Genomic DNA, 60,948 nt, shown 5'->3' on the forward strand with positions numbered 1-60,948 from the left:
GAGAAACAGGATGACAGGAACCTCATGAAGGTCACCATGGAGAAATGCAGATCCTGCACCCGGGAAGGGACAACTCCATGCACCAATATATGCTGGGTGCCACCCAGATGAAAAGCAGCTCTGTAGAAATGAACCTGGGGATCCTGGTGGATGTCATGCTGGACATGAGCCAAAAGTGTGTCCCTGCCATTTAGTGCGCCACAAGGGGCATGAGGAAAGGCTGCAGGAGCTGGAAGAGCCTCAGCACAGAGAAGAGGAGGCTCAGGGAAGTTCTAACAATTTACATAAACACCAGAAGGGAGGATGCAAAGAGGACTGAGCCAGACTTTTTTCAGTCATTTCCAGTATGAGGACAAGAAGCAATGGGCACAAACCGAAACACAGGAGGTTTCCTCTTAGTACAGGAGGTATGTCTATACTGTGTGGACAATAGAGCACTGGCTCAGATTGCCCAGGAAGGCTTACTTGTCTTTCTTCTTGATGACACGCAAAAGCTGCCTAGGCATGGTCCTGGACAACCTGTTCCAGGTCAGAAATTCTTCACTCACAGGGTGGTGAGATACTGGAACAGGCTGTGTAGAGAAGTTGTGGATGCCCTAGTCCCCAGAGGCATTCAAGGTCAGGTTTGATGGGCTCCTGAGCAGACTGATCTAGTGGTTGGCCAACTCTTCCCAGTGCAGGGGAGTTGAAACTAGATGATCTCTGAGGTCCCTTCCAATCCAAGCTATTCTCTATGATTCTCTGAGAATCTATGATTCTACACTGCTTGGGTAGTCCCCCTCAACCGTTCTTAAATACAAATAAAATTTACATAATCTGTTCAATAGCCTTTTGAAGCACTAGGATACCTAGAGCTAGTTCCACTGGCACTTGTGCCTGGAGCTGCCTAAGGTGTGGCAGCATTGTGCATATAAGCATCCCAGACTAAATGAGCTAGAGGCCTGGATTTTCACTCCTGTCAACTGCAGAGCCAAACATAAGATGATGATCTCACAGCACAACTATGGCATTATTACACAGATGCAACAGAAAATATCAAAGGACAGAAACTCTGATCTTTTTCCTGTGCAAGGAGGTGTCCTAATACCAAACCATCTCACTTCATTGGGAGAAATACAGACTTACAGCCTCTCAGTAGGAGGAGGAACATAATCCTAACTTTTGTTACTGTGATGAGAATTTTAAACACTGAGCTACTAGGTTAAAAAAAAAATCACCATATTTCTCTCTCTTTACATATTCTTAATTAACAGTCTCTTCTTCATCAGGGTCTTGGAGATAGCTTAAAGAAGAATAAAACTTGTGAAACCCAGAATAAATTGTTTTAAGTCCAAGGCAAGAGCTACTCACTTGTTTTCAGTGTAGTTTTTCCTACAGTCATTTCCTGTTAATTCATTAATAAGATCTTGAGTGTCTACTTCTCACATACCATAGAGGAAGTCCATGCTCCCAACTCAGGACTGACTTATCTGGGAGAAGCCAGGTTCCCTCAAGGCCATATATTGCACTACCAAGTGTTGTACAGCCAGATGCTCTTTTTATTTCTAGCTTTTAACTTGTTTGCAATATAATAATAATGATTATAGCAGTGATAATGGTGATGAGGAAGAAGATAATAATAATAATACAAAGAAGAAGTCAGATTTCATTAGAGCAATCAATACTGCAGGGGAAAAAAATGGTCAAAATCCTGGGCATATAAGCATTAGCATTCTAATATATTCCTTGTCCTTACAAACTTTGCCAACTATGTTCTTTCCAATGGTGCAGTCTCATCAGAAGATTTGAAATAGCTTGAAAAAGAGAGAGAGAGAGAGAGAGAGAAATCTCTTTTAAGTACATTAGGGAGCCTACAAACAGGAGAGGAATCAACTGTTTGGAAGGGTAGATAACTGCAGGACAAGGGGAAATGGTTTTAAGTTGAGGGACGGAAGATTTATGTTGGATGTCAGGGGGAAGTTCTTTAGAGAGAGAGTGGTGAGATGCTGGAACAGGCTGCCCAGAGAGGTTGCGGATGCCCCGTCCCTAGAGGTGTTCAAGGCCAGACTGGATGGGGCCCTGGGCAGCCTGGTCTAGTATTAAATGTGGAGGTTGGTGGCCCTGCCTGTGGCAGGGGGTTGGAGATTCGTGATCCTTGAGGTCCTTTCCAACCCTGGCCATTCTGTGATTCTGAGATTCTGTGAAACATGTGGCACAGACCAGCTCTCTCTTAGTACCTAGGATTACTACAGCTCTTGGTCATTCCTGGATGCCATGACTTATCTCTTCTTACAAGATCTGATATTCAAAAGAAAACACTTTGCTGTTGCTCTTAGGTATACAGTAGTTAACACTTTTTTACAGAGATCTTACATTTATCTCTAGACTAATTGCCATTAGCAGTTGTATATACTACTGTATATTAACTCACAGTGCAGAAATAATGTACTTGGAAGGCTGAAATGTAATTTAGTTATGTCAACAGCAACTGAACAATGTTCAACTCTAACAGCAGTAATGTTCTGCACATACCACACAGTATAAAATAACTCTACAGATAGCTGGATCAAACTCCAATTGTATCTGCGTCATTTTGGAGGGGGATGAAGATATACCTTCACGAGAAAAGTGAAAGCAGATGATCCAAAGTCCTATGTTAGATGACTAGTAACAAACAAATTAATAACATCTACATATTTATCATTGCATTTTCACACTTTGAATGATTCTGAGGGAACATTTGCATTCAAGACAAGATCCTTGCTTGAATGACAAATTATCCCCACTGGAATCAAATGAGGCTATTTTATATAAGTATAGAAATTAATTAAATACCTCTCTCTGCCAAGGGACTTTGGGCTTAGGCCTGCTGCTATTGAGCTCGTTGGGCAGATAGGGGCCATTGTCCTGTCCTTGTAGCAGATTATGGTCTATGGTCCCACAGAAGGCTTATCATTAGCACAAAAACCTAAATGCTCTAATAAATTATTTTTGTTTCTGCACAGGCCTAACATTACAAACACTTCTAATGCTGTTTGCAGTGTTGGAGCAAAATCCTTCATTTAGATTTGTGGGCTGTGTGATCATGCTGCAATTGTGTGAAGAAAGTTTACCCTTGATACATTTTTTTTCTCTTCTCACTGTTTCAGTGGGAGGAAATAGCAACTTATCTGCTTCAAATTCAAAAGAGAAAAAAGCAATTACAGAAATTATAGTAATTGAGACATTCAGTAGCACTTTGAAGGATACTCTTTAACATCCTTGTCAAAATGTAGTTTTAGATTTCCTAACAGTGTGCCCTCCCACCTACATCATCAGTCTTAAAGAATGAATCTTTTAGAAATTATTACGGGCTGACTATGAAGTCACTGAAATCAAATGATACAAGTCAATGACTGCTGAATTCATACTACTTGACTTGAAAAAAATGGCAGGGGGTTACAGAAAATTAAGTCCATATCACTGATGTTAATGAAAGCATCTTTCTGAACTTTCTGAGTACCCAGGGCCTGAACAGAAATTTCACTAAAATCATGGGGGATTCTTCCTAAATTTTTATGACTTAACAAAATAATTTAATGCCCACAGGTTTTATTGGAATAGTACTTCTATTAAGCCACATTTTCTCCAGAAATATGTCTTTTTCCTTTAAATAATCTCAATGTTATCATAACCCTAGTGCCTGTCCGTTGCTCCCAGCTTCTTGCACCAGTCCACAGGGCAGAGGATCACTTGGAGGCAGAACAGGTACCGATTGCTGCCAAGCAGGATAGGTAACAATTCTGTTCTCTTATGCTGTCCTCAGTGGGAGAATTAAAATCTCTCTTCTGTTTGAGAACTGATTTTCACCAGGGTTTATCTGAGACTTTTTTTCAATGTGGAGTAGGTTAATATTTTCAGAAGTCCCTTGATGATGATGATGATGATGATAGAATAGAATTTTAAATGTTACATGCATGTTTTCATTACCTGCCCCTTTCTCTAGTGTTGTACTACCCTGTCACTGCCCCTCTGAACCCCAACATCAGTGGTTTCAGCATGGGTGGAAGACAAGTCATCAGCAACATGACTCCTTCGCTAGCAGGAATTTGGTGTTGACATTGCCTTCTTTACCTCTTAAGAAAAACTTAAGGTCATTTTTCATGTTTACTAACACACACACTGTGTCCTGTGCTTCACTTCTCAAGGCCTGTTCTGTCATACCAGGTCTGTGTCCTCGTGTTAGCCATAAATATTTTGCACTGTGCAGAACAGCTGCTTGTTACCACTATCTACATAAAATTACAGTCATACCATGCAAAGATAACCAAAGTAAAAGAACATAATTGTAGCCAGCTGGCCATTTGGAAGATTGCAGTTACATCTAAATCCTGATGTAAAAACAAGAATCTAGGCAGGCCAGGACAAGCTGACTCAAATTATGTCTGATAAGCCTCATCTCAGCGGCCTTGCAAAATCAGTACAAATCCTGTGGCCAGTTACCAGCTGTAGCATTCCTACCAAAGTACAAGGATGCAGTATAATCACTGAGACCACTTTTCTTTAGAAAAACAGTGTAATGCCAAGAAAGACACACAGTGAATTGCCTGTTTTCTTTATAATAGTTCTGTATGTATTTCATGTGTACACTATTTCAATGGAAAATCAAAACAAAATAAAACACAAAAACAATGAAAGCATCTAAAAGGCTCCTTTGGGTAGGAAGCTAGTCTGAGTACAAATCAGAAAGGAATCACTAAGGGAGGTCTCAGAGATACGGCAATAAGACTGTAGAACAGCATAAAAAAATTACTGCAGCCCTTCTCACTTTTCCCTGTGGAAAAGTCCATTGTGATGCCATGTCAGCTGTGCTCCTTGGGTTTCACCTGAAGGTGCCAGTCCTTTGTTGCATCACAGTCTTCACACAGCTCCACAGACTTCTCTTGGAAACCACAGATCATAGAACCACAGAATAGCTTGCATTGGAAGGGACATTAAAGCATACCTAGTTCTAAACCCCTGTCCAGGACAGAGCTTCCACCCACCAGCTCAGGCTACCCAGGGCCCCATTCAACTTGGCCATGAATGCTTCCAGTGATGGATTACTCACAGCTTCTCTGTGCAGCCTGCATCAATGCCTCACCAATCTCTGAGAAAAGCAATTTTCCCTAACATCTAACCTAAATCACTCCTCTTGTAGTTCAGAAATATTTCCCAAGGGCCAACCCACTTGGCTTACCCCATTCATGATAATATCCTAGATCCAGTTTTCTCACCTTGGAAGTTGGGGCACTTGCCTCATCACATCAGCACTAACTACAGCACATCCAATTGAAGCAGCCAGCAGTCTACTCACTGGTCTCTCACTCACATGGCACACCCCAGGCTCTGTTTCCACCCTCAGACAGGTAGGATACTGGGGATGCACACTGCCTGGGCTGCTTCAGGCCTTCCTGCTGGTCACCCACTGCACTGTCTGGCTGGTTGGGATTCCCTGCACTGTACAGCACATGCAATAGTGCCAGGAGGAGTGTATGAAAAGAGACTGCCCCTGTCAAAGAGCCACTGTGACAAAGTGCCCCTGTTAGGTTCAGCCCTTGGGGAGACTTTGGGTCAGGAGGGTGCATGAAGTTGCATGCTATTAATTTCCTACTGATCCCATTTCCATAATTGGAAGCCAGATCTTCTGGCCCTTAATACGGATTTTTGTGCTAATCCTTCCCAGAGACTGAAGCAGCTGTAGAGACACTGCAGACAGGTGAGGGTGCAGGAGCTGTGATGAAAGATCCCTGGCATAAAGTCGTTGTGTGTCCTTGGGATTCATTTTATTTTCTACCCGGAACATCCTTCAAGGCTAAGAAATAGGAAAGAAACATAGTTACGGAAAGGAGCTGTTGACTATGAAACTACTGAAAATCAACAGAGATTGCTTTTCATTGTGTTTTGTGAGATATGAATAAGAATATGAATAAGGCTTTCAGTACATCCAGAAGGCCCATTTTCAATGACAGCAAACTCCCCATCACTTTATGCACTCTGAAAAATGGATCTGTAAAACTGGTGAACTACCAATCAAAAGCAATAATGGTGACTGCAGTAAAGAAGACAGGTAGTAATAAGATCTTCCTTGTTTAAAGCAGAAAATGAAAAGTGTACTTGCTTTCAAGAAATGGTGATCCTCATATGGCATTAAGAATAGCTTACCTCAAGCTCCATGGGGAGCAGATGGAAGGGATAATAACACTTAAGCTTTTGGAACAAGTCCCCTGTGGGTCTGGTCTGCTGGAAAAATCTAGCTCATTATCTGCTGAAATGTAAATGTTATGTCATCACTACAGGAGAAAAGGAGTGAGCCTTTGTTTTAAAGGACAGGACCCCATGTTTTCTCTAATCCAGCTGCATTAAAATGAGCTGCAGTCTTTATTCCCTGTTATAAATCTATGCTCTGAAATCTAAGCTTCTATCTAAAATAATAGATAAGGTTTCTAAACCCCTGATGTGAAGAAAGTCTTCAGAACATCACCTTAACCTACAGTGACATAATATTACTCTTCTTCAGCAACAAACATGATTTGAAAAAATAAACTTGATTTTCAGTTTTACTAAGGTTTTTCCACTCTACTGAGGTGCCACAGAGCTTTATTGGAGCAAAGAAGTGGGCTGTGAACAGAAAGAAAATTTCCTGTTTTGACCTTAGCTTGCACATCCTTGGATGTGTTTGAAAACTGTTTGGATGTGGTGCTTAGGGACACGATTTAGTGAAGGATTGTTAATTAGGATAGTATGGTTAGGTTGCGGTTAGACTTGATGATCTTGAAGGTCTTTTCCAAACTGAGTGATTCTGTGATTCTATGATTCTACGATCTCTCCCCTGTAACTTATACCAGCAATGGTTGATATCTAATTGTAAGTTAATGATCAATTTTGCAATGCAATTATCACTTTTTCACTGCTCTTACTTTTATTCACAATATTAAGTAGAAAATCTGTCTTGATGAATTTGTATATTTCACAGGCAATTTCACATGAATTTATCACTTTAAACTAAAAATTAATAAATAAAACATATTGTTATATTAAAATTCAGCTCAGAATTTCCTGGTGTTATAAAGATTAAGTTTAAAGATAGTTATAATAAGCTTCTATGGGCTTTGGTTCATTGGCTTTGTTTTTGTTTTCTTGTTTTTTTTTTCTTTTGTTTTCTTATTTAATTACATGGGACATTATTTAAACAATTACTTTTTAATTCTCTGAGAATGCCACGTTCATAGAAGAATGCTCACTATGTCTGCAGCCATCTACCATGTAGAATTTGAAGAATCACAGAATTGTAGGGGGTGAAAGGGACCTCTAGAGATCGAGTCCAACCCCACTGCTCTTTCCCCATCTACCCAGCGGATGATGTCATCATAGAAGGCCATGAGGTTGGTCGAGCACGATTTCCGCTTGGTGAATCTATGCTGACTACTCCTGATAACTTTCTTTACCAATTGCTTGGAGATAGTATCTAGAACAAGCTGTTCCATCACATTTCACAGGGACAGAAGTGAGACTGACTGACCTGTGGTTTCCCAGATCCTCCTTCTTGCCCTATCCTCCAGTCTTCAGGCACCTCTCCTGTTCCCCAAGATTGTCAAAGATGATAAAGAGTGGTTCAGCAATCACCTCTGCAAGCTCCCTTAGAACACGTGGATGCATCCCATCAAGGCTCATGGATTTGTGCACACTGATCCCACCCAGATGCTCCTGGACCACCCCCCCTTCAACTACATGGAAGTTCTCTATTTTCCAAACTCTCTCTCTTCCCTCCAGGGTCCAGGAGTTCTGAGGGAGAGTTTTTGAAGTGAAGACCAAAGCAAAGAAGGCATTCAGCAGCTCTACCTTCTCAGCATCCTCCATTACCAGGACACTCCCCTATTTCAGCAGAGGACCCACCCACATTATCCCTAGTATTCTGCAATGGGATAGGGAAGGGCTTCTGGTCCTCAGCTACAAGTGCAGATGGGTGACAATGGAGATGGTTGTACCAATACCAGGAGTGGGGTGAGGAATGAATTGGACACTGGACACTGGTCTTGCATGAGTCCTCCCCTATGGCCACACACCTGAAGGACAGTCCTACAGAGAACGATCTTGCACAGCTGGAACCCTACAGAAGGCTGAAGGCTCAGCCCAGGAGTGTGTGTCACTGAGGATATAGCCTCTCCAGTTGCCCTGCTCACTCTTCCCCTGTCAAGGGGCTAACAAGGTCCTAGTCTCACAGTGAAGTTTTCTTCTATTTCTCCCATGGTCCCTCAGAGCATCCCCTGGTCCATCTTGCCCTATCCCATGCTCATGGGAGAATGGCCAACGCTGACCCTGGCAGTGGTGTTCTCTCCACGTGCACTTTCACTTCACTTTTGTCACTGAACCAGCACTTGAACTCAAACTTTAGGATTTCTCTGTGTGATCCCACTGGTGCTGAAATAGGATCTCGGAGTTGCTCCAAAATGTGCCACATAAAGCACAGACCAATCTCCCTCTGCTTTCTGCAGCCCTGGACTTTTTGTCACCAGCCCTTGTTCAAAGCACTGCAATGGGGATTTCTGGCACACCTTGAAACAGGAGCGTCTCTACTGACTTGATGGAGACTTTCTCTTATTGTTCTGGGCGGAAAAAAGAAATAAATGCCATTGGAAAATCCTGGTGGAAGGCATGATGGTGTACACAGGGTACACAGGGTTGCCCTGCCCAGGATAGAATGGTAACTGCTCCTGGGTCACAGCTGAGCCCTGTGCTGTGTGTGCTGCAGGACTGGGGGCAAACAGAAAGGCACAGGGGCACTGCAGCTGCTCCATAATACACAGCACTGCGAGCTGGAGCAGTACTGCCCTCTAAGCCTGTTTTGGATTCACTGGAATTTCCCTGCTCATCACTTGCTTTTTCTTTGGGATGCACGTCTCTGCATTTGTGTGACTGTAACCAGGTGTACCATAGGCATTGGTGTCTAAGTACCTGCATGGGCTGATATTTCCCATGTAGGAGAAAACCACTGTGAGCCTATCCAGGGATCCACAGTTCTACTGGTACAAAACACACGTTATAGGGCTGTCCCCAGCCTGGCCAGCTGCAAGCACAAGGTTACGCTGTTCTTCTCCAGCACTTCCAAGCACAGCTGCTTTTGGGCTCCCTGCCTCCCACTTCAGCAGGCTGCTCCCAGAGCGTCCTCCGTCCCACTCTGGATGGAGTCCAGGTATGATCCTGCAGAGCACTTGTCACTTGTCCCCTTGCCTTGCAGCATGCTTATTACTGTTTTGCTTCATACTGCAGGCAGCATCACCCTCCTGGTCCCCCAGGGGTCCCACCAGCTACAAATCTGTTTCTCCAATAGTTACTGTAGTCTTTTTTGTATTAATGGAGAATGTCACAAGAAACAGTAAATTCACTCAGGAACTAAAGAGTGTCTAGGAGTTTTACAGCATTGATTGGAAGAATGTTTTGTGGTAGTCAATAGTATTCACATATATATCAAGCCTGACAGCTATTGTGCCTTTCACTGCTTGACAGGGCCTCACAAAAACTACCTTGAAGCTTGTGGAGTTCTAATTTCTCAAGGCAGAAAAAATTGCATTCGGAAGAAACACACAAGGGACTTCCAAACTCGAGGAAATAACACCGGTCAGGCAGCTAAGAAATAAAACAGAAAAAGATGGACATAAATAAAAAGCTGTTGGCAGTGCTTTTGCTGCAGTGCTTCATTATCAGTTTCCAAGAAAGAAGTATTTTTGTGCAGCAGGTCAGAGTTGAAGGAGACAGAGAATGTAGGTTCCTCTGACGTTCCTCCCAGGAGTATGCATGTGTCATCTCGATCTAAAATTGACATCATTTGGGGAGATTAACTTGTAACTTACACAGTGCTCCATACTAATCAAAATATGAGAAGAAAATTAACACAAAGTCTTTTGCTCTTCTCAAGGGAGACACTTTTTAGTGTTGTTTCCAGTTGATTTAGCTTTTAAATGAGGAAGGTTATAATTGGTAATTAAGCTAGCTACATTTTGGGCATACAAATGAAGATGAAAAGTAGAGTTGCAGCTTCTGAGGGGAAAAGAGAATAAGCATATGGGAAGCAAATGAGGCTAAGATGACAAAATTCACAGCTTCATTAACATCAAGTAAGCAAGTCTGGCAGGCTTCTCTTGATGTTAACACTACACTTGCTGAACTTGATAATCAGAGGACAAGCTCTGTAGCAAGCCCAAAGTAAAATAGAAAGGCAGCTATTAGATGAGATATAGCCTAAAAATAAAGTGGTGACAACCTTCACTCACAATGCAAAATACGAAGCTGAGCCAGAGTCACACTACTGACACACAGAATATCTGGAGTCTCCGAATGGCATCTTAATCATGGCTGTGTCTGCTGCAGTTGCAAAACAGTTTTGGATATCATTATTCCTTTTGTTTTGTACAGCTTTGGTCAAATTTATTGTATTAACGCAGTGGCTGAGAAGCCAGGTGATCTGCAGCAAGAAATGGGAAGTTGCAATATATCCATATGACAGAGCATATAGAAAACAGAAAGATAATAGTTTGAAAACTGCTGGAAACTGATAGGAGAAGTTGCTTCCTGATGGTGGAGTGTGATCTTCACTTTCTTCCAGTTGTACTTCCTTAGTCCCGCTAGCTACGTTCTTCCTATTTTTGGCTCTTCCTATCTTTATTTAACTAGGCATTCTTCTCTAGTCTTAACATTAATGTCTCTTGCATGTTTTTCCCAATGTGAACAGCTGCTTTCTGGATCTATATTCAAAAACTTATAGCAGTTCGAAGAAAAACACAAAGTCTTGTTCTCTATACTATTGGTAATATTGTGCTGCTAGCTACGGAACAGATTTCTAAACACTAAAGATCTAAAAAAATCTCCAAGTCAACAATCTTTATCTGCTATTTCTTTTAATAGCTTGTTCAAAAATGTGCCCTAGATAATTATTTCAGGAATGATAGTGAATGAACAGATTAGATTTCTTTCAAAGTTCTAACCAGAAATATTAAAGTCTGTAGAAGCATCTTGCAGACTTGTGAAATGTTGTGTCTGGCTCCTGCATGTCGTGTAAATGTAAACAATATTTACATAAACCTGCTCTGAAAACCAATAGAAGTTTCATTCAGATTTTGTTTACAATCCTCAAGATTTCATGAAGCCAGTTGTTGCCTTTCCCTTCAAAAAAGAGTAGAAGTGCTATTTGACACACCTGTTTTCTACTTTACTTTGCCAGGAAACATCCTAAGGAATGAACTTCAAATTATTTCTCACACTAAGACTTTCCAGATTGTCAGCACGTTCTCCCATGTTTTTCTTTCCTCTCAATAAAGCTGTGTGTTTAGAGTTGGTGTTTATTTGTTGCATGGGCAGGTGGGAGAAAGAGAAACAAAGCAGGTAGTAGCTATAGTAAGGACATCAGAAGAAGAAATAACAAAAACATCTCAACCCTGGACACGTTTCTGTCTAGGCTTTTTTCTGCAGCCTGTGGCCTTGGCTGGCACAAAAGTGACTTGTATTTAGAAGAAGTTGCATCACTCTGATGCAGTAGGTGTCCTTGTGAGATGTAGATAAATATAACAATTCAATAACTGAGTTGCAAAAAAAAAAAGTCTGGTCACTTCATGTTTCAAATTGCATGCTGATTTGGGAGGCCCCGTATTGTTTTACCAAAAAAAAGCCTAAGTAACTCAGTGCATGCTATCTAGTATACAGCTTGCTCAAGTAGGTCAGCACCACAGTGCTATTATTGCAGTATATCTATCCTTTCAGTTGCTCTAGGCCATAGTATAAGGCTTCGTTCACAGAAATATAAGTTTACAGATAATATATATCTACAGGTAGCAATTTCCTGAAGCTGCATTTATATTTAAGGCTTCTGATAAGCACGACAACACATTTGCAGACTTTAACTCTTTTCCAAATATTATAACATTTATCATATTAACATGAAGAATTGTTATGCTTTTGATTCTTCCACCTGAAATGGTCTGCCTCTGAAGCTGTTGCATAGAAGGAGGAAGAATCACTCAAACAATATCTTCATTGGATTGGGTATGCATGTGAGTCACTGATAACAACGTGCAATGACTAAAAAGCATGAGATATATCAAAATTGGACTGTGTGGTTTTTTTTGTTTTTTTTTTTAATCCCATTAATTATGTGGTGAAGTGTCTGAATGCAGTAAGTAGCCTTATGTAACAGATTTCTAATGGAGAAGTCAAAAGTTTTATATTCTTGATATTGACCATTGTTAGGACATCATGCATTCTGCAAATATGTTACAACAAATATCCTGCTATTAAGTAGACTTTTTTGGCTGTGTATGCGTATATGCAGACAGGCCGCCTTTGCTTGTAGGTTAAACAAATGGAACAATAGGGGATGCTAATTACATCTAGACTGAAGAGAATGTTGAACTAATTGTCACTACAGGCATTTCCTTACAGATAGCTGTTTATGCAGATTTTTTTTTTTTTTTTTTAATTAATTCTCTGTCCATTTTAACACACTGTATTATTTCAGCATGTTTCTGGACTTTACCTAAGATAAATGCATTTTGGGAATAAGGATCGTTTTTACAGGAATTCTAAAATAGAAAGTTAATGACAGTATGGTTGAGAGAATAAGAATTAGGATGACAACTGGTCTAAACCAAAATAGTAGTAATTAACTCTGACTATTATGTTATATGGAAAAACAGGAAGGTGTGTGTTCTGATAGGTTCAGGAAGGACCTGGGTGCTCACACTCCTCCTTCCCTAACAAATTCCACCCTAGCATCCAAGTAGTCACACTAGCTTTATTTGAGAAGCTTTGTTCGCAGTGAGTTGGAAAACACAAAATAGCCAGCCTGTGCCACAGCAGTAGTTTGATCAGTGTAAGAAGAGGACTTGGAGCAAAAATTTTCTCAACATGGAAATGTTTTAACTTTGTTTAACAACACATGCTCCTAATTCTCTGAAATATCTTTCTTCAGCTGATACATACATAATGATATAGCACTGCTATATAAGACTGATCTTTGACAACTGCCAATATATACATATAACACTGTAGATATATGTTTACGTTACATATCACATAATATACAACACTGAACAAACATATAAACATAAATGTTGCCAAATTAAAATGGTACATTGGACACTCACTTATTATGCTAACATGGTTTTTGGAGCAATGAAAAATGGGTACTGCTGATAGTCATTTTTGTAGGTTGCTTGCTGTTTATTTTTCTCTACAATCTGTTAATGTTATAAGACAGGAACAATATACGCTATTTACAAAATAGGATATGGTAATCATCAGTGATAGCATATGTGTACTGCTATAGCATATAATAGTAAATAAGAAAATTTAGCATCAGCTAAGATAAGCAAAATTTACAGTATCCAGAAATATCAGGGTTGCAATATACATGTACATTCAGGCTTCCCATAGGCACAAGATTAGAAACAATAGACAAAAAACCAAGTAGTAAATAAACTTGTAGCTAATCCAGTGTGAGGCAATTTGCCTTATCTAGATTAAATTAGTTTAAGTATTTCTGATTACCTTATGCGCTTTTTTTTTTTTTTTTTTTTTTTTTTTTAATAATTAAGATGATATAAGGACAAGTGCACAAAGTTTTCCTCTGTCCTTAAACCTACAGTGCATGCAGAGGTTCTCACGTGCTGACATCTGTCTTTTCTGATGTGTTATCTATCATTTTAGATAAAGCAGATAAGATTTCTGTCCCAATGGGTAAATTTCTTACTAGTGCTTTGCTAAAACTAAAACTTTTACCTTACCGAATATTACAGCTTATACTTTACTTCTAATCTACTTTTTGTCTTCCACATTTTATTTTTGCTAATTTCACAGTTATCATTTGCTTACATTTCACAGTACTAAAAGACTTGAATTTGTCATGTCACATGGGCATCTTGCAACTGCTGAATTTTATTGTATTACATGGCTATTAAGTAAAAGCCTCTTCATCTATCACCATGAGAGCCAGATCTCTTCAGGGAATGTTTCCAGAGCACATATGATTTCCTGGTTAATTTCTAGAGACCAACAGCTCAGAATGCTTCACTGCATATTTGTGAATAGCTATGGTTGTTCAAAGAATGCACCTGTATATACGTATTCCATAACTACCATTAATTATTTTCAGATTTTTCTCCAATTTCAGTTATATTTGGCACACAAATAGAAATCTCAATTTTTTTTACTTGTAAATGTAATTAAGATAGGAACCTATGATAGAAAGATGTTTACACCTTTATGCAGGAAGACTGGAATGTGAGATTATTAAATATTTATAAAGTACTAGAGATGAATGAAGACAGAGGTGTTTTGAATTTCTCAGCCCTAAGACAATCTGCAACATTAGTTGTTCCTTCCTACACACCAGAAAATGTATTCAGGAGGTAAAAGTTTATAGGGGATTTCATTAATAGAAATGCTCACAGAACTCTGTAATAACCCTGTTTTCTAGATATTTCACTTGGAATGAAGTCTGGCATGCAGTGTGACAGTTAAGATGGTAGTTAGCAATCCATCTTTGGGCCAGTTATAGAAGAAAGCACTTGAATAATGTGTACAATGTAGGAAATCGTAGAATGGCTTTGGCTGGAAGGGATCTTACAGATCATGCAGTTCCAACCTCCTGCTGTGGGAAGGGTTCCTACCCCCTAGATCAAGTAAATTCATTTATTTTCACAAAACTGTCAGTGATATGAGAATACAAGAAGGTATTTTTATCTGTATTGAGGCTTTTCTTATCTCCTGGAGTGGTGCCAGAGCTGTTCAAGAAGTACAAATATCACTACAGTATTAACTGTTAAACTGGACTTCCTAACAGAAGGATCTTGTTATCTTCTGTTATTTGGCTTGCACTTCTTCAGATGTACCTATTTTAAGTAAATCAAATACTCAACAAATACTTTCAACAAATAAAACCTTACTCAACAAAAGCTTAGGATGTATGTTGAAAGATAAATTTAGCAGCCTTCACCTCAAAAAGGCTGCAACCCTATTTTACCCCCAAAATGATAAGGAGAATAGCGTGTCTTGCTGCTTCTGAATCAAATATTAATTTGTTTAGCAGGGCAAAACTGTGTAACACGGCATCCTACTTGTGGATGACATAGCTGTTTGAGGAAATACACTTAGCAACCACAGCCCCTTCCATTTTGAGGAGTTCTACAGAGCAAAACCACAGAGAGCTGGGAAGTCAACACTGCTGGCGTCAGCAGTCTCTTCTCCGAGGCTATGGTGGTCACAGTGATGAGCAGGGCAGCAAGCCGCTTCCCACACGACTGTCAGACATTGCTCTTGGAGCTTCAAGGGGAAGAGTGACCACTAAGCTTCCAGTCCATACCACACATTCCCTTCTTATAGTAGAGCCCTTCATTCCATTTAATGGAGATGATGATCAAGCTCTGCCTTGTATATACCATTATGTTAGGAACCTAACATTAACATCTCAGTAGCAAGAGAAACACAGACATCCCCAGAAAATTATTCAGAATAATCCAGGTTTCTATAGTTGTAGTTAAAAAATATTTTAAAAAATCAGATTGGCTTTTCTAAGTACTAAGAAATTTTAGGGTTAAAAAAGAAACAGACATAATGCTCATTAAATGGAACCAGCAGGCATCTGATTTGAAATGGGATTAGTTCCCCCATCCTGCTGTGCTGTTTTCATGTACATGGATGGATTAACAAAACAGGTTGGGTTTGGGCTTTTTTTTTTTTCCCCATCATTTCAGTTCAGGACTATCAGTCACTACTTTTTCCTGACTTTGCTGACTAAAACTTTTAATGAATCTATCAGTAGAAACTAGGCCACTGTCAGCAATGAGCTTAATACTATCTGACGCTTTTTAGAGATTAAGGCTCAGCCTGTACATACAGTGATACATCATTTTAATTTTAATTAACTAAAAAGACACGAGTAAACACAATTTTTACTTCTCATTGAGCTCAGTAGAGGCAACGTGTGCATTTGGCAGTAGCACAGAGCAATGCCTGCATTAAACATAGACTGGTAAACTGGATCTATAAGATAGTCAGAAATCCGGAATGTTCAGGGGTGGGGGTAGGAAAGCCAATGACATCCCAGAGGTGAATCTGGTGATGAATGCGAAAGGCAACAAGAAGGGTTTCTAAGGTACATCAGCAGCAAAAGAAAGACCAGGGAAATTATGGGACCTCCACTTAACAGGGTAGAGTGACAGGGACCTGCTGACAAAGAACATGAAGAAGACCACAATACATAGTGCCATTGAATACCACTAAATGCTGCAGGTCCATGAGTCTAGGCAGAAAGACTACAAAAAGGAACTTAATCCTCAGTGAACAAGAAGCACATTAAGGAGCATGTAAACAGTCTGGACACACCCAAGTCTTGACAATCCGATGTAATGCTCCCATGATGGCAGAGAAATCTGTCCAATATTACTGCATGGCTGCTGCCAATCATCTTTGAAAGGTTGTGGCAAACAGGAGAAATCTTTGACTGAAAGAAAGCAAATATCATCTGCATCTTCAAGAAGGGCTAGAAGGAACATCCAGAGAACTACAGGCTGGTCAGCCTCACCTCAGCTTCTGAGAAGGTGATGGGACAAATAATCCTGGCAACCATTTCCAAACATATGAAGGACAGGACTTTCTCTTAGGTCCTGTCATTATTATCAGGAAGCAGAACATAGCACTAACCCTCTGCTCCCTTCACAAGGAGCTGTATAGGCTGCCACGAGTCCTCCTTTCAACTTCTTCTGCTTTGGGCTGAACAAACCAAGGGACCTCAGCTGCTCCTCAAACATCTCATACACCTTCACACTTTTTTTCTTCTAGACCCTTCACCATATTTGTAGCCCCCAAACAGCATCTTTGTTTCACTTAAATACGCAGTAAAACTTTTTACTGTATGAGTGGTTAAGCAGTGGGGCAGGTTGCTCATACTGTGGAGTCTCCATCCTTGGAGATGTTTAAAACTTGACTGGATACAGCCTTGGGTAATTGCTCTGTCTTAGTCTGCTCTGAGCAGGGTCTTGGATCAGATAATCTCCAGTGATGCTTTTCTGTATCAGCTAGTCCTTGGTTGCATGTGTGATTAGAAATGTTGCTGAATGTATTACACACAGTATATCTCGAACCAACAGGCTACATCTTTTGATGAGGCTTTTCTGTCTACTTTCCATCTTCTCCTATGTTTAGGCATCTGAAGTGAATTAATGGTGGTCATTCCTAACATGGTGTTATGGAACTAACTCTTCTTCCTGCGGATATAAGTAGAGCCTGATTGTATAATTAGTACAAATGCATAGGCATAGCAGGAAGAAGGCAGGACTAAGCAAATAACCTGGCCACAGTGTTTGCTGTATTTCATACACTGTGCAGGCAGCTGATCTTTCCTATTGCAATTGCTGCGTGTTGTTGTTTGTTTGTTGCCTATAGAACTTTAATTCTCATTAATAATAGGGGGAAAAAGCCACTTAACAGATCAGCCCCTACCAATATTCTGTCAAAGAGCAGTTTCAACATTAAAAAGATATGGGAGGACAGTAGCATGAAGATGTTGCTTTTCTTGTGTTTGCTGCTACAAAAGATGGCAGTATGAAGACAGCAGACTAATTTTTGTATTCTGATAGTAAAGCTAATGAAATCAGTTCTTTAAGTAAGTAAGGATTTGCTAAGATGCTAAAATACTTAAAGTAAAGTAAAGTAAAGTAGTACCTTAATCTTGTCCAGTAGGTAGGTAAAATATGTAGCTATCTTACTGTACTCTTTTCAAGCTGTTATTTCAAAATGTGTAAAGCTATTAAATGCTACTAATATTCTATAACATTGTGAGTAGGAGGTTATCTCTGCTGTGAAATCAGAGATCTGTTACTACTCAGTTTTAGTACGCACCTTTGGGGAACCAGTGGATCTCTGGCACTTCCCCAAATTTCTCATGTAATACATACGCCTGTCTGCCAAAACTGTAATGAAACTTTCACTTGAGCAACATGGGAATGCAAACTACTTAAGATGATTTTCAGCAGAACACAGTTTGGCAACCTGATGGCTTTGGTAACAACTGTAAATATATGTAATAAAAAGGAGAGTTTATCAGTTTTCAAATATACAAAGAATGGAACAACCGGATAACTACTATTAGGTACAAAGCACAATGACTGTATTTTACATATTCAACTCTGGGAAACAACTCTGTTCAACAATGCAGAATTAAGTCTTGGCTGATTAACAGCATGAACAACATTTGTGAGGAACTTCCAACAAAGGAGGAGGCATTCTGTAAAAAGGCCAAAGGTGATTGTGTGAGAAATACTCTAATGAGACAGTGAAGACAAGTATTACTGACAGACAGTACATGAGGGCTGATGCTCAATGAAACAATAAAGCTGATTCAGCATAGAGTCAATTGATCAGAAACTTTGAAGAGGACAAAGAATTTGCCTTTGATGCTGATGAACTGAAAAGCCAGAGAGAGACAGAGACATTATGTCAGCAAAGAAGATAATCCTCACAATGCAATTTTGAATGAACTTCAGAAGAACACACTGAAAGGCACAGGAATTAGACAATGAAGTTGTTAATAGCTGAGGTGTGAAGTGACAGGCAGCTGAGACACTCATCAAGGCTGAATCTTCTAGTCGATATGTAGAAAGAAGTTAGATAATGCAGAGGCAATCCTCTTGTATTCAAATTAAAGGCCTGAATTATTGGAAAAAAAATATTATCTCAATGTATTGTGCCTCTGTTAGCCATGGTAATTGTCCCCAAGGAAGTGCCAAAAAGGTATGGATTTAGATCAGATGAGGAAAGACAAGTCAGCAATGGAAATGGAGAACTATGAGTCACTAAAATAAGATGCCAGTTAGTGCCAAGTTCATGGATTAGAGAACGAGAGATAGTGCTCACAGCTGTGATCACTTCGGGGGATGTATGACAAATCATGATTAAAAGCTGACTGACAAGAATCAGCTGCTTTAAGAGAAATAGCCAAGAATTAGAAGGAAAATCACACAAAATGAAAAAATAGAGCCTACCTGAAGACTTTATCTTAGAAATTGACAGATGATATTGAGAGGTCAGTGAAGATCAGTAAGTGCTGAGATTTGGGTAGGAAAAAGGTGTACTTAGATTGTGAGAGTGCTTCCAGTAACTGGGAGAAATTCAGAAATTTGTGAACTGCTGGATGATCAAAGAAGAAACTGAGGCCATGGGAGACAGAGGGGTGAGGCAGTAAACAACACATTCAGTTAAGCTGAAAAGAAGTATTGAAAGCTTTGGTTCATCAATATATGGGCTTTCTTATTGTAAAGAATAATCTATGGATGAAAAATAAACGCATAAACAACACTTAAAAATGAAGTGCTAAGTCGACATGATAATTAATCACTGAGATCTTATTAGGATTAGTGTTCTTCCAAACAGAGAATGAGGATACAGGAGTTACTAGGAAGTCTTCCCAGAACGTGAATGTAAAAAAGTCATTTCTCTCCTCTGCCATTCATGACTTGTTTGAACAGCCACGTACTGGTTTATCAAGCCTCTGATCCATTCCAATCAGCAATCTGAGAGAAGCCTTTGCTTACAATACACAGACTGTTGCTGCTCCACCCTTGTGTGTTATGACTGAGGAACAATTTCAGGTTGGCTCAGCTTCCTCCATGGCGTGGACTATTTAATGTACACAATTGTAGATTTCTTTTTCTAACCTCAGACAATTCAGAACATGTTTGTCCATGACTAATTTTTCACATTAGTTGGATATTCAATTTCAGGAGCAATTGTCATGAAAAAAAAAAAAAAAAAAAAAAAAACCCACAACAAAACAATGGTTCTCTGGCTGTTTCACTGAGATGACAGCTGTGAATTGGATCACTGTTGTTGTAGTTACCTTCTACAACTTTCCTCAGTGGTGTCTTTTCAAGTTACTGTTGAGTTTACCTACTGTCCAGAACAACTCTACATCTTCTGCTGTCAATGTTTAGTGAACAAAATCAAATTTTGAAGGGGGAAGATCTCAATTTAATGAAGGCACATAAGTCAGTGAGTAGAAGAATGCATAAGAGATAAAGACTGGTGGTGTGACACTACCCTGAAACAGCTTCATGTTGTAGAATGACACAGACACTCCATAGACTGGTCAGTGGAGAAATTTCCTAGATTTGTATGGCCGAACGGGAAAGACATTTAGGAAAGAAACTGAAGGAAAACGGTAATAAGGAAAAAAATAGAAAAACAGAAAGAGGCTAAAGAAGATTTAGGCTATCAGTACCCATGTATTCATGTAGCTGTTTTAATTAATCTCTACTGCTGCATTCTACTCTTCCTGTTATCATGATAGAACTTCTGCTGTGCCAAAATGAATGTCTGGGTAATCATGAAGTGAACTGGACAGGAATCTGGTTGATGATGGTTACTTTTCAGCACATAACTCAAATTAAAATAGCAGGAATAAAATGGACAGAAGTTGGGAACAATTAAGCTGGCACTGCTGCTAAGAAGATCATGGAATCATAGCCCAAAGGGCAAATATAGCAAAGAGACTGGATAAATGAGCAGGTCTGGGACTGACGGCTAAGATTGGTGATGCTACATTTAGTTTGATGCAGGAATCACATCTCCACTCCAAAAACCTTTACACCAAATACAGCAATAACGTAGCTGAAGATACAGTCATTTCAATGAGCTGATTAAAAAACAAAAAAAAAGTTTTCTTTCTTTGTTTTTGTCCTTGATCACCCCAGTCCACCTCAGAGTAACCATAAGATCCTCAGATCCAAACAGAAGGAAATGGCCAGATGAAGGAACTGCCTCTTTGCAGTCAGATTTTTATGCTACACAATAAGAGGACTAAAGCTAGTCAATAAAGAATTAAAATAATACATGACAGAAAAGGTCAAACATTGAGTGAAGTTGAAAGAGGACTGAAAAAAGTAGGAAGAGACAATAGTTCACAAAACAGAAGAGTCAAGATAGCGACTATAGTAAGATAATTTGTACATGTATATATTCTGGGCTGAAAGTTAAACTAGGAGGGGCTGCAGGATGCTGAAACAACAGATCTGAAACAAACAAACAAACAAACAAAAAGCTAGTTAGAAAAACTCACAAGACAAAAACAAAACCAGAAGAGTGGAGAAAATACATCCATATTTATTAGCTGCTGGCAGGGAACTGCCTGAACAACATTAAGACCCATAGGAGTGCCTGGAAAACTCCAGACATCTGTCATGCAGAGGAAAAAAGAACTCCCCTAACTCACAAGAGAGCAGAAAAGAAAGAGAATGAAATCAGGTTGGTTTGAGAATGTTACTTTCTAGATATTTTCATAGGGGCAGGCCTCACCTAGACTGAATTTTAACTTTTCTCTTTTCCTGTATATTTTAATTTACATGTGCACACCTACACAGACACTTTCATTTCAACAGTGCTAATGCTATTTATATTCTCCATTGGGAGCTTGCTACAGTATTTTTAATAATGCCTAAGCAACCCCACCTCTCCCTCGACTCCTGTACATTTCAGTAAGAACACATTTTAACTTTAGAACTTCTATATCTTCACTTAGGAAACTGGAATTAACGTGCCCTCAAAAGACTGTTCTAATTATTACCTATTTAGAGCGAATTAACTAGTGAAGTTAAAGACATGATGTCATGATACAGGGGGCAGTTCTGCATTACTCCTACAGCTGCCTTCCCAACAGGGCTTATAGGGCTCTCCTATGCAATGAAGTAATGAGTTGATGTGAGTTAGAATTAATTTTCTTTCTATTAAATCAGTTATCTAGTCCCTTGTGTCATCTCATCAAGACTGAAACGTGGTGAGGAAACAGCGTGGGAACACAACCAACCAGCTAAGGAATGTGAAGCAGTGGGAATTATTAAAATGTGATTACTACCAAAGCCTTCCTAAAATGACAACACGATCTCAACAGACAGGAGGGGAAAAAAAGGGGGAAAAAAACAAAACAAAACAAAACAAAACAAAACCACAGATTGGTTTGCTACTAATGATTTTCCAGTAAAATAAGCTCTAGCTAGAATAATGTATATTGATGAAACAAGGGATTTGGAAGAAAATATGTATATGTATGTATACGTACAACCACATCATGGGCACTAAGATTGAACAGTGTTGTGGGAGTTTTTTCATAATCCTGCACCTGCAACATTTTCTTTCACTATTTTTAATGCAGTGATCTCTGTGCTTTAAACTTTTTTTTTTTTTTTTTAACAAGAAAAGTAGTTCAATTACCAATAGCCATACTGCTTCCTCCACTTCATCTGTTAACAAGATTTATGGGGCTTTTTTTTGCCATTGGATTTCACAGTTGCTGATACACTGTGGCAACAAGGCATAGAAACATCAGATTCTGGAGGGAAAAATACTCAATTATTTATATATTTTATAATCCTCACTACCATCATCTGTCCAGCTTCTTCTTTATGCTTGTAAATCCTCCACCCCAGGCTCACATCCTTTTCTTTCTTAATATTGCTTTTGCAACGAAGTCAGGCTGCTGCTTGTTTGCCACTTTTCATGCCCATCAAATAAGTAAACAATGGGAGTACAGAGGAGGTGTAGCTGCTCTCCCAAGCTCAGTGTTAGCGAGTGGGAAAAGCAATTCAAGGAAGATCTCAGGAAGCTCTGAGATTAAATTATTCTGCTGTCCTTCAACAGAAATAAATCCAAATTCTATCCGCTAGTTAAAAGCTGCAAAGGAATGGACGAAAGAGCAACATTTCTTTTTTCTTTCTGTTGGAATTGAAAAAAATGCCCCAAGAAAATATGGTGAAAGGGATCACAGGCAAATGTGTTTGGAGAGAGGAGATTTTGGAAGATGATGTAGCTGTTTCATAGGTAACCCCACTTTTGACATACAGGAATGCATTGTAGGTAATTTCCACAAGTTGTGGAAATTCTCAGGAATGCACAATCTGCCATCTGTGGCTTAACCTTCTGAAAGCAAGCATGGAGCTGAGTTAGTTTTACTTTCTGTTCAGACAGCACTTACAGTTGGTACTTGGTATTTCCCATCATGTCAAACAAGTAAGCATGCAACTTCAGCACTGTTTCTCTTACATATTCCTTTCTCCTCTTCCATTTCCACTTTTATGCACACAACTTCTGTGTTCAACAGCAACTTTCTTTCCTTCCTCCCGAGGGAGTGAAAGGTAACAACAATCCCCAAGGACTGATTTCTTTCCTAGAAAGCTCACAGTATAGCAAGCTCATCCTGAGCCAATGAAAGGACACTGTTAAAATTCAGCATAGATTTGCCAGCTTTGTATATTCATGTGGTATCAGATCATAGAATCACAGAAGTATCTGAGTTGGAAGGGACGCTTAAAGGTCAACTCCCTTGCAATGAACAGGGGAGTTGACCTTTAAGGGTCCCCTTTCAGTTTGAAACCATTTCCCCTTGTCTTACCAAAACTGACCCTGCTAAAGAGTCTGTCTCCTTCTTTCTTATAGCCCCCCTTTGGATATGGAAAGCCACTATCAGGTTTTCCCAGAGCCTTCTCATCTCTAGCTAAACAGCCCCAGCTCTCTCAGTCTGTCCTTGTAGGGAAGGTACTGTATCCTTCGCATTTTTGTAGTCCTTCTCTGCACACTCTCTAATGTGCCCGCATCTCTCATGCAGTGAGGATTCTACATCTGGACACAGCACTCCAGGCAAGGCCTCACCAGTGCAGAGTAGAGAGGTAAGATCACACCCTTCGACCCACTGGCCATGCTTCTTTTGAAGCAGCCCAGGAAATGGTTGGCTTTCAAGCCTGTGAGGGAACACTGCTGGCTCACGTCCAGTTGCCATCCACCAGTACCCCTAGTTCCTCTTCAGCAGGGCTATCCTTCCATCTGCCAGTTTGAACTGATAGCATAGGTGGCCACAACCCAGGCGCGAGACCTTGCACTTGGATTTGTTGAAACTCAAGAAGTTCACCTAGGCCCACTGCTCAAGCCTGTCTAGGTCTCTCTGGATAGCATCCCATTGATGACACCACATAGCCTGAATATTAAGTTAGAGGACCCATAAGGATCATTGAGTTCAACTCCTGGCTCCACACAGGATCATGAAAAAATCAGACCAGATGTCTGAGAGCGTTACCCAAACAATCCTTGAACTCTGCGAGGCCTGGGGCCATGATCACCTCCCTGGGCGCCTGTTCCAGGATTCAACCACTGCCTGGTCAAGAACCTTTTCCCAACACCCAAACTTGACTCTCCCCTGACACATCTCCATGTCTTTCCCTCTGGTCCTGTTGCTGTCACCAGAGAGCAGAGCTCAGGAGCAGGCTGTCACAAGGTCTCTTTCTCTAGACACTTCATTATCTTCGCAGCCCTCTTTTGGACACTCTCTAATGGTTTCATGCCCTCTTTGTACCACGGTGCTCAATGCCGCCCACAGTCCTCGAGGTGAGACCACACCTGCACAGAGCAGAAGAGGCAATCCTGATTTTTTCTCTTTGCCTTCAGCTCATCTTCCCAGTTTCAATTCCTATACACAGAGGACATCTGTCCTTTCTCACGAGACCCAACGACTCGGACCCCAACAGCACGATGCAGTACGTATCACCAGCACATTAGCACTCGGGGTGCGCCAGGAGGACACTAAGCGCAGAGCACGCCCATAGCCCCCGGCGGAGAGCCCCGCGGAGAGGAAAGAGGAGGGTGCGCAGCAGGTCAGCCGTGGCACCACCCACGCTTCCCCTCAGCCGCCCCAGCGGCCGCGGAGGAGGGACCACAGCCAGGCTCCGGAAGAGCCTAAGTGACGCCAAAGAAGGGGCACCCGCTGCTCGCACGGATCGTAGCGGCCGCTGGCTCGCCCCGCCCCTCCGCCCCGCCGGCGCAACCTTGGGGCGGTGCTGGCACCGAGGCGCGGCGGAGAGCAGTAGTTCGCCCCGCCCGGCGCAGCCCCCCCCGTTCTGCCGGGGCCGTGGTTTCGGCCGGAAGCGGAGGGCGGTGCTGGCGCTGAGCTCCGGCTGCGCTCTTCGGCGAACAATAGTGGAGTGTGGCGCGGGGCGGTTGGCAGTGCAGCACGGCGAGGGGTGCGCGGAGGGGGCAGTTCCAGCTCGGGGGTCGGCGGCGGCGGTGTGCTGGGAGCGGGGAGGGTGCGAGGAGCGCGAGCTATGGGCAGAGGGACGGGACGGGGCTGCGAGGAAGGAGGGAGTGCGCGGGGTCAGGGGAGCGGCGAGAGAGGGGCTCGTTCCGCCGGGGCTCTGCGAGCTCCGTGCCATGCGGCCGCCGCGCCGCCTCTCGTGCTTTGAGAAGGAAACTTGGGCGGGACGGAACCGTGCTGCCCTACACGCGGCTGGGCTTGGGGGAGCAGTACGGGGGTGTTGCGGGGTGCTTGGAGTAACAGTCTCGCGCCTTGTTTCCTCCTCTTTCAGAGCACGATGAACGAGGAGCAGTTCGTCAACATCGACCTGGACGATGACAACGTGTGCAGCGTCTGCAAGCTGGGCACCGAGAAGGAGACGCTCTCGTTTTGCCACATCTGTTTCGAGCTGAACATCGAAGGTACTGTGTTAGAAGGGCTCCTATTGTGTCACTGCCCTGGTGTGTGGAGCTGGGTGCAGGTGGAGCTCGTTGAAAAGCTCCCACAGAGCTTTGGAAAGTTGTGTGCTAGAAGTTTTCTGGCTGACCAAATTAGGTTCCTTCCTGGTAACAGTAGGTTTTTGAGGCTTTCTAAAATAACACTTAAAAAGATGTGATCAGGTTTCAGCAGCTTCCACAGACCTCTGGCGTCAGTTCAGGTGGAAAGCACCGTGTGTTCAGCCTTTGCTGGGCGCTTCAGACAGTGGTAGGGGAACTACAGATAGAACTCAGTTCAGCTGTGAATCTCATGGCGTGATTTTCTTGGAAGCAGATCAGTGTTTGATAGAAATTATCAGAGGTTTGGTGTGTGCTTTCATAAGATGATATGTGCAACATGATAAAACCAGATTCATCGTCACAGCATGTTGAAGTTTCACATGGAATCACAGAACTGTAGGGGGTTGGGAGGGACCTCCAGAGATCGTCTGGTCCAACCCACTCCTAAAGCACTTCCTTATAGTTTACGAACTGTGAAGTAAGAGTTTTTGCCATTTTTAAAAGGCTGGCCTTGTAAGCGTTGTTTCTGACCTCCAAAATTACGTAGGTTCAGTAAAATGTTTTTCTGTAGTTTTACAACTTGAAGCCTTGTTTATTGAATGAATTTATCTCGTTACTTTTAGTACATTAGAGATTTCCCTTTTTTAAATCAAGTAAGCTCTTATGTTTTCTTAAACATAAGCACCATTACTTGATTTTTTTGGGTATTCCACTTACAGAAAGTGGTATTTGCCAATGCTGCAGGCATGTGACCACCTAGGCTAATCTAAACTGCTGAGGGCAATTGACTTTAAAGCTGTTTCATGAATGTTCCTGTTTTTTGGTGAGAGTAAGATTCAGTCTGTCTGATATATGTGAGTACACTGAAACTTTTTACACCCAACTCTGATGGGAGTGAGCTGTCATCTGTGAGCATTGTGCCCAGTGGACATGTTACTTATTCTGAATCTCAGCAATGTAAGGCTATCATGGTTGTTTTTTTTTTTCCTTTTGCATAGCAATATTAAAGTGTTAATATCTTGATCACTGTAGAATAAAAAGTACCTCATTTTCTGATAATTCTGTCTTCTTTGCCCTATCTGATGTTACTTTTATAAGCAGTGGAGCACTGCCTCTGTAAATGACTTTAAAATATGTCCCTGTAAGAATTTTCGGCTGACCCAATATGTAAGCTGATTCTTTACCATATTCTATACCGTATTCCTCCTACTGGCATATATGTTGCTTTCATTTTCTGTATTTCCCAATGACAAAGACTATGATTTCATATGTGTGTATATATATGTGTGTATACATACATATATATAAATAACAGCAATTTTCTAACAATTTTGGATAAGGAATTGAATGGATAATTCACTAACTCAGGACATTATACTGGATGTTTTCTTATCAACTTGCCACTTATGTTTTAACAGATTTCACATAAGGGCTTGTTGCGCAGAATCAAAGTTATGTAAACTCTGTAAATGTACTGTCCTAGACGTACAAGTGTGGGTCATTTTTGCTGATAGTTTTTTCTACTTAAAAATCATATTTAAAAATCCAAGCAGTTAAAACACATGCAGAACTCTCATTGTGTTCAGTTATAATTTTAAGTGAAATAGGCTGTTACAGATATTCATGTAACAGTTAGGGCAGCACTGAAGGATTGCTCTGTTTTAGTGTTGATGTGCACACCTACCTTCTCCCTCTGTGACATAGTCACAGCTAAGCATCTTGCAGGATGCTTAAGTATTCCACTATTTGCAGCAGCCCATGGCAACTTTCACGTATGAAATTCTGGAAGTGGTTTTCCCAATTTCCTTGTTTAAAATGGTGTAGTATTCTAATGCTTTAATAGAAGCAGAGTTTTCTCACTGATTTCACTCCTGCCAGCATCACTTTCCTCAGAGCTCTCAGTTGTAAATCCAGGACGTGAAAATGACCTAACTTAAAATTCAAGCTGCCCAAAGCAGACTTCCTCAAAGGTACATAAACAAAACTTATTGTACAGAAAACTGTGGAAAAACTATTGTACAAAAGTCACAGCTAGCTGCATATTATAGATGACTGTTGGCGAATGTGTGTATTTTCACATTTGTGAATTCAGCAGCTGTAAACGTTTGTGTAGATGGTAATGTTCTGGATCAGTTAAGGTGGGTGAATAATTAGAAACAAGTAAAACAGGGAACACCCCAAATTTTTAATGACTCAACACACATCTTGTTGCTTCAATATTAGCATGAGCCTCAGCTGCCGCTTGTTTGTTTTTATATAGCTTTGTTTGGACAATAGATTGATAATGATGCATGATTGAAATAAATATTTACGTTCTTTTATCAGTCATTTTATATGGAAGACTTTTGTACAGAAAGCTTTGTCTGCCTTAGCTGGATAATTGCTGAATTTCTGAACAAGAAAAATGTTGTTTATGATGTCATAAAACCTTTGTTTTTATCAGAAATATTGTCTCTGTCATATTGAATACTAGACTTTTACTGCTTAAATGGGAGAAAAAAAAAAAGGTGGCTTTAGACATGGTGGTTCTTCTCAGTGTTTTTGTTAAGTCACAGAAACAACTGGTTTGAGTGCAGCTTGGAGTTCAGCTCTGGTATCACTGAATTTATTCAGGCATGGTGTATGTGATAATAGGGCCCATTTCTCTGAAAGCTTCCTGGAAGGGAACTTTTTTGGTAGCCAAACAAGAAGAAAAGGGCAAATGGGCATACAGAATAAACAAAAAGCCAAGATGCAACTTCAAACTTTCTCCTATTGTGTTGTCAACTTTTCTTGAGGAACAGGGAGAAATTCAAGTAGAGGAGAGGCTAGCAGTGCTTTTGCTGACCTTCAGTCTGAATGTGGATGGACAAAAGGACAGTATTCTCATCTGTCATGCTTTCACTGTCTGCCTAGCTGCTTTGAGGATTTGTTCAGGAAGCTGAGTGGACTAAGCTATGTGAAAACACTTTGTTTATTCCCAGACTAGCTTTTGTCTTAAGGATCATCATCGGGTGATTTAACACGTTTTGTTGTTAATGTGATGCTTAAGTTTTAAAGTACTTAAATATGAAATGTAAAGCTGCAATAACAATGCTTTGGGAAACTAAACTGGTCCTGTATAGCAGTTTTAAAGTTCTAAGTAGGATTTAGAGTATATGGGTGCTGCAGATCTGCTGGGATTTGACATTGGCCTTTTGTATGCCTACTGTAAGCAAAGTGGTCATCAGAGATTGTTGTGTACAGTCTTGGTTTTGAATAGGTGCAGTGTTAGTAATCTGTGACTGAAACAGGAAGTGTTTTAAATTCACGTGTAACAATTGCGTAAGTCAGGAAATAAGACAGTGTATGTTAGTTGGAGACTAGTTTCTTCTCAGGAGCCTTTTCGTTTATGGTTTCAAAACTTAAAATACTCACAGTTCTGTTTTTATTATTTGTCACAATGGCATGTTTATCTTACCCTGTTTTTATGTTGGCATATCTTCATGCAAGATTGTTTTAAAGTGTGTTAGTTTTCTGAAATTCAGCAGTGTGTAGTAGGTAGGAAGATCCGATAGAACTGATTTTTACTTACAGATTTGCTTGTCTGGTGCTGTTAATTGCCAACTTGCTTCTGTTTCTCTTTAGAGTTGAACAGTGGCTGAATGGTAAACGTTGGAAGTTGAAACCTAAACCTGTATTGCAGGCCTTCTAATGTGAAAGGTGGGGTGGGGGAATAGATAACTCAGTAATTGCATTGATTAATTTCCGTGGTACTTTAAAGTGCAGATAGACTCAATATTTTAGGCAATTTCAGCGTAAGATTTAGTGCATCCCAGTCTCAGGGTTGAGACAAAGATGCTATAAATTAATGTCTTGGTTTGTTGGTTTTTTTTGTTTGTTTGTTTTGTTTTCCTTTCTGTTTTCTTTGTTTTCCTTTTTTTTTTTTTTTTTTTTTTTGTTAAGGTCTGTAAGATCTTGTACAGTATCCTTATTCTGTGTTCTTTGTGTTCATCTTTGAAAAATGGGATTTCATTCTTTAAAAGTTTCACTTTTTTTCCTATTATTCTTTTCAGGAGAATATCTCACTGAAATGAAATAGATGGTAAGGTGCAGTTGAAAAGATTGGAAACAGTTCTACTTTCATTCTGTTCCAAAGTATTATGCATACTTTTTTATTCCCCCCCCCAATGTAAATAAAATAACAGGAACTGAAATGCATTATTCTGGCAACAAAAGCTACAAACTTTCATCATTGTCCTTTGAGGCAGACAGATAAAATCTTGTGTTAAGGTAGCATTTGCTGTCCAGGGGTATGACTCATTTCTGCAAACTTGAATGGACTTGTAGAACGAGCTGCAGCTTCCAGTAAACCTCTTAACTATGAATTCAAGTCCAAACACATTTGGAGATGGTATTCTTAATCCATGAAGTGCCATATAAGTATTGCTGAGTAAGTTGAGCTGTGTGGCTTGTTCTGAAATTATATTTTTGAAGTCTTTAAGCTAGGGAAGTTTGGACATGTAAGCAAGTAACTTGAACAGTTAATCCTACATACCTGGTGTTATCCAAAATACAGAAATGCTGTCTCATGACTTTTGTTCTCTTCTGGGTAATCTGACTAGTCTTTCCTTAGGAAATGTGAGACACATCTAACATGGTGGTTCCTGTAACGAGGTTTTCAGCAGGATTCATTGGTTCATCTAATACAGCAGTAAAATCTTTTCTAGAGAGCATGAATTTTGGAAATTTGTTGAAAGACTCGATTGGATCTATGTTCTATCTTATATGGGATATGTTTGCTATATGGTAAAGTATAAGCAAGCTGATAGGAATCTGGTAGGAGGTTTTGTGTCCCCACCTGATGTATGGAATGCACTGGCTTTATCAAACAAAAAGTGAAGAGAGAATTTTAATTTGCAAACAAGATAATATCTACCATTTGTTTTGGAAGTTAATGAATAAATAGCACTGGCATTTTTCCTTCCAGCTAATCTAGTAAATCACAAGATTCTCTGCAGTGAAATTGCATGAATACACTTAGAAAGTAGCACTTGGCTTTAAATCTTGCCACGCAGATATGTTGGAGATAAGTCTCTAATGATCACATTTCTCAGTGTTGGCAGAGTTGTGCAACTAAGAATAACAGTCTTCCTCCACCCCTAGTCATTTAGATGTAAGGGTGACATGCTGTCATAGGTAGTCATGGGCTGGTTTTATTTAATGTATTTTGAAGAGGTCTTGGGATAACAACCCTCTTCTTTTAGCAGTCTGAATGATCTGACTAGTGGGTAGACATGAACATGTAATGTCTCGGAGCATTACCTTCTGTGCTGCAGGTCCTAGCCCTGCACATGAGACAAATCAAAACTGACCTTGTCTGATCTTAGTGTTTTGAATGGAGATGCAGTTGTTTAGAGGCTGTTTAAGCATCAATGTTGCAAGAGTAGAACTGTATGCTGGCAAGGAGGACAGCTGAGGAGAGCTGCAAATGGAATGTTTCAGAACTTGTAGTTGAAGCCAGAGCTCTTGGAGGCAGCCACAGACTGAAGCACTTCACAACATCTTTCTTGCTTACAGGATTACAGAAAAAGATGTACATGCTCATCAGAAATATTTCTAGAGGTAACTTCTTAGGATGAAGTGGATTGTGCCTGAAACACGTTTTTCAGTGGCTGTGAAGGCAGTGTTTGACCAGCAAAAACTAAAGGTGTTATAATTCAGTCATCCATTTCATTGACTTTACCAGGACCGTACAAATCTGTATTATGAAGTGCATTTCTTCTTATTTTGCTACCCTTAATAACCATATGTACTTCATGAAATTATGGAATTTGTATGTATGATGACCACTAGCGTTTTGCAGTTTTCCTTTACCTATGGTCAGGTATAAATCTTACCCAGAAGTATTTGTAAATTCTTTAAAGAGATTTTAATGTGGCTTTAATTAAGCAGTATTAAAGAACAAACTTGAAACAATTAACTTTGTCTAGAGCTATCCATGTTCATTTTAATTAATTCCATCTTAAATTCTGTGGGGTTTTTTATTTGTTTGTTTTTCTTCAACTGTTCAGGCTAAGTCTGTTCACTGCTGCAAAAATCAATTTATTCCCAGATCGCATTATAAATTGCTAAAAATGGAATGCAGGCTTTTCTTTAACATGGAGCTGCAAGACTGATTAAGAATTATTTACAAACGACAGCAACAAACACAGGAAGATAAACAAGCAGGCTAATGATCTTTTTTTAATGAATACATTTGTGAAGAAATGTGAAGTAGTCTCTCTGTTGAAGAGCATTCTTCCCAAATTGAACTTGTTCATTATAGTTATCTCCAAATCAAACTATTGTTCTAGCTAGCCTCATTTATAAATATGAGCAAACAGTTCAATTTCATGCTGTATCTTATTATGAAGAAGAGTTATGCATAGCTAGTCACATAGTTGTTCTAGATGCGCTGTTTGCAAGGACAAAACTAAGTCTTTGTAGATTCGCCACTTCAAAAGAAAACTTTAATTTGATGCAAACTGATTTATTTTCTAGTACAAGTAACATAGAATTAATAGAATTTGATTACACGCCTAGTTTTGCAGTAGATGTTCTCCCTCTTCTCTGCTACGTTTACTCTTAAGAATGACTGAAAATTAGAAGAATGTATGCTATTTCATATATTGCTTGATTACAAATTTGTTTACAAAATTATTTTGCAGGAGTGGGTTAGAACTCAGTGTTGAGAATTACAGTGGCATGGAAGAAGAGTTTCTTTCTTGCTTAGCATACAAAGCAAAATACTCAATTTTTGGCCTAAATGCTGATCTCTTAAGTTCTTACCATAGTCTCTTCTGTTCTTGGTAGTGCTGAGCATACAAAGAGTAGTGCTGAGAAAGGTGATATATAATACTCATATTTCACAGGTTATTGGAGTCAGGAATTGGTGGTAAGCACATTCTTTTATTATTTGTCTCGAGGTTTGGCATCTTCCTTTGAAGCTTGTTCATTTGAATTGTCATCTATCACATAATCTTGTTTCCTGGTGGCATCTGTCTTGAATTACTTAGGTATGGTCTTCTAGATGTACCACCCCCCTCTCCCCCCGAACACACACGCACTCTTAGGCCTGAGGTAGAACTTCCCTGCTCTGGAATTGTTGGGTTTTTGAGTATTTTTATCTTTCTCTGATAAAACAAGTCTGAGTGACAGAACATACTTAGTTTCTAATCCTATTCTTGGAAAGTAAGACAGGACAAACGTACACATTCCTACAAATATGGGAGAAAAAAAAAAATAAAAAAATTGATGATTCTGTGTGTGCTGACCTGAAAGATCAGCCAAAAGCTAAAAAGATTGAGATTAATTTTAGCAAACAGGAGAATTGAGACAGAGCTGAAATCCTGTGAAAACTAGCTATACAGCCAAACTATGGTATTGCTTGATGCAAAGTACTGAGGTCTTACTTTGTTTTTGTGTTGAACAAAGTAACTTCTTCTCTAAGACTAAATCAATATGTAAAAGCTTAAGCAACTGTGCTAGTCTGAAGGCATCTTTTAAACCAATTTTGTATGATTTCTTTTCCTTACTGTTTTGAAGAGTACCTGGATAGACTTGTTTAGTTATTCCAATGCACCAAGGAAGGAGATTGGTTATACATTTTGGTGTAGGATGGGAGTTCTGTTCTTGTAGACTGTGTTTTATAATAATTTGTTCATTCTTCAGAAATAGTGACATCAGGGCTAATATCCTATGGCTGATAAATAATAACATTTTGAAGTAAGCTTTTTTTCCTTCTGTAACAGGTGCACATGAAATTAGCAATGGTTGTTACTGGATTCTGATAAAATGGATTTATTTCTTTGAGCAGCATGCTTGTGGAGTGGGAAAGTTAACAATACTCAGAACTCTTCTGAAAGATAACCTTATCAGTAGGAAAGAATGTTCAATTGCTTTATGCTCATGACTAAGACATGAAAGTCAGATGGGCCCTTATAAATCCATCGTGCACTTTCTTTTCTTCTGTGTGACTGATACTTGTGCTTTTTCTGCTTTGTGTAGTCTTATACCCTCTGAGAAAGAAGAGGTCATGCCTAGAATATGGTTCAACTAGTAAAGAATGCTGAGATTTTCAGTGATCTCGGGGTTTTTTTTGTTTGGAATTTTTTTTCCGTTGTTTTATTCATACAGTAGTATTCTATCTCGCTGAATCTCAGATTCACAGAAATAGGTGAGTGTTTAACATCTACAGTGAAGATTAAATGTGTGAACCCTTAATTATTAATTTTTAGTGGGGAGGAGACTGATGTCTTGGAAGTATCGCATATGGCAATACCTGTGAAAAGCCAGAACAGTACAAAATTGTATCCCAAACCTTGCTAACTGTGCTTCCTCGAGTTGCCTCACTTCCTTTTTGCCAAACCTTAAGTATTTGCTTTGGGCAGAGTTGCTCTGTCCTGTCATCAGAAGATAGTGGTTTCATTTATTCGACTTAAATGAAATTGTTAGGTGAACTCCTCAGAGTTATCGTATGGGAAATTGCACAAGACTGGTGTTGGTTTTTTGTTTTGTTTTTTTTTTTTTTTTTTTCAAAAAGGAGAAGAAATTTACAAGGAGAAAAAAATGGGTAAAATGGATAACACTGAAAAGGATTAGTGTTAGTTTTTGTAGGTTTGGAAATGTGAAGATACAACTTTAACTGACGGTGTTCCTTTATGGATTAAAGATTTCGGAGTTTAGAAGATATTAGGTGACTTAAGCAGACTTGTTATATTTGAATTATTTTAGTAAGCCATGAAGTGAAATGTCTTACCTTTCCTTCTTTGCACTAGAAATGAATGCTTTGTGCTTATTTTTGTTTGCTTTTAATGTCTCTGGAGAGACAGAGAGGGGAAAATAGCCATTACAAGTAGACAGACCAAGTTGACCTTAAGTTAGTGGATGTTTATTTGCTGGAAGGGATTGAAAGATATTTTGAAGTGCTGGGTAAGAATCTTGATCCAATAGCCATGAAGAGGACATCTGTCTTTGTACTTTCCTGGGGAACTTCTTTCTTAAAAGCTGCCTCTGGTTAGGGTTCATTTTAATACTTAGTTCCTGGATAGCAGGAGTGTCTGTTCTCATGACTTGATCTTTATTCTCTGCTGCTGAGGATAAAGCATTGTTTTTCAGTATTGTCATTTTGCCCCATAAATTGTATGTGCGCTCATACAAACTTAACACAAGTTGTCATTTGTTAATTGTTCGGGATGGGATGGGCTTCACCACAAGAACTTAAACTTAAGTTGTAATGTAACATTTGTTGTAATGTGTAGCTTTTCATTAGTTTCTCCTTAAAGTCACTTATCACATCTTGTTGCATTTCATGGTTTTTCCTCTGTTTACATCATTTCTGTATCGCTTTTTTATGTGTTAAAAAGTAAAATGGTGGCAGCTCACCCAACTTAAAAGATCAAATTATATTTTCATATGTTGATTGTAAATATTTTGACTTAAGCGATTGTTGAGCATTTTCAGCCAGCGGTTCACAGACAAGCTTTTGGTTGTCTGTAATCAGGGGCTTGTGTTATAGATTTTATTTTTTTGTTAATTTTGGGAATCTCCCAAGTAGCGTATTTGATTGAGATAAAAGCCTAGCTGCTCAATATTCTAGACTTAGGTTTTGAATCTACTGCGTAGTGAGTCTGAATAAGTTATCTGCTGAAACTGCAGAAAGTAATTTGGTACTGGAGTGCTATTCACTTTATGAAATAGTTATTTCTCATGCCATCTGGCTTAACTTATTGACTGTCAGCCTTCATAGAATGTGTTACTTTTTAACATGTTAACCACTAATAATTTCTTTGAGTAGGCTACTTGCTGTGGCTGTTTTAATCTTTGTGGCTCTCTTAATCTTTAAGAGAGGACAATCAAAGAGAATGAGTAACCATCTTACACAAAACTAATTTCAGGATGATTTCATGTTGGCGAGTGTTGGCAGTGTTAGAACTTATTTCTTTATCCCAGCTATAGGCTTGTAGTAATACGAAATAATAAACTATGACTGAAGTCTACATTATGTTTAACCCCTTGAGTGATACAAACCTGCACACTGCAATATCCAAACAGATGGCTTAAAGCATTATGTGTAGAAGGTAGGGGCACAAGTGACTGTTATCAGGATGTTCTTCAGTATTGTTCCAAATAAATGTCTGATATGTAGTTGGAATCATTTAGGACAGATTATATGTCTGTATAGCTTTCATGTAATATGTATATGGAGTTGGAAGCTTGCTTCACCTCTGTTATTGCACGAGAGGCATGTGGAGGTAATCTGTAATTCCTGCACTAGGGATTACTGTGTGCAAAATACTTTGTGTGTGAAGGATTTGAGATGAGTGGAGTTTGAGATCATTTTAGACTATCACATATCCTGCTTTACTTCAGTGATTAGACTATTAATATGAAAGCATCAGTTAACAGTTTATTTTCTTGGTTAGTTATGAGTTGGGACTTGGAAAAAAAGATATCTGAATATATATTAATTGAACTTTTTTTTTTGTGTCTTTGCAGGAGTACCAAAGTCAGATCTTCTACATACAAGATCTTTAAGGGGACACAGAGACTGCTTTGAAAAATTCCATTTAATTGCAAATCAGGACTGCCCACGTTCAAAGCTCTCTAGAAGCCCCTACGCAGAAGTAAAAAGTATCTTGAGCAAAAAAATTAACTGGATCATACAGTATGCACAAAACAAGGATATAGACTCTGATACCGAAAGCTCAAAAACATCCCAACACCCACTTTTTAGCTTGAGACATCAGACTGATAGAAAATTGCTCCCACAGTTTGACTCTCCAGTACCTAGATACTCGGCAAAATGGATAGATGGAAATTCTGGAAGCATCTCAAACTGCTCACAAAGTCTGTTAGAACAAAGCGAACCCACTGATTTCAGACTTGGTATGTTACAAGAAACAGGTGCTACGTTCTGTTGCAGCAGTGTCTTGTGGTCTAATCGCAGCCAAGCCCAGAAAACTGAAAAAGCTGAAAGTGATTCACTCACCAGTGTTCACAGAAGGCATCCTCATTACAGCAGGGAAGAATGTAAGTGCATTTCTATTTAAATGCAGCATAGCAAGCAAGGGGTATCCTCTGAAATATCTGTTGATCACTTAGTGTTCCCACAAGGCATTAATTCACAGTCTGGAATGCAGCTTTTAACGGTTTGGAGTTTCTGTAAAATCTGTGAATAAGGTGACAGCATAGCTAAACAGATAGGGGGGGGTGGAGGGGGGAGGCTGTTCATTTGTTAGTTTTGATATTTTTGTGTTTGTTTTTTAGCTTTTCTATTATTTATGCACCAAAGTGATACAGGGCATGTTTAATTCATGCAAAAAAGTTACTGTTACAGTTGATTGCGGTGAATCTTTATTATGTCAGTCAAACAGTGCTGCTTGTGCCAATTACTAAACTCCTGAAATCCATGTGTCAGGTGTCTCCAGTTACCTTTTGCACAAAGCCACTCTAAACAGCAGAAGAAATTAAAGGTGAAGTAGCAGAGCAAATCTGTGAAGCAACAGAGTTAAATGTTGCCAATAGCAGTGGACTCTGTTTACACTTCACTAGAATTTTTTTTTTCATCTACTTATTCAGCATAGGGGAAAGTGTGAAGGCCCTCACATTGCCACGTCATCTCAAACTGTAGAGTAGACCTGATGATTCTTGTGATAACTGTGGTGATGTTGAAAGCAGCAAAAAATTAATTTTCCTTTTTGCTATAGATGGTGTTCTCTAGAAAAGTCTTCAGAAAGTAATTGGAAAGTGCTTCTGAATTTCAAAAGATAAGAGAAAGATTTAAAAGATCATAAAATGTTAAGTGGAAAAATTAGGTAGCAGGAAAAGAAGGCAACAGTAGAACTCAGAATATCAGAAGAGTGAGAAAAGGGGGTGCTGTAAAAAAAAAAAAAAAAAGTCAGGATCAGCTTCTTTAGACTCCTATTTTTAATGAACTAACAAAACTCATCCTTGCAAAGTATGGTTGTTATTCATTATTTGCAAGAAGATTTTAACTGATGTTTCATATTGCATTTGTAATAAATTAGTAGTCTTAAAGCCATAAATCAAAACAGATATGTTGTGCTGTTTGACCACCTGTCTTCTGGAGTCAGAAATTGGGATTAAATACATGAGGGCAGAAGTTAATAGAGGAATTATGAAAGCTTGACCTGGTTTACGGAGTTATCTAACTGCAGTTAGTCACTTGAAACTTACCTCTCTGATTTCAAGACACAGGAATATAAACCTTTTTTTAAGCATGGTAACAGATTTATTTTTCTTTCCCCTATTTATTATGACTACGTAATGCATTTTTAAGACATTTTTGCTTTACAGTATAAGTAATATTTTTGCAGTATTTAGCTCTTCTGCCTTGAATGATGCTCAGTTGAAGACTGGTGCTTATCTAAAGTTTAGAGAAAAGTCTAGTCAGGCTTTCTGTACCAAAACTAGGCAACATAACTGATATGTCCTCATATGCAGACTGATCAGGGCTGAGATGTCCTGATACACACAAGCGTAATACGTGAACCTACCTCCTTGCTACAGCTGATGAAATGTTAATGAAAACAGTGAAGTAGAAAGTAATTTCTTAAGGATGGGTGTAGAAAGAAAGATTTCTTGTACTTTTACTTAGTATTTATTTATTAAGCTATTGATTACCATATTAAATCTGATCAGGGTTTTCACGGAGTTTAAGAAGTCTTAACTTTTAAAGGATAGTAAGATGTGAGAGACGAATTTTCTGTTCTATTGATAGCTGAAAGGAGTACTGCTGTAGTTAGCTGTCAGAGGAAGCAAGCGGATCTGCTTCCCTATGAAGTGGCCTTATGTCTTGAGTAACAACAAATTGGCTCTTGTAGTTGCTACTGACTTCTTTAACTTGGCAATAGCAACATAAAGTTAATGGTCCATAATTGCAAGATGTGAGAAAGGTTGGATGAGAAACCATAGGGAAATAAAATATTCTCTTTGGGGTAAGTAAAAATCAGCCTCATCAGGACAAAGTTTAACAACATAAAAACTTCTTGCAGTCAGAAATCCCTGAGCAAAAGTTGTTATTGCAGCATGTTTCTTTTTCCTTAGGCTCCATGTGAGATAGTTTTGCCAAGCTGCACCATTTGGGGTGGGAGGCTGAAGGGTTTACAAGGTATTAAAGTCTGTTTCAGTGTCCTGGTTATCACTGTCATCAGTTTCTGCCATTCTGTCCAATTCACCCAGCAGAAGTGGCACCAACCTCTTCCCACATCATCTAGCTGAGGACAGTGCTTCCCTACTCACTACTGTTGATTCAGATCTGCGTAGAATACTTCCAGAATTCTCTCCATTGAGGTTTAATACACATTTCCTCTGAGGATGAGTAGTGTGTGCTTGTAAACTGAGATGTAAGGGGGGAGGGGCTTATGAATGATGCAGAGGATCATTTAGTTCTCACTACAAATGTAATGCAGGAAGATGAGAAGTAAGCCTTTTATATGTTGGTCTTTGCTTGCATCAAACTGAGGTTTTTCTTCATCAGCTGTCACCGAGTTACTGTGTGGAAACATTATTTCTATGTTATGGTTTCTATATTATGGAGATATTATTTCTGTACGCCAAAAACACAGAACTTTCTAGGCGACAAATGTAGTTATGTGCTGAAAATTCTGTCCGGGGTGATTTCCTATGAACTTAAAAAAAATAAATAAATAAAAAATAAAAAGTAGACTTGCTTCAGTATTGGCTGCTTGCCATCAGCTGAACAGATGTATTTGCAGGGGTCAGAGTGTGGAAAACATGTCATGCTGTCAGAAGTCCTCATAGAAGTGTTAAAAGGCGAAAAGCAATCTACAAACAATTCTGATTCTGGGCATTTCTATTTTGAGTGCTTGATTTGACATTGAGGAAAGGACTTTCCTATGGAACTGAAATCTGTGTCAATGTCAAGAGATGATTTTCAAGTTTTCTAAAATGTATTAATGAACAGTGCTGCCTCTGATTTGCTGTCATGCAGTGATTGATCATTAGGCTGCAAATTAAAAAAAAAAAAAGACAAAAAGGCAATCTGTTTAGAGGTGTTCGTGTTACTTTTGTGAAAGTGATAACTGATTTTTATTGTTACAGTGAATGGGATGACTCCTGGAGAGTTAAAGCAGCTGACTGAAAAACTGCTCAAGCAAATCCAGGGTGAGAAATTTTCAGTACTCTTTGTTTTTGGTTTTGTACTGCTTTGTAATAAAGAATCTTCTATTAAAAAAGAAAAAAAAAAAGTGAAGGCTTTACTGTCGGCCAAGTTTTGAACCAAAATTTCTTTGCACCTTGTTGCACAGGCAAGAAACTTGAGTGCTTCTATTATGTAACCTTGAGTGACACAAACTTGCACATAATGTGCATTTTCTTTATTTTTTTTTTTAACTGGATTCAGCTTCAAGTTACAAACTGATCCACCTTGGCTCAGGTCCCCTGAAACATAACTGGTGATTCTGTTTAATATACAGTGCGTATACCAGGCTGTGCTGAAGCTTGTTCTTGTGTGTGAGCCCACTTGATTATTAAGAAGGCACAGATATTTATGTTCACCATTGCTTCTTAACTCTATAATAAAAGCACGGTGGTCAAAGGCATTAACCTAACAATCAATGTTCTTGCAGATGTGTTTGAGGAACTGACGCAGCAAGTCCAAGAAAAGGATTCTCTGGCTTCAGAACTGAATGTCCGTCATATTGCTATAGAGCAGCTGCTGAAGAACTGCTCCAAATTGCCATGTCTACAAATGGGACGTGCGGGAATGAAATCAAATGTCCCCATATGATGGGGATACAGCTCATATCCCCTATAGAGCTGACTTTCCCTGGTGGCTTTGGTAACCGTTAAATACAGCTGCACAGATATTTAGAAGCTTTTGAGGCAAACTCAGGCAGCTTGCTCTTTGCATTCCTAATCCATATAAAGTCTTCTTCCACTTGGGTTTTAAGAAAACAGGCAAATATTGTAGGTATTTAAACCTATTATAATGGGGTTTATTCCCATTCTGGTTTGTTTTTGCCCATAATGATGCATGAACCTTGAACCAAATTTTGTGTTCTGTTGATAATGAAATTGTTTCTAACAAAGAACGACCTGAACCTGCCCATTCCATACAGAAGTAAATCTGCCTACTTCATACAAAGGAGGAACAAAAAACTGAGTTTTGATCAGATTTGATCATGTTACATCAAAGAGAGCTTTAACAGGAGAACAGTATTAATGAAACTCATGTCTTATTTATTATGAGCAATATTTTATTATTGAGATTTTGTACTAAATAATGCTATTTTAGATACTTTTCCAAATCTCTTTATAAAATTTCTGAACTACTCTGTGTAAAGTTTATGCCTTGTGTATGTTTATCCTTTTTCAGGTCTGTATCTTTCATGATACAATGTTTAAGAGGAAAAAAAAAAACAACCCCAAACCTTATTTCCCAAAGAGGTGAATTTCACTTATTTAAAAAAAAAAAAAAAAGTGGTGGTGCATCACCTATTTTTATCAAATTTATAACTGAAAAATTTGTTTCATGAGATGTTTAAAAAAAAAAAAAAAAAAAAAAAGGAAAAGCACAGCACTTCATAATACAATCCATACTTAGGATTTAATGCATAGAAGTTGTTTTGTATGTGTGAAATTTTCAATGCTGAAAAAGATGACTTCAAGAAACTAAATAAATTTGTAATACTGCATTATTCTCGTGGCTTTTTTTTTATGAATTTGTATCGGTGATGTTTGTATTTCAGAATGAGAGCACCAGTAGTGGCACATTGTGAAACAGAATAGTCTGCTTTTTTTAGAACTTGTATTGGTCAGTCATACTAAAAAATTCTTGTTACTATTTATTGAAATAACTGTAGAGCTACATTTACATAACTGAAGGTGACAGGTTTGCACTGGAAGAGTAGGGGATAGTGGGAGAAGCATTATTCTCCCCAAAGTTCATCTGTGTGCTCTCTGTTTTTAATCCCTTAAAGTAAAAAGTTACACAGAATGACTAGCAAGAGGAAAGATTTAGGTTTGTTTTTAAAGTAGGACTGCAAATTAGCTGAAGTTCAGTTTTTTCATTATCCTGAACACCTGAACAACCTGACATCTGAACCACGTAGAACAGATATTTATTTATCTATCAGAATGTAGTTGTTTAAAAGGCATTCTGAGCAGTGTGAGAGTGTGCTTTCAAGTAAAACTGAGTTTATAAGTAAATGTACAGTAGGTAATCCCTGGTTTTTGGCTGTCAGAAGATGTATTAATAAATATAAGTATGGAGATTAATCCAATATGAAAATAACTGCAGATCATAGGATCATAGAATTACTCAGGTTGGAAAAGACCTTAAAGATCATCCAGTCCAACCACGACCTAATCATACTACCTTAGTTACCATACTAACTCTAACAACCCTCCACTAATTCATGTCCCTGAGCACCACATCCAAATGGTTTTTAACACATCCAGGGATGGTGACTCAACCACCTCCCTGGGGATCCTATTCCAGTGTTTAAAGAGCCTATTCCAATGCATATTATAAGGTGAGAGGAGAAATGTCATCATTACTTATATCTGTGAAAATGATCATCGTTCAGCCTATAGTAGACTGCATCTAGAAGTCTCCAGCTATCTGATTAGACTGATGAGAAATTTCAGTTCATGGGATAGTGAGGTGTTCTGAAAGAATTAGTTTGTGTTTCTGCTCTTGTTTTTGCCTCTGTGGGAATTAGAAATACAGCATCTACATTTAAGTCATCCTTCCTAATACCTTTCTATGGATTGTATTTTTGTTAGATTAGATTTTGATAGGAGCAAGGTGAGGAGAGTTGTTCTGTTTTTAAGGTAGGTTATCATTAAGGACGACTTCTAGAGCACATAAGCCACAGGAACACAATTTTTTTAATGCTTTGCCCTTGATCCGATTTTGAGTCGGGAAGAAAGCACAGTCCTAGCTTATGTGCTTAAAAGAAAATCTAACTGTATAGCTGCTGCTGCTGCTGCTGCTTATGTTCTGAGGAAAATGCTTAGAGTGCAGAGGGGGTCAGCATGTTCCCTAAGCTGTCTGGCAGCTCGGAACTGGAGCTGTTGTATGTCTTTGTATATCAGGAGTTTAAAGAGGTTGATGTGCTTGTGCTCTTGGATGCTTAGCTTCAAAATCATAGAATGGCTTGGGTTGGAAGGGACCTCAAAGAACATCTAGTTCCAACAACCCTGCCATAGGCAGGGTTGCCAACCACTAAACCAACGTGCTATAAGAAAATACCGTCACATGCATGGGGTTTCTTTCCTCTTGCCTTCCCTGACTTTTGCTGAGAAATCTATAGAGTAAATCATACCTGAAATCTGAGGTGTTTCTGTATATGTAATGTTGACCCTATGGGTATTCAGATGCAAGACGTCTTTTGAGTGACTGGTAAATAAGCTTTTCGTGGGAGGAGAAAAGTGTTTGCAAGAGTGATGAGGCTATCAAACACCTATCAAACAAAAGCCAATGTGAAAGTCTTAGCAGCTGGAAATTTAGTAGTTTTTCTTTGTATTGCAAACTATTGTTCATTGAAAATACAAGCAAGAATTGGCCAGAAACTGGTGAAGCAGTGATCTTCATTAAGTGCTCTCTGAAAACACACAGAATTGCTACTGCTGTTCTGTTTTTTGTTGTTTGTTTATTGCTGTGTTTTTTTAACTGCTGGTGGCAAAGGACAGAAAGAATCCTAGTTTTCTTTATGTGGGGAGGGTGATTTTTGCTTTTCACAAAGCCATATGTTACCAATAAAAATATTCTCCTAAACTTAATATTAAATCCTGTTGTTACTTTCTTTGTACTGCAGTGCTTGGAGAACCCAACAGTGAGAGCACAGCTGGATGTAAAGCTCTCAGACAGTAATTAATTTCACAAGGAGGAGTCTTGCTTGATCAAAATGAGATCCATATGAGTGTAAAAGCTCAGACCACAGAGTTGGGTCCATTTAAGAGCTTAATCTATTACGTTCATGTAGATTCTTCTTGGTTTTTTGTTTTGTTTTGGTGTGGGTTTTTTGGTTATGTTTTTGTTGTTGTTTTTATTGGAGGAAGATTGGGAACAGTTCAATAACTGCATTATAAAAATGTTGCTATTTTCTCCCCTTTTCCTAAGTTGAAATCTCATGTTGGATGTGGATATTGTTAGCACCCCCGAATGGTGATGCATGCTCTGGTTTCCATGCCAACGAGCCATTTCCACAAATTGGGTATGGGGTTTGGGGCTTGTTGCTGCTTTTTCATTAATCAAGCCCTAGGAACAGAATTGATTTTTGTTTGTTTGTTTTTGTTAGACATCTTTCTTCCATGTAACATTCCCCAGGTAATGCAGCTGCCTTAATTGGAAATGCAGATTGCATATGGCAGTTATTTATTAGATCGCACATGCAGTTAAATTTGGTTTGTAAGATTTAGGTTGACTATGTGTTTGAACACCAAGATTTAATTTTGAGGAATAAATAATGAAATAATGAGTTACTTCCTTTTTCAAATTGACTCATTCTTTTCCCCAGAATTTTTATTTCTCAGCCTGATTAAAATTTTAATTCTGTTTTTTACTGCATATAAAATTAGCAATGTACAATGTAAAACAACAACAGGGAAATTCTAGTAATTGCATTAAAGCAAAAGTCCTTTTTTATTGTGTTGACTTAAGCAGCCATCTATTCACTTGTGTTTTGCAGTAATTAAATGAAGCTTTAAATGTTGATTTTAAAAGAAAATTGTATTAAGAAGGGGTGTCTGAATGAAGAGAAGTAGGAATGCAGGAAGCAGTAGTTCTCTAGATAGATAAAATTCTGCAGTAGAGTGGGAGAAACAGAGATGCTGCTAAATTGCTATTGTTGTTTGGCAGTGTAATAATAACATGAGTCAGTTGTGGATTCCACTGTGAAATGAAAGACAGAACTTACCATGTTTTTCTTCCTCATTTAATTTATATCCTTATATATAGTGCCCATCACCAGAGAGTTCTGAAACCTACAAGAAATGTCTTGCAGTTGTTTCTTCATCCACCATCTGCTAAACATTTATTTAAAGAACTGGTTTCCTCAATTAGTGAGAACAAATTAATTTGCCAGTTGAAAGCGTAGTTGCAGAGGTGTTTAATTCTTTTCTGTAGGTCTGTCCCAAGGTAGCAACTTCCAACATCTCCTGGCACTTGCCTGTATTGTCCTCCTGCGCTCACTGTCAGTTCCATCCTTGCATTGCCATGAAAAGCCTGAGAAACGCCATCATTTTTCATTTAGCACAAACAACAATGAAATCATAGTTCTCAGTATTTGTAATTCATGGACATTTCCTCTGCCCCTCCAGTGCATAACCTGCACTCCTTCTAACTCACAGTTACCGTCCCCACCTGGTTCAGTTGCTTCCTTTCCAAGAGTCCTAGGCACAGCTGCCTAACCTGGATATGTTGCCACTGCAGGAGAGGGAGCTGTGAGAAAGTGCGGGAAGAGAAGGGATGAAAATGCAGGCTGAGGCAGCGATGTTAGCATATTCAATAGAAGAGAGATATGGATCAGTGCATCCAGAGCAGGGCTACAAAAGTGATCCAAGGGATGGGACACCTCTCCTATGAGGACAGTCTGAGAGAGCTGGGACTGTTCAGCCTGGGCAAGAGAAGGCTGTGGGGACACTTGGGAGCAGCCTTTCAGTGTCTGAAAAGGAGCTATTACAAAGAAGGGGACAGACTCTTCAGCAGAGTCTGTGGTGATAGGACAAGGGGAAATGGCTTCAAACTAAAAGAGAGGAGATTTAGATTGTATATGAGAGAAGAATTTTAAAATAAGAGTGATAAGACACTGGCACAGGTTACCCAGAGAAGTGGTGGATGCCCCATCCCTGGAGACACCCAAGATTAGGCTGTGTGGGGCTCTGAGCAACCAGATGTTGTTGTGTCCAGGTGTCCCTGTTCATTGTAGGGGAGTTGGATTAGATGACCTTTAAAAAGTCCTTTTCAACTCAAACAATTCTATGATGATTACTCGTGGATTCAAGAATAATGGATGTGAAAATCATAAAATCATGAAGGGAAAAGTGCCGAGACCACAGCCAGTAGATTAGGTTGGCAGTGTAGACAGTGTGGTGAGAGGATGTGATTAGCAGTACCCACAGTCTGCAAGTCTGTCCTGGCCCCAAGCTTGCTGCTCCCACCACCCCCTCCATGAGCAATGCCTGCCTGCTCAGCAGACTTCTCAGGCATCTGACTGGGGTGTCAGCATGCTGCTCCTCAGCCAAGTAGCTCTGTAAGCCCTACTGAGCTTTGTGTGCGAGAAACCATACATAATTGCTTTATACTTTGAAGCTATCTGTATCTAGCTTTCAGAGCCTCTGCAATGCTACAGTTGGCTAAATACTCAATACTTAAGCACAACAGATGCCTGCTTTTGTATGACAGTCTTTAGATAAATTTGCAGGTGTCCTTGCAGGAACATCTTGAGGGTATTTATTGTAATACTGGCTGAACCTGAGATAAGCATGCAGCAAACGTCCTTGATGCCATGTAAGCCTATCAGTAGAACAGGCCAGATACTTCAGGAGAAAAAAAAAAAACACCTTACGGTTGTGTTGAAGTCAGACAAATTTCCAGTGAAGATGATGTTTTACAAAGTAAGGAAAGATTTGTTTGTGCACAGAGATGAAAGCACTAACAACGAAATTTAAAGTTGTCACTAAATGTGCAATAAAAGTGTGCAACTGTTGCATTTAAAAAGAAAATGTTTGACTTTAGACAGCCTACTTAAGTACACCTATGCTAGCAAACAGAATTAATGCATGTCTTTTTTTGCAGTCTTTATCTTTGATGTTGTGTGAGCTAGTTTCTGCTTTTTATTTTAAGAGTAGACAAAATGGATAATACTCCTTCATAGTCTTGGTCTAATGGAGGTACCTGAGGGAAGATGCCGGGGCTCTTCAGCCTGGAGAAGATTCCCAAGAGACCTCATAGCAGCCTTCACGTACCAAAAGGGGGTCTACAGGATAGCTGGGGAGGGACTTTTTATAAGGGGAGGTAGCAACACTGTGAGTGGAAGTGGCTTTAAACGGGAAGAGAGTAGATTTAGATTAGGTATCAGAAGAAATTCTTTAATGTGAGGGAGGTGAGACACTGGAACAGGTTATCCAGCGAGGCTGTGGATGCCCCCTTCCTGGAATCATTCAAGGCCAGGCTGGATGGGGCTTTGAGCAACCTGGACTACAGGGAGGTGTCCCAACCAATAGCAGGGGTGTTGGAACTAGGTGATCTTAAAGGCCTCTTCCAACTCAAACCATTCTATAGTTCTAAGACTGGATCAGACATTGGTCATTAAATGAAAAAGAGCCTACCTAAAAGCTAACAAAGATGTTTCAAAATGCATTATTTTCAGGATGATATTATTTGGCACTGATGAAAGTGTGTGCAGTTCTTAAAAATCACCTGACAAATGAAGGCTTATGCAGTGCTACTTTCATCTGTTCTGATCTCTCAGGAGCTCTGGCACAGCTGCCCAGAGAAGCTGTGGTGCCCCGTCCTTGGAGGTGCCCAAGGCCAGGTTGGATGGGGCCCTGGGCAGCTGAGCTGGTGGGGGGCAGCCCTGCCCACGGCAGGGGTTGGGGTGGGTGGGCTTTGAGCTCCCTTCCAACTCAAGGCATTCTATGGTTGCATGAGCATTTTCTAATTTTATTGCAGTTTGATAGGAAATGTAGAAACGTAACAGGCAGCTAAAAATCTCACAACCTTTACAAGGTTATGAGGCCAAGGGAGATTTTATGAAGCCTTCTACAAGCATTTCACTTGCAAGGAAAAAAAACGTCAGCAGAATAAGCTCACATCCCAGTGTCTGCACCTGGCAAGCGAGATGATTGTGTAGAGGGATAATGCCACAACTACAAGAGAAAACTTTTCTCAATGCCTGAGAATAAGGAGAATTCAGAAGTCTGTGGGCAAAAAGGCTTCACTTCTTGTCTGCTGCAATTGTGGTGATGCCTTGAGATGCTCCAATGCTGGTGTGCCCAAATGCAATCCCACAGCTTTCCATCAAGCCAAGATCAACAGGCTGTGTTTCTGATTGATTTCCTGCTGTGGGTTGAAGCAGCTGCAGAGCAGCTCCTGCTGGGTTACTGAGACAACCCTGTGATGTTATCTTTTCAGGATGCATCACAACAGAGATCACCATGCCATCAGAGAGGGGCACTAAGTGATGTTTCACGTGAGCTGCTCCTAGAGTAGCAGCAGTGCTGCTGTTAACCTTGTGCAGCCACCCTTGGTCAGAGAGCACCAGATTACCAAGATGTACATGCAGTTAAAGGCTTTTCTTTTCAAAGTGTCCCACAGAAGAAACGAGGTTAATGAGAAGAGCAGTTAATAAATCTGATGCAAACCCACCAGGACTCTTTGGACTGCTTTCTTGTTTCTTGTTTTCATTGTTTCTCAGCAGCTCTAAAATATGACAGAATCATAGAATCATAGAATCACAAGGTTGGAAAGGACCTACAAGATCATCTAGTCCAAACTTCCTATCACCACCATCACCAACCTAGTGACTTCTTTTTGATTTCTTTAAACTGTAATCTCTGTTAGGATAGCTAAATGCACTCTTATTGTAGTATTTAGTTTTACTCACAGCAACATAATCAATGCTAACTCACTTCAAGCCTTGCATATTGCTAGGGTGCTGCACTGACAACCAATGAAGATGCCTCATAGCAAAATCCTCAGCAGCAATAGGTCTGCCAAGGCTAACCCTGGAGAAACTTGCATGTAGACCTCCTTTAAAACATCTTCAGTATCTTCAAGATCATCTATCTTCGCCCTTATTTCAGAAGTAGATTGCAGTGATGAGGGACTAAGAAAAGCAGGTTATTGGCTATAGGTCACCTTTGCAATCCCAGCTGCATGGTGCAGTCTGAAAAAATTAGTTGTGTCTTTTTACTTCTCACCTGAGAAGTAATATTTGGTTTAGTTCTTTGATATTAGTATGGAGAGAATCATAGATTCATTAAGGTTGGAAAAGACCACTAGGATCTTCTAGTCCAACCATTATCCCATCCCCACCATCTGCACTATGTCTCTCAGTGCCACATCCACACACTTCTTGAACACCTCCAGGGATGGTGACTCCAGCACTTCCTTGGGCACCCTGTGCTGCTGCCTCATCACTTCTTCAGAGAATAAATTTTTCTCCATATCCAACCTGAGCCTCCACTGGTGCAACTTGAGTCTGTTCCCACTTGTCCTGTCACTTTACCTAGGAGAAGAGGCCAAGAAAGTGCATGCCAGCAGCTACCTGGCTATATTCTTAAAATCAGTTAGATATAACCATGTGTATCTAAAATTAGAACTTATCTAAGAAATTTTCTCTCTCTTATTTGCTACACCTACCGTGCTTTTCTGTGTATTTGGAATGCATATGACTCAACGTGCCTGTTGGTTCTGTGGTCAGTCTGATACAGAGGAGAATTCAATAACTTCTGGGAATACAGAATGCCTGTGTACAGAGGACGTTCATAGCAAGCTCATGTAACAGTGTGCATTGCAAAGCCTTAACTGTTGTATCCTGTTAGTGAAGAAGACATGGCTAAAGACTGTATTGTGATGTAGCCAGTGGCAGCCTAACTTCTTTTAGTTAGTAACACCAGTTTGGTACAGATTCCTGAGCAGAATGGCTCTAATAATTCCTCTTCTGAGTTGTTTCTTTATTATTTTTTTTTTTTTGCTTCCTGATATAGAAAAAAAATAAATACTCTGCAAAGCTAAATGTCAGCCTTCAGTGATAAGGCTTCCTTAATCCTCCTAAAAAGAGATGAAATTACTGAAAAAGAGTTTCCTGATTTTCAGCTTCATTGATTTTTGCTAATCTACTGAGGCTAAAAAATACTGTGGGAAGTCAGTTTTCACTGCAGCGGTTTTAAGGATTTCTTTCTCTCTCTCATCCTTTTTTTTTTTTTTTTTCTTTTTGGTAGGAGTCTGCGGCTTCCAGTGGATATTTTAATTAGAATTCAGAAATCCAGTGCAGCCAGAGTTTCCAAAGAAAAGATCATAGAGTGCGGATTATGCTGTTCAGAGCTGCGCATTGAAATAGATGGCAGGGGTTTTCTGTGCCAAGATGGTTTTTAAAAGTGATTTTTAGCAAGTCAGTAGATATTAATGCGGGCTGCACTTCTGAAAAACAGCAATACTTCTGTCAAGCTGCAGGTTGGTTTGAAGTGTCACTGCTTGAAGTTCTTTGTGCAGTTAAGTCTGGAACGAGGCCTTTGTACAGGTGATGGATTTGAGTGGTAGATGTTCCTTTCACCATGGAGACAGGTGAGGAATTAAAGCTGCAATAGCACATTTAACTGGAGAACATGCTATATTTTTTTCTCTCAACTGCTGACACATCTCAGAATAAGCTGGACTCCACCTCCTCCCCCCCCAAAAAAAAATTAGAGTGAATTCCCTCTTCCTTCAAAAATGTGCTTGAAAAAATAATCTCTTTGTAGACTCACAGGTATTGGGAGTGAAAAAAAAAACCCTTCAATAACAAACCAAAACATACGGGAGAGATACTCATCTACAGTACTGACCAGTTGGTGGGTCAGTATGGTCCCCGTTAGTCCAGAATTATCCCATGTATTTTTTTTCCCAGTAGCAAATGAGCACTTCTTGAAAAATTACTGTATCCACTTACAAAATGTCCCCTCGCAACAGGTCTAGCCAAACTGCTTGGTTCCCAAAAGTTGTATTTTCTCGGCGTGATTGATTCTTAGAGGGTCAGGAGATTCATTTTTGAAGGCATGGTATTTCCAAGGCAAAGGAAAAGGAGGGAAAAGGCAAGAAAATGTTTGGATTGTTTTGTTGTTGTTCAGTTTTCACAAGATTCCTCATTGCAGCTGGCAAGTGGTCTTATATTGACCCTCAGATCCCCAGAAGCACTACCAGCCCGTTCCAACATGAACTACCTTTGGATTGCTCTGCTAAGTCTGTCCCCTGAGAAGAGTGAGGTGAGTGGGACCAGGAGGAAGCCCAGTACTATCCAGCCCCAACTTCTCCCACATTAAGCTGTAACGGTGGCAGCTGAGGCAGCTCTGTGTATACCAAAGGCTCCATTTTCACAAGCAGCAGGCACACCGACTGGCTCAGCCAGCCCTCTGCACCCCAGAGAAAGGGGCTTACGGTGCCAAAGGCACTGCACGGTGTCTGAAAGCATCTGCACAGGGCTGTGGTCTTGCCTGGGGGGAAGGCTGGATGCAGAGAAGAACAGGCTGTACCCAGGGTGCGTTTGTTTACCAGCTCCAAGTTGTGACATGACACCCTCAAGTACACCGTGGAGGAGCAGCTGAAGCTCTTCCACAGAGACATTACACAAATTTGTTCTGTTGTTCATGAACAATCCCTCTTGTTTTCTTTTACTGTGGCAAGCAGCCAAAACTTGCTTGTGCTCGTGCTTTGTTTCTGTACTTGTTAATATAACACAGCACTTAAAGAAGAATTTGATGTCTGGCATCCAAGAGTGAGCCATTGATCCAACAGGAAAAGCAGACCAGATTCTTCTGCCAGTAATGCGAGAGTGTCTTTTGGTGCCAGGAAAATAACACTAGAAGCCAGATGCTTTTGTCCTTATTTCTACCCTATTGTATTTGATCACAACAAATCTGTTAATTAACGGTGTTTGTCGTAATTAAGTGCCTAATGTTTAAATCCAACATTTCGTTTGGTGTTGTGTCATGGTTGATGGCGTCTCTCCTTTAGCTCCAGTGTTGTACTCATTTCCTTACACTGCACATCATTTAGCAGATAAGGTTTTGCATGCACAAGAAAGAGATTATTCAGAAGTATTCCTCTAAAAGCAGATCAGCAAGAGTTCTCTTTTTTGTACTCAATAATAGGTGGCATTCTGTACATACATACAGCAAATCTATGAGAATCTCTAATCTCATTCACAAGTGTATTTCATGTTTTGGCTGATCAAGGTGACACTGGGGGCACTGTGTTTTCCTTCACACTAGAGGTCAGCTCGAGGCTTTGTCAATTTGACTTTGATATTCTTCATCTTGTTATCAGAGAAGCAAATCCTAGAGACTGCACTTACATGTGAGTAATTTTAAAACTTTGCAGCTTTTCATTACCTCTTGGATAAAACAAACAAACAAACAAACAAATCCCTCTATTTTATATACATAGCATAAATGAGGAAATGGCATCGCCTAGCATTCAAGTGTTCAGACTCATTTACAGTGTTCAGACATCATAACATGCAGTCTCATTTGCTAGCACAGCTGCTGAACGTTACCCTGCTGGAATAAACTCTGCAGTGCTGGCCTCTGCTTCATACTGTGTCCTTTCTTACCCTCTAATCCTGGTGATCACAGCTCTGAGGAGATCCAGAACATTTTTACATTAACATGAGGCCATGAAATCAGCCCTGTGTCCTTGCTTTTGCTGGAAGCATGGTTTCTTTTACCCTGGTGAGACTGCACCCAACGCTAGCCAACTTAGAGGCCTCTGAGAAAGCTCACATGCTCATGCCAGGGCAGGACTGAGTCCTGCTGGAACCTGAGTGAGGTTTATTCTGTGGTTTAGGCTGGGCAGTGCTAAAGTGCAAAGTCAGGCAGGCCATGCACAGCCATCCTGCAACAAAAACAAAGCCAGAATTAAACTGGCTTATCCTGAAAGCAAACACATCAGGAGCTGCCTGTCATGGGCATTTACCGCTGCAAAGCTGCAGAGGCTGCAATGGCTTGATGGCACTGATGCACTGGAGATAGCTGGCACTAGCTCAGTTAATCACCCCAAAATTGCCATCAGGTCATTGCTCTTCTGTCCTCAAAGTGCTGGAAGGGCACCAGCTGACACAGTCTGGCCATCTGCAGGTGCCACAGCAGGCCCCAGGCCTGGCCAGGAAACTGAAGTGTGCAAGGATAGACATGGATATAGGCATGGCAGGGGCAGAACCCAAATACTGCTCCCCACGCAGCAGCTGGCAGGCACACAGGCTAAGCTGACAGCTCACGCTTGTAATTTAGCATTTTGCTCAGAAATCTGAGGTTCTTCAGCTGCATTATGTCAGTGCTGAATGTGAGCAGCTGAGCTGGGGCTGAAATGCACTGCAGTTGGGCAGTCACCAAAAGGAAGTGGTTAACAGAACCTTATTTATATATATTAATCAGATGTCACTGAGCTTCCTCTGACCCAGAGCAACACCATCTCTCCCACCCTCTCTTCATTGATGAGAAATGCTCCAGTCCTTTTATCATCTTTGTGGCACTTCTCTGGAGTTGTTCCAGTTGTTCCAGTGCCACTCTAACTAAACTCATAGGCCAAAGCTGCTAAGAGTAGGATAGCCCCAATACAGTACGTGTTGTTTCTCTGTGCCCTACTGGCACGTGGTCTGGATCAAGCATGAATAAGGTTATAGAACTGTGGCTCTGTTCGTGAGTCCCAGCTGTCATGGAAATGAGGGGAAGGAGGAGGATAGCTTAAAAGTAAACAGAAGGGATGGTGGTAATGGGTTGACAGTTGGACTAGATAATCTTAGTGGTCTTTTCCAACCTTAATGATTCTATGATCTTAGAAATGACTGTCTCATGTTGGCCAGCCACAAAGGGTCAAATGGCTCTGCTCTGACAACTTTGACTCTGCCAAACCAGAGTACGCAATTCTGCAAACAGCTGCATGTGCTGTGTTTTCTACAATGCCATATTGCTGTTTTTAAGACACTTTGAAATTTTATTCTAAAGCATGAAAAACAAAACAAACCCACCATGTCCCTTTCTGGCATCTTACTCTATTTTTGCTGATCAGACCTTTCCAGAAACATTTACCACACTGACTTCTTTGCTTACATTTGCAGGGAAGGCAGATTCCTAGTACTCCAGGAATCAGGCCAATCCAGCACTCACCTTAGAATCATGGAATCATAGAATGGCCTGGGTTGAAGAGGACCTCAAAAGCCATCTAGTTTCAACCCCCCTGCTATGTGCAGGGTCACCAGGCACCAGACCAGGCTGCCCAGAGCCACATCCAGCCTGGCCTTGAATGCCTCCAGGGATGGGGTATCCACAACCTCCTTGGGCAACCTGTTCCAGTGCGTCACCACCCTCTGAGTGAAAAACTTCCTACTAAAAACTTCCTCCACCTTGCTGACCTTTCAACTGGACTTATTCCAGAATTGCTATTGAACTAGGGAGCTCAGCTGTAGACTCACATAATGCTACTAAAAAATACTAAGACCATTTGCATTGTGACTACTGCCTTTTTTCAGTCCAGCTTTGGCTGGGGACACACTTGGGATTTTCACTGTCACCTGCTGCCATGGTTGCACTAATTTTAATTGGTTCATTGGAGCCAAAGCTGGCTGAGAAACCATCTTCAATGATAGGCTTTTTATAGCTGTGTTACTGGGTACTAGAGTATGACCTAATGCAAATCCATTGTTACTAACTTATTTGCACTTGTTTCTTCACCTCCAAAATGTGGCAGTACTGAATTTGTTTGCGAAGCTTAACCTATGTCTGAAGACAGCTGTTTGCTATGCAGTTGTGCTCTTACTCACTACTACTCAAAATTTTGGAAGATTAATCCTTCAAAATTTGTCTGAAACGGCCTGCAGGATCATGCTGGCTTATTTAGAAAATGTGGAGCCCAAACACAAGCAGAAGATGTTTTGTGCAGTACAATCTTTGCTCTTATAATTTCAGAATTGTCAGAATTGTGGCAGCTACCTTCTTTGAGCAGATTTTGCTGAACAAGATGACAGCAAGCAGGTATGCACACATAACAGAGTGGCTTTTTCTCTGCCTTAGGGAGGTAAATCCACTTATGTTGCTCTGTAGTTTGAAGCTGATAACCTTCTTCTTCCTCCACCATAACTGCTGCATGAAATGAGCTCTAAATATTCCCATTATTTCTCCCGCTGATATGAGTCTGTTATTTGATATCACACAGCTATATGCCACCTCTATTCTGAACTGCTGCTGGATCCCAGTGTCACTTAGTGGCATGTTTTAAGCTAACAAACACACTGAAATTGGAAACTCTGGGTTAAAACAATGGTAGAAGAGGAAGAGAAGTATTAGGTTGTTTTCATCCCTCTGCTTCAAAAATCTGGTGTTAAGCTTTCAAGCTGGCATTGGCATTTATGAAACCAAGGGCAGAGCAGCAGCCTCGTGCGACGCCTTCCCTTTATAAACTCTGTGAAGGTACAGCGGGCAATGATGGTGAAGCCATTGGCAGGCAGAAGTGTTGAAATCTATCAAGACAGATCAAACACACCAGGAGCAAGAGTGTAATTGAAAAGACATCCTGAGAACTGGAGACTGTGTTTTCCAGGGCTTTTCTTTTCTACTGCTGAACACAGGATGCTTTCTCAGCCAGGTCCTGAAACCCTCAGATTGCAAGGACGTTAACCCACTGAGATCTCACTCTCCTGTCAAACTGAGAATCTGCAATTGAGATCAGACCAGAATCGAGAATCACACCAGAACTGTTTTTTTTCCTAGGCCAAGCATCCTTGCTGCCCACAGCACAGGAGCACTCGATCTTCTCACTGATAGGTAGGCATGGCTGTCTGCAGCAGTGTGTTTTGCTGGGTTGTTTACCAAGCCATACAGTTCTTGGAGCTGATTCACAGTGCGGTCTGACAAAGAATTGAGTCGATACTACTTCAAAGGGCAGCGTGGCGTGGGTGGGCTGGGACTGTGCAGCGCTGGGTAGAGGGAGCGGACGTGCCTTGGGCAGTGCTCTTCAGCAGTGTCATACCTTCCCTTCACAGTACAGCAAGAGGTTGTAAAGCAGCTGCAAAAGCTCACAACTGCATTCACAGAAACAGCCAGACAGTCTGCTGAGCTTTTGAAATGTTTTGTGTTGCATCCTGACATCACAGGTAAAGAACCTGGTGGCCTCAAGAGGCCTCAGCACCTTTACACCCACGCTGTACCCAGGTCCTGGAGCACAGCTGGTTGTTGACAGGTACGCAGGCTGGGAAATGTCCAGGTGAGGGATGTCCAGGGCAGGTTTTTCACTTTGTGCCCGGAGAGAAGGAAGACTTTTTTGTTCATACACTGAGCCCTTCGTGAAATTATCAGAAAGACTGTGGGACTATGTGGAGACGGACTGATGACAGCAATAAAGTTTTCTCTAATTGTCCTTAATTCTGACTGATTAAAATTTCTTAAGGGAGAATTTCACATGTTATCAAAGGCGTTCAACATCTTGCAGTGTCAAATCCTTTGTTACTTAAGACAACTTTTCACCTTTTCTCTAAAGCACGGTCTTGAATTATAACAACTCTAAAATCTCACTTGACACTGATGGGATTTTGATATGATCAGCATCTCTGACATGTCTGGTCAATTCAATGGTGCAGCCGCATGTCTGACCCAACCAATGTCAGGGGCTTGAGCACCATTTGTGTCACAGCAAGCAGCCAACACAACCCTCATGAATTAAGAGCTCACTTTGGTGCCAAAATTAGGGCGAAATACCTTTAGGAAAGCCAAGGTTACATTTCTGTTAAAATAATTTTTTGAAAATAAATTAGTATGTACTAGTCATGATGTTTTTTCAGGTAAGTAAAACAAACTAGAACCTGATTCATTAATAGGATACTTTAGCACAGTCACCTATTATGAGGAGGAGACTCTGTAGTTTGTTTACGAATCCCACACTAAAATTAATAGCTGAGTTTTCCAGGACTTTACAAAAGATGTTGGATGTCAGTGTCATTGCTAATTAATTTCATTAGTCACACACACACAAAAATCCCAGAACACAGCATTAAAGGCAACCTATAATTAAGTTGGCTTGATACAACTGGAATTATTCATCTCCCTTAATACACTCTTTTCTTCAGGGGTTTCTTGGGTACATGTATGTGTGGTCAGATCACGTGGACTTTTGCCATCTGTTTGGCCCCCTAAGAGGATATAGATTCCTTCAGTGGCTATTTGATTTGATGTGCTTTGATTCTACACAAAACAAAACAAAACAGGATGTGGAGTACATTTGATATTTACTATGAAGAACATTTAAAGGATAGCAAGGAATGTTGAGATCCGGCATTCCTAGAACAAAACAATTCTTGGAAGAGAACAGGAACAGCTGTAGTTATTCTACCTGCAGTGAGAAGCATTTCTTACAGAACTGAGTGTGTATATTCCTGTGCAGTCCAAGAAGTTTTCATGTTGGAAGGGCAAGCGAGGGCATTAAGCAAAAGAACTGAACATGAAAAATGTTCCTGTTAGAATAAGAACATTGCTTTGTTGAAGGTTTCCATTGATTTCTGCATAGATCTCAGAAGAATCACTTAAACTTGTTATCATTCACCTTCAAAAGTGCAAATACTCTTTTACAATAAGAGTGAAGAATGGACAGTGGAGGTAAGAAAGGTGAAAAATGGGATACTTTTTTGGATAATACAAAATTGATGAAGCTGCTGGGCAACAACAAAGGTTCATTTTGACCAGTATCCTATTTGCAATGCAGTACACCCAAGAAAGATGCTAGGAATCCTGAAAACCTGTTGTGACACATCCCAGAGCTCTACCTCACCTGCTGTTCTTCCTAAGCCAATGTTGATGTCTGTGCCATGAGTAATATGAGACATCAGCCGCAGCATGAGGACTGTTTCAAAAGTAATTCCTCCTGTTTTGGCTGACACTTTAGGTGCAGATGTTGGTAGTATGGCAGTAGAGGCTCAACCTTCCTACCAATATTCTGTTATGTTTTGTTGCTATGTGACAGATGGCAGCAGAGGGGCAGTCTGACAGAATGGCATCTGACATGGAAGTGTATAGGAAGCAATGGTGTGGAAATGAATTCCTCCATGTGTAAAACAATTACACCCACTGACATGCATTGACACTTCCTGAACACCAACAGAGACCAATCAGTGGCTGTGAGCACAGTGAGGTGGTGGGTGGTGTGTTTCAGCAATGATGACAACAACAGTGGATCACCTCCATTGGTGCAGAATCTTACGAGCGCTGTGCAGCTTAGCTCTCCACTCAGTTAAATTCTGGGTGCCAGCCTTCTGCAACCTTCTCTCTCTTGGCCACAATAGTAGATTGAGTTAAAATCAAGGGAACCAGTATCAGATTAATACCTGTATAGATACGGGTAATTCAGTTAGTACCAGCTTGTCCCCGGCTTACATTTGTTTTATTTTCTGTGCTGTCCTGACAGTTATCAAAGGGTAAAGCGTGCAATTAAAATGATTTGTATTCATGTATACGCACACACACAGAGCGCTTATGCTTCCTACTGGCGCTGTCAATTTTGATTCATTATTCTCCTCCTGATACTTTAAGATGAATAATTTAATGCGTATAAAAATTTCCATTATAACAGCAGAGATGAAGCTCTGCTTTCTGCAGTCTTCCTATTAGCTCTAGAAAGACAAAAGCTCTCTCTGGTGGCAGGTTTTAGTAATTACATTTTTCTTTTTATCCCATTTCCCTCTGCGTCTCAAGAAGCCTAGCAACTCTGTTACTAACCCCAGAACACTCCAGTGACAGCACTAGAGGAAAGAAACCATGACACTAGCCTGTTTGAATAGCACTACATATGCTTTAGATATGATCACATATAAATATTGAATTGGGAAGCAGATTTAAAGCAGTGAATTCTGAAAACTCCTTATGCATTGACATATATAACTGCTTCATATTTATCATGAAGCCCAAAGACGTTTGGGCTTTCAGTAAACAGCTGATTTACTTGTTTTTTTTCCGGGTACAGTTTCTTACTACAGTGTAATACCAGCTAGACACATTTTCAGCCACAGAAGGAGGCTTGGGGCAGAAAATGGGCTTACTCTCCAATCCAATTTTTATGCCTATCCTCAGCTGCCAAGCAGCTATCACTCTAAATTAATTTGCCACTTCCAATGTGGAAACATACCTATAAGTAAGTTAAAAACCTCAGAAAGAAGAGAGACAGAGATATTGATCTTGTATAATTTGCTGTGATTTCTGAGTTCAGTTTCCCTCACCAGAAGATTTATGTTTAATAATGATAGTCTTGGGAAGCTGTAACCAGGTGCTGCTGTTCCTGCTGTCTGCAGTGGGTCCTATGCTATGGTGCTGGCCCATCACCTGCATCTGCCCTGCAAGAGCTGGAGGTGTACATTGAGTGGTGCTGGGCTGCTCCATAGGAACTGCAGGTGCATGCTGAGCAGTGTGGGGCTGCCTAGCACCATCTGTGAGGTGGTGTCAGCAGATCCAGTGGGTAATTACTCCTGAAGTATGGACTATAGTAGAAGAGTAAATGAAAAGTGCAAAGAAGAGTTAGTTGCAGTTTGGGAATGAAAGACAGCAAGGTACAGGAACTAAGGCTTTTAATTGCTAAAGACAAACACAGGCATTAAAAGGTCTTTTGGTCAGTTTAAACCTGCAGCTTAGACTGCCTAGGACTTTCTGATGCAGTTCTGATCATAGAATCACAGAATCATTAAGGTTGAAAAAGACCACTGTCATCCAGTCCAATCATCAACCCATCACATCAACCCACTGACCACGTCCCTCAGTGCCACATCTGCACAGCTCTTGAACCCCTCCAAGGACAGTGACTGCTTCACATCCCTGGGCAGCCTGTGCCAGTGTCTCAGCACTCTTTCCAAGAAGAAATTTTTCTCAATATCCAAACAGAACATCTCCTGGTACAACTTGAGGCCATTATCTCACATCCTATCAAAGATATAATTTTTTTTGCCTGTGTAACAAGTGATAGGATAAATTATGATGATACAGTTCTGTAACACAATAAACGTGGTTGTGTTTTTGCTGTCTGGGAGCTGAGCAATGTAATATTTAACAAATAAATAAAAAAGAAATACAGATACCACAACCTTTTGCCTTCCATGTATAATTAACATATGGGTAACATTATACTCCTTAGCTGTATTCCACATTTGGAAAAAAAACAAAAAACACAAAAAACCACAACAGAATTCAGCTCTTGCACAGCAAGATATCTTGTAAATATACTGAAATAAATGCTCATTATATCCTGGTTTATTTATCTGTCTGTTTCATGGATGCTAACTCATTGAATAAAGCCCAAATATATATTATCCACACTTCTACTTCTCAATGATGCTCCTGATAAAATATCTACAAGCAGATAAGAACATTCACTGTCATCCTCGTCTCCCCTACTACCGATGCCTATTTTATTGGACCCTCCATCTCTCCCAACAGAATACTGTGAAAGTTGGTTCATGAGTGGAGCAATTGATGTACCTTCCTGTGAGCAGCAAATGCCTCTTTCTCTCCTGAAATTCAGGAAGTGAAGGAGATCTTTTCAAGTCACACTGTATTTTGGTGAATGCATACATATTCAGTTGTTAAATTAAGTTTTTCACACTTTGTGTAAAAAACAAACAAACAAACAAACAAACAAACAAAACTCTCAAAGGCCCTTTCTATTCCAGTACTTCCACGTGAAACAGTTCTTCATCAAATATAACACACCTTCCACTGTGACCCCACCAATGGTCATAAGTAACTCTCAACCAGTACCCAGAGTTTCTCTGGAAAGCTGCAGGCTGCAAAGGTACTGACTTTGCCAGCATTCTGCTCCAAAGAAATACGAGACAAACTTCTGGTTTCCTGCTCATCAATAAATGTCTGTGAATCCTTTTCTCCCATTATTGATGCTAGAGCAGCATCCCAAGCTGTTCCTTGATCTTGAGGACAACCAGAAGGGCAGCCTGAGAACTCAGCCAGTTCCTCTGGATCCAAAACAGAAGAGGTTCGTGTTGCAGATGGCTGATTTTCAGGGTCTCCTGTCTCAGTCTGACCAAGTTTGCAGTCTCAGTCCTTTCTGTGAGAAGCCACTCTTTGTCCTGCCAGTCAGCAAGTGAAATTGCACTGCTGTGGGAGAAGCTCAAATGTCACCATGGTGCCCACATCACCACAGTGACATCTTCACGTGGTGCCCAAGGCCCAACTGGTGCAGCAGCTGGAGCAGGCGTTGCTAATCTGCCTTTGTTACTGGTCCTGCACAGAGCACAAGTGTTGTCTCTTGAGTCAAGGAACGAATAAAACTGTATCTGAAGGAGATCATTCCTTGCCCAGACCTCGTTTCTCCTTTTCTGTGTGGTCCCCTGAATCACTCCCTTCTGGACTCGCTGGTGTACCACTAGTTCTCCAGATCGGAGTGGAAAACAGTTTCTCAAGCAGTGCTAACAGAAGAAAATAGCAATCTCTTCCCAGTTAGTCACCATTTTTTTTTTTTTTTTTTTTGCAAATGCTCCGTGACTTCAATAGCACGGCTTCTGCAAGGAAGTAGCTGTGTGCACAGGCAAAGCTTTGCCAAGTCAGTAGTCTCTCACAGGCTGCTCTAGGGTCCAACTGGAAAAAAAACACTAAGCATACTTTGCAGCTGACATAAATGGGAGATGA

General features: G+C 40.2%; 1 protein-coding gene across 1 annotated transcript; it reads left to right on the forward strand.

Annotated features, from left to right (window-relative positions):
- The first annotated feature begins 24,959 nt into the window (after window positions 1-24,959).
- Window positions 24,960-43,362, forward strand: CUNH21orf91 (chromosome unknown C21orf91 homolog). Its single transcript, XM_042868333.1, has 5 exons — window positions 24,960-25,043; window positions 25,386-25,515; window positions 36,088-36,621; window positions 39,676-39,738; window positions 40,203-43,362. Exons 2-5 carry the CDS (start codon window positions 25,392-25,394, stop codon window positions 40,361-40,363), a joined length of 882 nt encoding a protein of 293 aa, XP_042724267.1. The 5' UTR covers window positions 24,960-25,043; window positions 25,386-25,391; the 3' UTR covers window positions 40,364-43,362.
- Window positions 43,363-60,948: the final 17,586 nt, after the last annotated feature.

This window comes from Lagopus leucura, unplaced genomic scaffold (assembly GCF_019238085.1).
Source record: "Lagopus leucura isolate 7727_CA_CO unplaced genomic scaffold, USGS_WTPT01 Super-Scaffold_100001, whole genome shotgun sequence".
Taxonomy (NCBI): Eukaryota; Metazoa; Chordata; class Aves; order Galliformes; family Phasianidae; genus Lagopus; species Lagopus leucura.

Coding starts and splice junctions, on each gene's coding strand:
- CUNH21orf91 (XM_042868333.1), top strand. CDS start 25,392: ATGAACGAGGAGCAGTTCGTCAACATCGACCTGGACGATGACAACGTG. Junction 25,516..36,087: donor TTTCGAGCTGAACATCGAAG/GTACTGTGTTAG, acceptor GTGTCTTTGCAG/GAGTACCAAAGTCAGATCTT. Junction 39,739..40,202: donor ACTGCTCAAGCAAATCCAGG/GTGAGAAATTTT, acceptor ATGTTCTTGCAG/ATGTGTTTGAGGAACTGACG.